Here is a 72,089-nt window from a genome sequence, read left to right on the forward strand (position 1 = left end):
TTCAGCCCAAAAGGTCTTTGTCCAAGGGTAACATTTGGCATTGCTCACCAAGGCATCTGTCTTGCTGCAATGAAATCTTTTGGTTGTTTTGAATCTTTCCAGCTTTTATTAGTGAAGAAAGAGTATTTGCAAATATTAGCTATCAATCCCCTGCCACCAGATACTTTTACAAATTGTTGGGTTTCGTCAGAGTAGCAAATAAATATAGACCATGTTGATGAATAATGTCAGATAGTGGGCACAGGTACAAATTAAAAATCAGGAGAGACAGCGTCAAGCCCTTCTGGATTCCACAGGATAAAGGCTTTGTATTGGAGGTAAAATTGTCAATCGCAATCAGCAGCTCCCTGGAAGAAAGAAAGGATTTAATCCAGTGTCACATCACATTGTGCCCTTAACGCCAAGTTGTTCCATGTATTCTTCATTAACAATAAAACATGGCGTTTCTTAAACTTTCAGAGAGCTGGCTGTTTGACCCCCAGTGTGGCCAACCAACAGCTGGCATCACTCCATCAAAATGCTGAAGTAGCTAAAACACTGCTCTCACATAGGCCCCTGGTGGGTACTGTGGAAAGAAAGTTTCACATGCAATCCATTGATGAATGTTGTTACCTCTATGCGCTGTCTGCTTATGCCACTGGGATCCCTACCAAAGAAATCTGGTTTGAAAGTGCATTGCTACTGTATTTTTCAGAGGATTTAAATGGTCTTTAAATCCTCTTTCTATACAGTAAATCCAATTGTAATTAGTGGATTGTATTTGTCTTAATTTTAGCTTAATGCACCCAAACTATGTTAATTCGCAATACATTCCAAAAGCAATGCAATCCCTAACCAGTCCCCAAAAAATCCAAAAGCAATGTAATCCCTAAACAATCCAAACAAAATCCAAAAGCAATGCAATCCCTAAACAATCCCCCAAAAATCCAAAAGCAATGCAATCCCCAAATAATTCAATAAAAATCTCAAAACAAAGAAATCCCCAAACAATCCTATAAAAATCCATAAGCAATGCAATCCCCAAACAATCCTATAAAAATCCAAAAGTAATGCAATCCTCAAATAATCCTATACAAATCCAAAAGCAATGCAATCCCCAAACAATCCTATACAAATCCAAAACAAATTCAATTCCCAAATAATCCTTTACAAATCCAGAGGCAGTGTCATTAAATAAGCCTATGAAAATCCATGTTATGTTATGTTACTTGACATTTATATAGCGCCTTATGTATCATTGGTATGACCTCAAAGCGCTGGTAGGTTGAACACCCTTGGGAATCGCAGTTCAAGTCAGTAGCGAGAGAGAGTGTCATATGGTGCGTGGGCGCACTGGATATGTGTGCAGCTGGTGTGGTTGTTGCATGATAGCTGCTTCTTAGCGGTAGGTGTGGTGCTGAGGAAATCAGTTGGATGTGTTCAGTCTGGAGGGTGGACACTCAGACTGAGTTCTGGCTGTGTTAGGCCTGAGAAGACGCCTAAGCTAGCCGGAATGTGCTCAGCTAGCTCTGTTTTATTAGGATGATGAGGTGTTCATGGGGTCATGTTAGTATGAGAACAGCTAGGCCAAATGGGTCATAGCATAGCTGTGTTCTAGTTGAATGATGCTCCATAGGAGAGAGTAAGCGTAGTAGTATGATATGGTGGTTTATCAGTGAAACGCTTGCGGCCAGGCATCAGAACAGGACACAGAGTGTACATAGCGGCATACGTATATAAAGCGACAGGATGGATAGGGTAACATGGGGATACATGTACATAGCAGTCGTTCCATGCGTTCTGTCCACCCGTTCCACCCGTTCCATCGACTCCATCCACTCCATCCGCTCCATCCACTCCATCCATCTATCACTCCATCCTTTTGAACCGTTCCATCGTTCCATCCGTTCCATCCACTCCATCTGTTCCATCCACACCATCCATTCCATTTGTTCTATCCAACCCATCCAACCCATCCAATCCATCCGTTCCATCCGTTCCATCCACTCCATCCGTTCCATCCGCTCCATCCACTCCATCCATTCCATCCACTCCATCTACTCCATCCACTTCATCCGTTCCATCCGTTCCATCCGTTCCATCCACTTCATCCGTTCCATCCACTTCATCCTTTCCATCCATTTCATCCGTTCCATCCACTTCATTCGTTCCATCCACTTCATTAGTTCCATCCACTTAATTTGTTTCACTCAGTCTATCTGTTTTAGTTATAAACAGTGCAATCCCCAAATAACCCTTTAAGAATATATATTCATTGTTTTGGTTTATGCACTGGAAAAAATATTTTTTAGGCGTTTAAACCCAAAAATGATATTAACTGTAACCCTGAAAAGAAACCCTCCAATAGTGACTACACTCAATGTGTCTTAGCATTCATTTAGGTAAAATTCCATGAACGTCAAGCAAGGTTAATGGGAGATTAGCTCTATATATATGTTTTCAATTATATTCAATTATATTTTTTAATGTATATGTATTCAATTATATTTATTAAAAGAGGCACAATGAGGTTCAACCTGAAATTGTGTACACAGCACTCAAGCATGACCATACCAATCCCAGAAATGGCTGTTGTACAATGTGTTGACATGCATGGAAAAAAAAAACAATACCAGCCAGGGAGTCAAATGGGGAGCTGTTTAAGCACAGGCAGCAAGGGAGTCAGGTGAGGGACCCCGCCCAAGGGATCAAGGGAGTTGGGTGGAGACCCACTACCAGCCCGGGAGTCAAATGGGGACCCAGTCGAAGCCCAGGGAGCAAGGGAGTCAGGTAGGGATCCAGCCCAAGGGAGTATGGGAGTTGGATGGAGACCCAGTAGCAGCCAGGGAGTCAAATGGGGATCCATGCAAAGCCTAGGGAGCAAGGAGGTCAGATGGGGACCCAGCCCAGGGAGCAAGGCAGTCGGGTGGGGACCCAGCCCAGGGAGCAAGCGAGTCGGGTGGGGACCCAGCACAGGGAACAAGGGTGAAGGAGGTACCCAGACCCAGCCAAGCTAGCAGGGAAGTCTGGTGGGCACCCAGAACCAGCCAGTGAGTCAAATGGGGACCCAGGGCAAGCCCATGGAGCAAGGGAGTCAGGAGGCGACCCAGTCCAGGGAGTAAGGGAGTCAGGTGGGGACCCAGCACCAGCCAGGGGGTCAAATTGCAATCCTACATCTCGAGCCGGATCACCTTAAGTTCCGGAAACTCCTCAAGACATTCCTCTTCTCCTCTCCCTTCTCTCTCCCTCTACCTTGCTAACCTCTCTCTCAGCTCTATCACCCTCTCGCTCCTTTTCCGCACAGCCTGCTGACTGGCCGCCTGGTGTACCTCAGAGTCTCATAAGTCCCGGGTACCCTCGCCAGTCCACTCGCACTTGCCTCCGGGCCTTGCATTTGCCTCATTGTTACTGCACTTGGTGAACGACCTATGTGATTGGCATCTCTCATCACTTACCCCAGCTTCTGACTGACTGGGCGCACTTGGTCCTCCCCTCCTTGCATGGGGCACCTCAATGCACTTGGAAAAACTGAAGAATCGTAGTCAGACCTATTTGCTGTAATCTACACTGTTAATCGTATTATATGAACTTGTTCCATGCTTGTTACTCTGCCTAGTGCAGACTTGTATTGTTCAGAAACTCAAGGGCTCTGAATGACTCTAATGTTTTCCCCTTGTTCCATCCCTCCTTGAGCACTTTCAAACATTTGCTTTTTGTATAGTTATTTTACAAATACACAATACCAAATGGGGCTCCAGGCCAAGCCCAGGGAGCAAGGGAGTCAGGTGGGGACCCATCCCAGGGAGCAAGGGAGTCCAGTGGGGACCCAGAACCAGGGAGTAAGGGAATCGGGTGGGGACCCAGCTCAGGGAGCAAGGGAATCGGATAGGGACCTAGTACCAGCCAAGAAGTTCAATGGGGACCCAGGCCAAGCCCATGAAGCAAGGGAGTCGGGTGTGGACCCAGCCCATGGAGCAAGGGTGAAGGAGGTACCCAGACACAACCCAGCTAGCACGGAGGTCCGGTGGGGACCCAGAAACAGCCAGTGAGTCATATAGAGGCCAGTAGCAAGTCCAGAGAGCAAGGGAGTTGGGTGGGGAGCAAAGGAGTCGGGCGGGGACCCAGAGAACTAAAGTTGTGTAGTAAAAAAAAGTCTGGAGCCTTCTTCTGCATTCGGTAGTTCCCAATTTTGTTTTGGAGGCTTTTCTGTACTCGGCTGCAGAGAGTTCTGGAAAGCCCATTTCCTTTGAATTAACATGGATCAATTCTACAATGTGAAAAGGAAGAATAGTGTGAAAATAGTTTGAAAAAAATACATCTAACAAACAGGAAGATGTCACAAGAGCTGTTCAACAGGCATTATCAATTATTTGTAGAAGATGTGCCTGACACAGGGATGTTTGTGTGAAATGAAGCATAGAAGCCACACTGCACTGTACACCTTCGAATCAACTAATTATATATAGCCACCCTATAGTTAAAGGTGAATCAGAGACACATAGGAACACCTCAAAACCCTTTTCTTAATAATTTTTGATTTGAGTAACGGACTTGGCCAAAATTTCAAAGTGATTAAAAGTGATTAAAAGTCTGCGAGCCCGCACAGACTGCAAAGTTTCGTAAAGAATTGTTAAAAAAATCAAAAAGTTATTAAGTGTAAAAAAGTGCAGCCTACTTTCCATTCACTTTTCCATAGACAAAAATGGTAAACCACTGGATGGATTTGCAGCAGGTCCGAAAGAACTTGGGCACAAAGGGTTGACTCTCGATCCATGCGTGGTTTGGGGTTATTCCGTGCTAGATGGCTAGAGGGCAGTAAGTGAAATTTCGGAGTTAGAGGAGGTACAGACTCTGAGTTTGCAACACAAAGCTTTCTGTAGCCTCGGATTTAGTCGCGAATAGCCGACATCTGATAGCAAACTGCGTCATAGAAGCAACGTGTGTTGTGGGGGGAAGGGAGAGGGCAGGGGAGGTGAGGATGCCATTTTGGGAGTGGGGGAGCTGGCACAGATGAGGGGGGCACTTGGTGAGATGCAGGGGGGCAGGAAAGCATTTTCTTTCCAGCCGTTTTGCAGATTTTCACAGCTAAATCCAAGGCTACAAAAGACTACAGATAGCCAAGGGTATGTGTAGTACGGTAACCGCGGCTATATAGTTTGTTTTATATTTTTATTTAAGTACTTTTTTTAGGTATAGTGTCGTCGGGGGTGAAAAATCACTGCCCATGGCCAAAGGCCATGTTCAGTGACCTGGTAGAGAGGCTTTTCATTTTGGATGTGTGTTTTCAGACTTTTGAGTATGTGAGAGTTTGGGGAAAGATAGAAGAAAATAGTTTAACAAAATTAATATAAAAAGGAGCAATTATAGTCTAGTTTTAGATGCGGCATGCAATTTATTTTAGGTTGTGTATTCTCACTTATGGTATTATGTTGTGTGAGTGTGCAATGTTTGCCTATCTAGTTTACTGTTACATATATTTTCATGATTCTTGTTTTTCAGTTACTTTACATAAGTACACGAGTAGTGTTGTTCTGCATTCATCATTTAAGTTGGATTGTAGTATAAAACTTGAAGTCGAAAACTTGAAGTCAGTCTGACTTTTTGTAGCCGTGGCTATGGTAAAAGTGAATGAACTGTAGCCGCGAGTATAATAAACAAAGTTTTAGCTATTATTTATTGTATTTGTATATTTATGTATGATGAGTAGTCGTTAAAAGGACTGTTTTGGGGTACACTGAGCGTAGAACTTTAGCACATCAGGAGTTCTGTTTTGATGTTATGTTATAGAAGATGACCATGTAGAACTGTATTTTGCTGTTCGCAATACATAATTGGTTGTGGTCTATCATGAATGCTGAAACTGCTTTATTAACATTTCTCCAGGATTTCTCAATTTTACCATTACATCTGATGGTCCATCTCCATTTTTGCCTCTGAGTGAGATTGGAAAAGATAAAGATGGTGTGAGGAAATAGTTCCATTAGTTTTCCCATCTCTTGTTTCATCATTAAAGTAAGGGTCACCCCTTGCACATTTCCCAAATCATTGCCTCCACAATGAATTAGTTTGACGTCTGGGTGCTCTGTACTTCTCTGACTTAACAATTTTGGAAACAACTGAAACCAACACATTCCCCGAAATCCAAACCATTTAATTGTAAAATCTCTCATACCTAGATCCATGTTAACATTTAGTTTCTCATTCTCATTCGCACTAGATGGTTAATCAAAATAGATGTTCCCAGGTTTTCAGATGGAACATCTAAAGGTCCACGGTGTAGAGTTTTATTGCAGAAGGTGCACAGTACCTACTGTAGCTGTTTTCTGGAGCAGTGTTCTTTCACTTTGAAGAAGTGCCAACTGTCAGCTGTTTTTTTTCCATTTTTTTTGTACTTCTTTCTTGGTGGTGATGGATTGTCGACCCAAATGATGATGACGCCACTACTCGAGCTCTCATCTCCAGACATATTGGAATGTCTTAGTAGGAAGGAAAAAGTAAAACTTTCAAAAAGACAAGTGAAAAAAGACAATGCTGCAAAAAATGTAAATGTTTAAAAAAAAAGGAAAAGTAGTTTGATAAACTTGATCTATTTGGTGACTTGTTCTCCAAGTTTATGTATCCTACCTTATTTTCTCTTGTTCTCTAAGTATTTCTGCTACCCTATTTTCTCTTGTTCTCCAAGTTTACTTGACCTTCCCATCCTTTGTCCTGCATGCAACTAGTATAATCTTCTTTGTTTATTTTCATCCAGTTTATATATCCTTGTTTGTTTTTTTGTAGTGGTATTTTCTTACAGATTTTTATATTGATGTATGTATTTTGAAAAACCGATTGGATTTCTTTTCTCAATAATTAGTATGTGCAAAGAGAAAAGCAGTGTACTATGCACTAATGGTGTATCTTTTATATAGTGCATGTGATGCACTGTATATAAAATATGAGGGTCATACAAATATGTGTATTAAATTGTTTTATTAAAGTGTGTGTGTTATTGAACTGATTCTGTTTTCTTTTTTTTCAGATAGAATGATATTATAGATATTTTGTGAACATAGATGTATAGCCACGGCTACGATCCAGCCCAATGAGCCCTTGGCATCTGGCTATGCAGGTAACTGCAGCAATGACCGGGAGGTGTATTAAAAGCGATTTCGATGTCCCATACCCGTTGCTATAACTGTAATGTGTGAAGAGTGCATATAAGTGTACATACTTGAAAAGGGTAAATAAATATTAAAACACAGTTTTTGAATACAGGTTTATTTCGGAGGGGATGTGGTTGTGAGTTTTCTTTCAGTTTTAATTAGAACACACGATATATCTTGTTATGTAGCCACATTTTCTGGATTTGTACTCTTCATGATTAGTTTTAAATATTCAATGTCCTTTTGTCACTGATTGCATGTCTATTTCAATATTCATCATTAGTTCTTTTAATTCTGTCAAGGAATCCATAATCAGATTTGTGGGTCCTTGTTATGGTTTGAATCTTCTAGAGACTTGAATCACTTCTTCATTTGTTTGAAAATATTTGAAATATTTTTAAACAATTGAAAGTATAATACACTTTCAAAATATGCGTGTTGGTTGTATACACATTTGATAGTTTGATAATAGGTAGATAAGTTATATGTGTTTGGTGACTGATATTTGTTCCTTTAAATGTAATTGTTTGTCTCATTTTACATGAATATATAGAATGCACTTGCAAAATCCTGATTGTGGTGTATTTTCTACTGGATCACTGTTTTGAGTGTCTTCTTTTCTAATCTTTTCCTCTGTAGGGTAATTCTCCTGCAGCCATTCCATGTATTGTTCCATTGTTGTATCAGTTCAGAGTTAGAATTTGGAATGGAGGAAGATTAATGAGAGAAGGTGGAGTGTTTGTGTTTCTTTTGTGATTAGTTGCTCATTGTTTGTGTGGTGGGTGATGCCAATAGGATTTCAAGTACCTCAGATGGTGTTCAATTGTATAGAGCCTTCGAGAGAATATATGTTTTTTGAGTGATGTTTATATATGCCAATATAATTGTAGATAAAATTGTATTATTATGTTATGAGTTTTTGTACATAGTACATTTTTTATTGTTTGAGGGGGAGGTGAACCCTTAGGAAATAGTGCATTTTTGGGGTCTATTTTTGTTTCATTTGATATTTGAAACATGGAGCCAATTTCAGAAGGAGAGGAATCCTTTGTTCAGAAGATTGTGGAATTTCTTTTGAGAATGGGGTTAGTAGTGATGTTGAGGACATAGGTTATGAGTTCTCAAAGCATTGGCATACAAGGTTTTTTTGTTTTTATAATATTATAGATGGAGTGTTTGAAATTAGAATTATATGCTGCAATTCAGGAGAAATATTTTTGACAGGGAGCACATGTTTTTTTCTCTTTGGAAAACAAAATTTAATTAATCACCTAAAGAAAGAGCACAGACAAGTTTTTCAAAATGTTTTGAATCATCATAGAGGTGAAGAGTATTACTAGGATTGAAAATGTTGGTGATATGTTGGTAAAATAACACAAAGGCTCTTTTTAAGAGTCACCCAGATAACTTTTTAAGTATATTGGAAAAGGAAAATACTATGATGCTATTTTTTTTAAATAGCTGAGGCTAATATAGCAACCAATGCAACCTTGTGTCCTGTCAGGTGTGTTTTAACTGTGGGTACGAACCACAGGATAGGTTATAGCCACGCGTACGAGCAAGCAAATTGCACATCGTACATTGTTAACACTAAAAATAGTTACATTACAACGGTAACTGGCCTTAAGCATGACCTTCCCGCATTGCAAGCATTCAGGCATGTCCCAACACTGTGCAATGTTGGGGTCTTGAGCTCTTTGTTTTTGCAATTGCATATTGGCCTGAAATCTTAACCTGAAACTCTGGTTTTTAATGTAAATCTTCCTTCTGCATTCATGAATTGCTTCCCAACCCCACCCATCAAAGGGCACACTCCTACTACTGGACTTCCAATTCTTTCCATCCTGTATTTTATTTAAATTCTTCTTCTGAGTTAAGAAAGAAGGATGATCCAAACAATTACAAGAGCAATATGGTGGTCATTTGTCTGTGATAAAAATGACATTTGAAAAAGTGCAAAGATGTTATGTCAACTGGTGGTTGCCACAATGTTTGGCCATAGAGAGTTACATTTAAAAATATTTTTGTTCACACATTGACATTAAACATGTTCTTTCTGAACAAACCTGAGCATATCTAACACATGTCTATTGATCTATTACAATCACAGTTCACTTTACAAGACATTACTTAAAATGCAAACTTGTTAACCTTGGGCCGAGAAGAAGAGGACATGATAATTGACACACTTGTAACTGAATTACAAATCCTAACAGGGGCTTCCAAAGGCAGTGGTGTGAATCCTGCTTCAAGGTTTATTCCCACGCCTTCATCTACCAGTCTCACTATATGAAATGGTGGGCCCTCTTGGTATCATGCCAATACTATGTACTTGCCCTGGTGCAATGTTTCTATAGCACTGCCCCACATTTATTTTAGTGTCTAGAAAACCCTCTGATGTCAGGAGGAATAGGTCTGCCCCAGTGACAAAAGGCTGCCATCCAGGATCACTTGATCACCTTCTAAGCTACCTTTAAGTAAAACCAGATAGTACACTGATATTAAACCTATGCAGAACAGTTTTACAAAAGAACTCATCAACTCTGGCAAAGGATTAATATTAACAAGAAAGTGTCTCCTATCTTTGAAAACATAAACCCATGTCAAGATCATGCCTCCTTCTATCATCTGTCCAAGCCTCTCCAATAAGGACCTATCCCACTGAGAAGCATAGGAGTCAGAGAATATAGATGGACATTCTGAATTGGTCCACATCTTAATGTACTTTTGCCACTCAGAATTGTATGCAACAAATGCATAAACACTTGGATGCCTTTAAACCTGACATTATTTATACAGTATTTGAACACTCTAAACTTCAAATCACCCTGGCTTCCCGCCTCTTACTGTAAAATATTCATATATTGAGAACTGGCATCTAGAAATACTAATACTTTCAGACGATTTGCAAACTCTGCTCAATTGCACTCCTTAAAGTAATCAAATGTGAAGCTACCCTCCTTCCATCCCTGGCATGCTATTTCCCTACTATCCCTGGGGTTCTTTCCTACCTACTTGAATGAAGTAATAATTGGACCCATTGGTGAATCTTTTATTACTGACCTAGGGGCCCTGCACTGAGGGCTATACCACTAGTAAAATAATTAAAGAATCACCAAAGCTTTGTAGCTGATTCAATGTTGGATGGCCTAGTTTACAGTCCTATGAGGAGGAGATTATGTTGGATCTAAGCCTTTCCAAGTTTGGAGTTAAATAAGGCCCATATCAGTAGGCCCCCAACCGCATCATCTTAGTTGTATGGGGAGTAGATCGTTTTAAGAGTTGTTTGTCCAGTGTAAATTACATTTTTACTTCAGGCAACCAATGTCCTGTAACTTTATAAGTTATTCTTCAGAGTAAAAGCCAATAATGAAACTATGGATAACGTTGTGGTCTATCTGATAATTCTTTTAGTTATGTTCAGATTTACAGGGGTACTGGGTAAATAAACCAAGGACCATTTCATGATGTGAACTTCTAATTAGACGATTCAGTACAGTTTATAACTTAGGAACCCCCGATTTGCATGTGGTTTTGTCGATTGTCATTGGCTGATGACCATGGGGATAGTGAACTTTTTTGTGCTGGATGTAACCTATGCCTAACTACAGGCCTACTTGAGGGCCAGACATCTAACATTATTTAATGGGGGCATACAGAAACAAGCAAATGCCAGCACAATTTCCTAGGGCATCATGGATAACTTGTTCCCAGAGGGAAAAGGTACATAATGTTTCTAAAATGACATTTAGATCATAACAGAGTCTGACAGAGAGCATGGTACACTTTAGAGGTTTGCACTGGAGAAAGTTAAGAAGGTTGGCATGACCACAAAAAGCAAAAAATATCAGTACATGGTAAGCTAGGTAACATTTAGGAAATACACCATGCCAAGTGAGGGAATCAAACAAGGGATGGGCGAAAACAGCTTGAAAAATATTTGAAACTCTTTAAATCATGGGGATTCAACCCCACTCGAAAAATGTAAAACATTTGGAATTGAGGCTTCAAATGTTTTAAAACCTTATAAGCACAATTTGAGTGGTGCTTATAGATACAAGTATTTGATAGTTTGATGCAAATTCTAGGGTACTGACCTAGTATCCTAGAACTCATAATACTGGTGGCTAAGGAAAGGGTATACTAGGGGATACAAGTAAACATAAATGAATAGATGCGCTTTTTTAATTCCAATTCATTTTAGAAATGCACAAATGACCTTGTAGAGATGGAGCCAGGTGCCTCTACTGGAAGTTCTGCCCCTATTAAGCCTATATGTTGGCAGCAATAAATTGCAACATGCGCAAAGCCAATGATGGTACCTATACCGCAAAGAGTCCTTGAAACAAGGTATGCATTGAGAAAACCCTACATGTATCCACAAAGAAATGACGGCCTTCTGAAGGAAGTTCTGGAAGAAGTGTGAAAATGAAGGACAGAGAAGACTGGTGACATCACAAGAAGCAGAAATGACGCACCTAGAAGAGATGCCAATGAAGAAATTATATAGACCTTATAGAATCTGATGGCGAAGTAGCAAATAAAGCAACATTTTGGGAGCAAAATGAAGATTGCACGTGCGGAGCACTGAAGAAAATGCAAACCCATTTTACAAAAGTACAGATGCAGTGACGCAAGTAGACAAAGTAATCATGGGGCTGGCTACGCAGTGAGTAGATTGCAGGCGGTGCTGCCAATGTATATATATATAGGAAAAAAAAGGGGGTCTGCGAGTCTCTCTACCACTCTACCAGCACAAACACAGCCCATTGACCTGTTTTTGGGTGGATGGCCCCTGGGAGAGTCTCAACCAAGTCTTTAGTTCATTGTCCCTTTCACAGAGGAGAACTATCTCTGCATATCAATCTTTGTCCTGCCCAGGGGCAGTCAAGCACCGAATTGCTAGGCAATTCTTCTCTGAACAGGAGTACCAACAGCAACCCCATACATGTGTTTCAGCTTTGTTGGGAATCATCAGTGAGGTGGAGCTGTGCCTCTCTGAGAACAGTGAGCAAGGGATCCACATCTGGATTCCCCTGGTAACTTAGGGTGAGACCCAAAGTTACTTAATATGCAAATCAAAGGGGGGTGTGGGAGTCTCTCTACCAGCACAAACACAGACCATTGACCTGTTCTTGGGTGGATGGCCCCTGGGAGAGTCTCAACCAAGTCTTTAGCTCACTGTCCCTTTCACAGAGGAGAAATATCCCAGCATATCAGTCTTTGTCCTGCCCAGGGGCAGTCCAGCACCGAAATGCCTAGCAATTCTTCTCTGAACAAGAGTACCAACAGCAACGCCATACACATGTTTCAGTCTTGTTGGGCATCATCAGTTAGGTGGAGCTGTGCCTCCCTGAGAGCAGTGAGCAAGGGGTCCACGTCTGGATTCCCTTGGTAACTTAGGGTGAGACCCAAAGTTACTTAATATGCAAATCAAAGGGCGGTCTGGGAGTCTCTCTACCGGCACAAACACAGCCCATTGACCTTGTACTTATGTCTTGGCTCCTCTTTATCTTTCTTCGCTAGTCTCGTTCTATTCTCCCTCTCGGTCTCTCCTATCATAGATTCTGCTTCTTCTCACTGTCCCCAGCCCCCTGTGTGCTTCTTCCCATTTCCCATCTTTTGCCCTTTTAGCCCCTAAACACTGGGTGGATGGCTCCTGGGAGAATCTCAACCAAGTCTTTAGCTAACTGTCCCTTTCACAGAGGAGAAATATCCCTTCATATCAGTCTTTGTCCTGCCCAGGGGCAGTCCAGCACCAAAATGCTAGGCAATTCTTCTCTGAACAAGAGTACCAACAGCAACCCCATACACATGTTTCAGCCTTGTGGGCATCATCAGTGAGGTGGAGCTGTGCCTCTCTGAGAGCAATGAGCAAGGGGTCCAAGTCTGGATTCCCCTGGTAACTTAGGGTGAGACCCAAAGTTACTTAATATGCAAATCAAAGGGAGGTCTGGGAGTCTCTCTACCAGCACAAACACAGCCCATTGACCTGTTCTTGGGTGGATGGCCCCTGGGAGGGTCTCAACCAAGTCTTTAGCTCACTGTCCCTTTCACAGAGGAGAAATATCCCTGCATATCAGTCTTTGTCCTGCCCAGGAGCAGTCCAGCACCGAAATGCTAGGCAATTGTTCTCTAAACAAGAGTACCAACAACAACCCCATACACGTGTTTCAGCCTTGTTGGGCATCATCAGTGAGGTGGAGCTGTGCCTCTCTGAGAACAGTGAGCAAGGGATCCATGTCTGTATTCCCCTGGTAATTTAGGGTGAGACCCAAAGTTACTTAATATGCAAATCAAAGGGGGGGGGTCTGTTTATTTTTACATTCAATTTTTTTTTGCAACATTTTAACTGGATACCACAGGACGAGAGCAGATGTATCAAAAGGAGCAGCTAAGAAAGGAAGAAAGGGCAGAGGAGCAAAGAAAGTAGGACAACAGGCGAAGGGAAATCAAAGAACAAGACAGGTTAGAAAAGAAGAGAGAAGAGGAAGAGGCTCAGAGATTCCAGGATAAAAGAATGCAAAGACGAAGAGATGAGGAAGTGTGCAGAGCAAACGAATGAAGGGAAAAGAAAGGACAAGAAGAGGAAAGGGTTAGATGAGAAGCGAAGAAACAAAGGGAAATAGACAAAGAAATTGAGCAAAAAAAGGAGAGGCAGGACACACGATATTGATCGCATTGAGAAAGAGCTGATGGAACCAAGTCCATTAATATCATGGTGTGACATAGAGGAGTTTCTCCTGTCACAGGGAGTAATGCCAGGACCATCTAGCGTAAACATTGATGATTATTTTGAGATAGGAAGCATCGGAGATAGGATCGATAAAGCTTATCAGGAGATGAGGACAAAAGGTGAATCGGGAAGCAAAGGTAAAGGAGATCGATTTATAGTTACCCGGTCACAAGGCAAAGGAGGAAGCCTGTTTAGGCTCGAGCATAGAGCCTTGTCTTTGATGAGAAAGATGAGAGCCATACGTGTTGGGAACTAGATATGTCAGACAAAGACAGAGAAACCTTGCGTGCAGATGAGGGAGAAAGTGCATATGGTCCTGAGGGATGTTTGCAGACAAGGAAGTGAGTTGGTCGGCTCTAGAGCAACCTAAAGATAGGATGCCAGATACCATGTCTTACCCAGAGTGACCTAAAGGACAATCGCATAGTGAGAGGATGGAATCGCCATCATATGTGAACAGGTTGAGGTCATTGCCAGGTAGAAGGTAATCAGGAACCATTGTCCCCACTGTGGATAGGCAGACGATGGGAGCCGATTGCGGAGTTGGGTTCATGCAGTTCCCCTTATTGGAGAAAGGAGTGGCCATATCGCAGTATATCCCCTGGCCCCTGATGGATAAGTATAATTTAAGATGTCAACTCCCCAGTTTAATAGCGGGTGTGGGAAAATGTATTTATGAACTAGAAAAGATGACAGGAGAAAATACTCAAACTATAGCGAACATCAAGGTCTCCTAGCAGTCATTCATGGGGAAAGGGCTCATGACATTTGGACGAGAACAGGTTACTCAAGTCACGGCGCAGAATACAGCTCATGACGGAGCGCCATTTAATAATTGTAGGGTGGCTGTTTGGAAAGCGCTTTGGGTACAGTATCCTGATACGTCAGATATGGGTGCAATTATGGCACGTAAAATGAAAGATGATGGAGATCTGCTTGCTTACATTCAAAGTATTCAGGAACGGTGCACTTTGGAAATGCGAGAGCCGTGGCGGAAATCATTGCCAGTATTGTACCACATTCTGTTTCAGGGATTGCCAGAGCAGGTACAGAGACAGCTCAAGAAGCTAGTGGGAATGGAAGTGAAGCCATGGGCAGAGATACAGTTGACTATCGCACATCATTGCCAATTATTGCAAGAGAAAAATAAGTAGAAGGAAGATGCTAGGAAACTTGAGGAGGCTAAGTTAGTCCAGAAGAAATTGTCAAAATGTGCCATAGCAGGGGCGGTACTGACAAGCGGAGAAGGGTCAGGAACGCAGCAAGCAGTGGGCATATCGCAGACAAACAATCAATGCCAATCAGATCAAGGAGGGAATGGGTTCACGCCGTGAGGCAGAGCAATGGGTTTCAGAGGAAAAGGTGATTTCCAGAATAATCAGGGTGGCTTTCAAAATAACCAAGGCGGGTATCAGAACATGCAGAATGATAATCAAAATATGCAAGGAGGGCAAATTAGAAGACTCCCTCTTGTATGTTGGACATGTGGCATGACAGGGCACACTGCGCAAACCTGTGGGAGCCAAGGGTATGTACAGAATGGGCAATTCTCAAGCTTATCCTCCAGCATATAGCCCACAAAATAGGGATAGGTTTGCACAAGATCAGACAGTGTATCAAGCACAAGCACTGCAAATGCAACAGGCTTTGTAACCACAGCAAGCACCATTGAATCCGCTGCAAGGGAAGTCATAGCATGCACCCATGCAGATACAGCAGAGTGCAAACACAGGATAGTTGTTGACACCTAGAGTAGGGGGTGTCACTGTTGTGGGAGGAAGTCCTTTTACAGGTATGGGAATAAGCATGTACCAACAATAGGTCAGCTCACAGGGTGACTTGATGTGTTAAGTACTATCGGTAACACCGAACCCCCAAGAGGAACAATGGGCTGATGTTACCATAGGAGGCAAATCTTTTTCTTTTTTAGTGGATACTGGGGCAACTCACTCATGTATACTAGAAGGAAAATATCCGTTATCGGGGAAATGCCATGAATGCTCAGGGCCTCTCTGGAGCTACAAGCAGAGTTCCTTTTACTGATGAATTACCAGTCTCTTTAGGAGAGTGTGATGTGTCTGTTCCATTATTGTATTCACGGCAGACACCAGTTAATATTCTGTGCAGAGATTTAATGACAAAGTTAAATATGACGATTTCCTTTACTGATGAAGGCATCTTGTGTTTCACTCCAGGGAGGGACATTATCTAAACGTGGCTGAATTTATAATGGTGTTTACAGGGCAAATAGCTCTGCGAGGGATGCCATTTGAGACCAAAGTCATGGCTACCCGGCATAGTGGGAAAGACAATGAGAATACCTGATGAGTTTTTTGTCAGGCCATGGATACCTATGGACGAAGAGGGGGGCAGACTATTCCCTTAGGATTAGTTGAAGCCATAGTACGAGGGGACCAGGCCATTCTTGAAGGAAATGATGATGAAGGCAGGCCATGGAGAACAGTAATTGCCATTGAGGAAGGGTATAGATTGACTGACTTCACTGACAAGGATATGTTTAGAGATGATCCATCAGATGATGAAGTGATAGTCAAGATGTGTGTTACATATTGTATCAAGATAGAGAAAAGAGAGGTCCCACAGTGAATGATGATAGTACAGCAGCGTCCAGCATTTTTTTATGAGGACATGGAAAAAGTACCAACCTCTTTATGGACTACAGGCACCTATGATATAGGCCTATTGAGGGGGGTGGGAAAAGTTAAGATTAAGCTTAAACCAGGAGAAATTTAATCTCGAGCTCGGCACTCTCCAATGTCTCAAGAGGTGGATGAGGGTATTTTTAAGACTATGGGCCTCATTACACGGTAGGCGGTGGACCAAGGTGCTATTAGCACCTTGGTCCATGCCGGTAAAATACCGGCACTGCCTTGGTGGAAAGGGGAATTACCGCCCTATTCCACGGTTGGCGGGGCGGTAATTCCCCCTTCTCCCATTGCCCTTCCCCATTCCCATTTTTGCCACATAGGGCTCGATGGGAATGGGGAAGGTGCTAATTACGGTGCCGCAAATTGCAGTACCGTAATTAGCACCCTGGTCCCTTTGCGGGTTGGTTTTTAACGCCTGCTAAAGAGCAGGCGTTAAAGTACCAACCCGCAAAGGGACCTCGTAGTAAGGCGGTAAGGGTTTACCGGTGCCCTTACCGGTACCGGTAAACCCTTACCGCACTACGTGTAATGAGGCCCTATATCAGCTATGATGGAACAGGGTATCTTGGTGACGTCAGAGTCTCTGTGTAACACTGCTGTGTACCCTGTGAAGAAATCGAAAGGGGGGTGTGAAGATTAATTCAGGACATGAGGCCAATTAATCTGATTGTAGAGGCAGAGTTTCCTCTAGATCCAAATCCTGAAACGATTTTATGTGGTATCCCTACAGAGGCACAATATTTCACGGTGATTGACTTGAAAATGCATTTTTCTCAATCCTGTTGCATAAGGACTCGCAAAACCTTATATCATTTATGTTTTGTCAGACTAAGCTGAAGAGTACTTGTTTGCCCGAGGGGTACTGTGAGTCTCCATCAATCTTTAATAGGGTCCTGCAGATGGACCTGAGCAATATTGATTTGAAAAGTGTTGTGCTGCAGTACGTAGATGACATTTTAGTTTGTAGCACGACAGAAGATGAGTGCAGACAAGGTTTGGTTCAGTTGATGACTATCCTAGCAGACAAGGGATATAAAGTAGACTAGGAGAAATTGCAATATTGTCAGGAGGAGGTGTTGTACATAGGACAGTTAATCTTGCATGAGGGAAAGAAAGTAACACCTGAAAGAGCTGAGGCGATTATGAAAATACCAAAACCGCACACTATAAAGCAAATTCAGCAGTTTCTGGGATTGTGCAACTATGTTAGAGCATGGGTATTTGATTATTGTTCAAACACGAGACCCCTTTTGCAGGCTTTGAAAAAAGCCCTATTGAACAAGGAGAAAATAGAATGGACTGAGGAAATGGAGGGAATGTTTGAGGAATTGAAAGAAGCAATTTGTAGAGCTCCAGTTTTCAGAATTCCCAATTATTCTGAGGAGTTCTATCTGTTTTTGCATACAAATGGGACAGTTATGACAGCAGTGCTTACACAGAGGACTACACTAGGGTACAAACCTCTGGCATATTATAGTGGGATTTTAGATCCAGTTATGAGAGGACACTTTCCTTGCGAACAATCACTGGCAGCAGCCGCGTTCGCTGTTGAGAAGTCTACAAACATTGTGATGGGGTGTTCCATGACTTTATTTGTTGAGCATGCTTTGTTTGCTGTTTTGGAGAAACCTAAGGGTAGACTGACATCTCAGAGGGCTTCTGCAAATGAGGTAGTTATATCGAATCCAGCTATTAAAATAGTTAAGTGCAGAATAGTGAGCCCTGCCACGTTTGTAGCCAAACCTGTGACAGCGGATGTGCATGTGCATGATTGCGGTATTTACAAAGAGTTCTATGATGAGATCCCAAGGGTAAAGGAGAATACTCCGGCAGGAGGGAGGTTCTCTTCATTGACGGGTCAATCAAAATTGATCAAACTGATGGGGAAAGGCATTCAGGTTCAGCTGTGGTAAGGCAAGCATAAGGGGAGGAAGTGACGGAGTACAGTGATTCCACCTAGGTGACGTCAACCGTACATGCAGGGCTAGCACGTTGGAAAAGGAGGGGCTATCTCCAAGTGGACGGTACTCCTGTGCAACACGCAGCATTGTTGGACAGGCTTATTAAGGCACTACAGCTCAAACACAGTTAAAGGAAAGTCAAGTCAGTGCTCCTCAGAAGAGCAAGAATTGTGGAAACGGAGGGGGTGTTCTCTATCCCCCTCTGAAGCATTGTGGGGACAGGACAGCCCTGGAAAGCTGGTGATGCATGTACCCTTATTGAAGGTAGCGCTTGAACAGCTGCACTACCCTGCACATGTAACTAGGGAAAACCTTGCAGCAGCTATTGCGGAGGTGTTAGGCAACATTGTATTCAGTACCCTTTGGGTGCACTACAACAACCCTGACCTCCTGGCAATAGAAACCCAACCTTTGGTATAAGTCTGCACTACACAGGTTGGTAGCGGGTGGAGCAGCCAGGCTTATCTCAAGAGGGGTCAATGTGAGCTGTAGGGGAGTAGGGGAGTTACACAGAGATTTACAGTGACAAGTTTTTAAATAATCTCTTACACACAAGGGTTCTTGATAAAACAATTATTAGTTTGTTTATCAGTCAGTTAGAATAAGCCTTCTTCAGAAAGGAGCACTATATAACACCACACAAATATACTTGAAAAATACACAGTCTTACTTATCTAAATCAGCAGATACCCATTTGAGATGACACACATGCACTACCTGCATACTTAGGTGACTTCAATAGCTAGGGTGCTGTTGGCATTAATATATGACTGTTGCATTTAGAATAGTCTTGGGAGTAGTGTTAAAGAGAAGAGAGTTCAGAATAAAACACATATTCACACAGTTATTCTCAAGTAGGTAAGTACTTTCAATACAACCCACCAATGCAAAGTCAGTTAACCATTTCCTGGAAGGAAGGCAAAACACATAAGCAGAAGAGAGAAGAGTCATTCAGGGAGCCTAGGCCAGGCAATGTTAAGTTAGCAAAACTCAAGGTGAACTGAAGCACTTCTTGCAGGTAAGTAGAAAGTCTTTTCCAATGTTTAAAAAGTCTTAGTAGTATAGAAGAAAATCAAAGTAGGGCCAAGCTGATTAGGCTTGTGAAGTAAAGAAGCTGTAAGCCACTCTACACATGCAACCAAGCAAGTCTCCAATGAGGACAAGTGGCTACACAACAAGAGGTAAGTCCTCTTAGACTTTACAGTACCTTTAGGTTGAAGAAAAAGTGCAACAGATGACTTCTGTTCCTATGCAGCTCTGCAGATCTCGCTGTTACTGTGCCTCAGTCGTGGGGACAAGAGGGAGGACTTCTGGGGACTCCTGCACTGCAATGGGAGGGCCACAGCTTGCAACCAGCAAACTTCAAACAAGTGCCTGTTTGGTGCTTCAGCTCCTCGCGTCTACCGCAAATAGCAACACTGCGGTTCCTGGCTGTCGAGATGGGCTTTCCTTGCTTCTGAGGTCCCGCACTCTGTTAAGGGGGCTGAGGTTTGGTCAGTCCTGCTTCCTGGTAGTCCGGAGGATCTTCCTGGAGCTCTGGGCCAGCTTAAAAGCAACACCCACGAACTGGTGTTCTTCTCCCTGGCCATATGGTTACAGCAACGAATGCAGTGGATACTCGACCAGCGTTGAGAGGATGTCCAGGTGGCTTGCTTTGGAGTTGATTGGTCCCACCAACTCAAAGGGAGAAGTCGTCCTTGCAGGAGCTTCTCTGTCGATACAAATTTGGGGTTTCAGCACAGCAGTAGGGCTTCACCAGGCAAACCAACGGTCCAGGAGTTGCAGCAGGCATCCTCTTCAAGTTCTTCTTCAGATTCATTCGTCCAGTGGTCGACTCTGCCTTCCAAGCCAAAAAGCCTTGCCTTTTATGCAGCTTGCTCCCATTCATTCCAGTCTAGCTGTCAGTCACCCAACAGGGTGACTGTCCTTGCCATACAGCCAGCTGGCCAATCACCACAGAGTGCATTCCTGTCTCCTAGGAGACTACGCAGAGGGAGTTTTGGGCACCCTGCTCGCTTCCTGCCCCCGCCAGACACCCTGGAGCCAGAGGCAGGTTTCACTCGTGAAGCTCGCCAAAGACAAAACAAACAAAGGGACCAAACCTAGTTTGGCGCGCAGAGTAAATCTCAAGAAGGACCTTTCCACAAAGAAATGGCAAAAAAAGAAGACGCCACCATTTTGACAAAAATGGCAACCATGGGTGCTTTACCATGGCTGCGAACGCAGCCCGCGGTAAAATCCCATAATGGTAGTAAAAAGTAAACCACTGCCACCAGCCATTCAGTGAGGGAAGGGTCACATAAAAATGTTGCATGAGAAGCTAGACAAAGGGGATACTAAGGAACCCTTCCAACAGCCTATAGTAAGATAGTGTGTGCTGGGTCGAGAAAGTTACAAATGTAAGTAGAGTCAATTTAACTTTACTGCTCTGGGAAACAGTAGTTTATCCCAGAGAAGGTATTTAAACCTTTGGGAGATCTGAAAGACTTCCCTGTGTCACTGCACTCAAGGTGCTGTGTGACACAATGTAAAGGATGATGACTATGGAGTTTGTCAGACTCCACAACCAAAAGAAACACAGTGTACAAAATCACATTAAAACACATGAGAGAGTTGGAAAAAGGGTCTCACTCTCTCTAGGGTAAAAAAATTAAGTCCTCAAAATCCAGCAAAGTTGCTGGGGGTCTCTAAGGTAGAGGGAACTAGTACCTTTCTGAGAATTCTCCCTAACAGGGGGACTGGTTCGTACCGAACCTTTTAGAACACGTTGCCTTTGATGTAGTAAATTGCATCGTGTGTCAGAAGTTTACTGCTGGGCCCACACTGCGAACAATCGGAGGAGTAATTCCTCGACCAAACGGTCCTTTTCAGCATTTACATATCAACTATGTCGATATGCTGCAAGTATGTTATGGATATAGGTATATGATAGTGGTGGTGTGCCCCTTTTCGAGATGGATTGAATCTGATCCATGTACACACTCTGATGCCACTTGCGCAGTGAAGTTTTAGTTTGAGGAGTCTTTCCTATATGGGTAGTATGTGAGGTGCTGAGATCCGACAATGGCCCCCATTTTGTTAATGAAGTATTCAAACAGATTAGCTTATTGCTTAGCATAAAACACAAGTTTTATTCTGCTTATCACCGGCAAGTGAACGGGATATGTCAGAGACTCAATGGTCTTCTCAAAGAGAGAATTGTTGAACTTAAATTGTCACTGAAGAAGGGATGGCTGTACTGCCTCACACCCCATGAGCTAGTTACAGGAAGGCGAATGAGAACACCACTGTCACCTCTATTGAGGAGTAGAAGTGATGCCCAGACAACTGCAGAATTGTTAGGAAATGAGCTGCGTGCATATTTAACATGTATGACCACTAGTATCTCTGTCAGTTCAGATCAACTCAAGCATAAGGGGTGTCGGTCTCAGGACACAGATGAAGAGCATTCAGCAACTGGATCCAAAGAACTACCTGTACCTAAATTGTTTGCTGGAGATTCTGTTTGAATAGGCAACTTCACTAGGAAGTGGTACAAGCCCCGTTTCAGTGGACTATACATTGTTGAGAATATCACTCCCTCAGCAGTAAAAGTTCAAGAAAGGTGTGCCTGGACTTAGGCGACGTGAAGCCGTATGCTGGTGAGACCAGAACACCCCAACCTGATTTGGAAGCAAGACAAGACGAAGTAGTTCAGTATGTGCAGACTCGATCGATGACGAGGAAGAAGGATGCTAAGATTGCAGATTAAATAAATGTAAGTGTGCATTTGGACTGTGGCTTACCCCGAATACTCTTTATAGATATTTTAGCAGGAATGCGATAATTGACATTCCGGAGCCATAGAAATCTTTCTACTTGAACTTTTAGAAGGTGTTGGTGTGCAAACAATGCCAGACCTTGACTTCATATTCGATGATTGGAAGAGGGAGAAGTTCCCCAATTCTTTCCTCACCGGGTTTCTTTTTGGTTAGATTCATGGTCCTATCTGATGTCGATGTCCATAGACTACTTCTCATTGTCTCAGTTTTTATACTCCAAACTTACCCTGCTCTTTTTGGACATAGCACTGACATTCATACTTTTGTGCAGGATCCTAAGAACGGCCCTGCGATTAGAAGGTTGTTGGAAGCAATATTGAGCAAATTCAGCAGCTACCTGAGCATCTGACAAGGCTGCCTGATTAAAACGTTTTTTTCCTTTCTTAAAAAGTAGTACACAGGCACGATGTGGAGTATTGAAAATAATGCAGTTCCAGAAAATGAGCAGTCTCAACCACGTGTGGAGAGACACCAGCGGTGGCCTCTCATGTATTGGTGCATAATATATGTATACACAGCATCTACTATTGTTTTTCTGTTTTTGCTAATGCACTCTGATCACCTTGCTTGTCTCAGAAAGCTAGGAGTCCCCTTGATTCTCCCCACACCAGTGACCTATGCAGAGTTAGATGTTTCAAGGAAACCAAGGCCATATGTGATTATCCCTACACAAGTGACACATGTAAGGTCACCTATTTCTCAGACAAGTGTTCCTATGATTTCCCCTGTAGGAAGGTCTGTTTTGTAAATGCTCCATGATCATTTTGTGCACACTCACTGTACAAGAAAGAGACGCAAGAGAAGTGCAAGGGAGGATGATTATGAGGTAAATAATTATCTAGATAGTACAGCACATTTGGGGAACAACATGTGGTATCAACACATGAAGGAGGTAGAAAAGAGGACCTCTGAGGAGGATTGCTATGTTTGTGCTCTCCTACCTTATGTCCAAGATATTCATAGCTGTAGAAAAAGATGTCCCGGCAGCTCATTGCTTGACTCACCATGCAATCTGCCATACAAGAGATCAATTCCAGGGTCAAACAGCATTATTGGTATGGGTGACAGAATGGTCAGCTCCAGAGGAAGATGTTTATGTTCAAGATTTGAAGACAAGAGCAAGATCACACACTAGAGATCATGTGATAAGATACAAGCAGCCTGGAATGAAAGGAGCGGGTATCAGATGGGAGATAAACAAGAAGCTCAATTTTCAGGTAAAGCTGATGAAGAAATACAAAAATTTAAAGAGAGAGGACAGATGCAGATCTGGGGAACAGTACTTTCTCCAGATGGCTAGGAAGAAGGCATAGTTGTATGCAGAGCTGTGGCAATAACAGGAAATCACAAACCAGTTATAGATCATGTGGAAAAAGGATGCAAACATCTATGGCCAAAACTTGCAAAGTTGCTGACATGGTTCGAAGACAAAGGAGGCCCGTTGCAGATAGTGCCTCTGGCCAGTGCAGAGCTATGCTTCAGAAACAATGGCACAAGAAAAGTTGGAGAGAATCAGCAGTGCAGTCAAATCTTCAATGTACCAGGAATGAAGGATGGAACAGTAGTGATAATGGACCACTACTGGGCCTGTGGTTCCATAGCATATATGAAGCTGATATGCTCCATAGTGATTGTCCATGTTCCAGCATTGGTAATACCAAAGAGTGACCTGAACATTGGAGAATTTCCAAAAGCACATGCTCACTTGAGAAAGAGGAGGTCAGTTGGATTTCTCAATCGAAGTAAGAGAGAACCTCTTCTTAGCTAAATCAATAGAAGCTTTCAATGACATTCCGTATGAACACAGGTTGTTCAGCCAGACTTGAGCAATATTCATGACAATATTTATGCCAGGGATCCAGGCGATGTCAAATGCCAGATTGATAAAGATAACCAGATGGGAGCTCCTGCAGAGGATCAACACTACAATAAAGGGATTCAATGCTATCAAAGAAGATCTGAGAGCCATAAGACTGATCACTCTTCAGAACATATATGTCTTGGATATCATTACAGATATGGATGGTGGTGTTAGTGCCAAAATCAGAGAATCATGTTGCACATTCATACTCTCTCATGATGAAGAGAATGGGAACTTGACAAAGTCCATAACGATGTTGACGACCTTACATGTCAAGATGGAAGATGAAGTACAAGACATTGCTGATGACAGCTGGTTTGCATCGATCTTCTCATGGGTTCCACAATGGATGGCGAATATCTTCAAGTTTCTTGGAGCTTTGTTATTGAGGATTATGTTTGGATTCTGTGTGATCAGAATAATAATCACACAGTGCAAGAAGACGGCAAAGAAAGCAACAAGAATGAAGATCATGATTGATGTCGAGCCTGGGTTTGGACCCAAAGAGCTGACAGATGAAGAAATCAGAGACTATGTAACGTCCAGTATTCCTGCACCAGAGGGAACAAAGTTCCTGTATCCGAGAGACCACAAGAAGTATGTGGGAAGATGGATCTACTGCAACCCGAATGGGCAATGCAGTCTTATGACTTGGAGTGTAGATGAACATGTGAAATAAGCAGGATGCCTGAAGGTAGTAATAAAGAGATGTACTCCAAAGAAGCACTTCTTCAGACGAGGATGTCTAGCTGTGTAGACTGATGGGAGAGTGGTCGATAAATCAACCAGAGGGGGGAGTGTAGAGAAGGAGCCAAGTGCCTCTACCGGAAGTCCCGCCCCCATTCTGGCTATATGTTGGCAGCCGGAAATTGCAAGATGTGCAAAGTCAATGATGGTACCTATACTGCAAAGAGTCCTTGAAACAAGGTATCCATTGAGAGAACCCTATATTTATCCATGAAGAAAGTATTGTCTTCTGAAAAAAGTTCTGTGAATGAAAGAGGAGACTGGTGAAATCACATGAAGAAGAAATGACGCACCTAGAAGAGATGCCAATGAAGAAAGTATATAGACCTTATAGAATCTGAATATAGGAATGTATAGAATCTGGATATTCCACAAAACATTTTTAGCAAACTTGTACCCTGTGAATGAAAGGGCTGGAAGTCAGGGCCTCCAATAGCCTGGTTATCTACTCAAGAAGATACAATGAACGTGAGAAGCGAGCAGAGATCCTGTTTGATGTGTAATGGAAAAATACTAAACGTGCCAGGTTTTCATCATTTATTAATATTAAATACATTGAAGAAGCTCAAAACGTGGTCTCTAGTCACATGGTCGGATGAAAATAGACTTTGGGCCGAGCTACACCGAGACCAGAAGATAAGGCCATGCCTTCACTCCCTTCTATTCTCAGGCTCAGTTAGCCTTCGCAAGGCAAAGTTCAAATGTAGTAATGAATGGCAGACCACAGGAGTGATGATGGATGTTAGGCTAATTGCGTGGGGAGACATGACCAGGTCAACCCCCCAACACCTGGGGTACCAGCTTGCGTGCTGATAGCAAGCAGAATGTTCCAGAAGGGTACATGCGTGCCAATCAATTGTAGAGGGCCATGTGGCAAAGAGCTCTATAGTTTGAGAAGCCGATAGAACATTGTGTATTAGTCTAACACGGAAGATGACTTGCACCTGGGGTGGGCTTAGTTGTCCACCTGAATGTAGAGACCCAATCACGATCCCTGCCCTTTTAGAAAGTGTACTTAGATGATCCCTTTCAGCCTAGCACATCCCCTAGTAGGTTATTTTTCCTCCCTTCTCCTGACTGTCTCGTCTCAAAGAGTTTCTTCTTTATTTCAAAGTTCTTTTAGTAGGCTATTTTTCAATTGCCTCTCGTCACCTTCTGCATCAGTTCTTGTAACTCCTTCAGAATGTTTTTGGGCTTACTCTCTTTTCTCTGGATAATGTTCAATGTATCCCCTTTTGCCCTCTGTCTTATCCTTTGATCCAGGCTGCTATGCCTTTTGGATTCCTGAGACATATACGTTCTTGGCGATTAATGTTCTCCCTCTCCTGAGGTGGCTTACTTAGCGTTTCTCCTTTATGGGCTCTACTGGCCTTCACTTCGTAGTCATAGGATTCTCTTTCTGAAATTCTCCACTCTGCACATCTTGCTTTATGAGACATTTTCCCATGGCATTTCTATGCAATGCTTAATGGTCTCTCTTATAGGTGTATTTGTGATTCTCTCTCTCTCTGTTACAATTCCAGTGTGCCACGTTTCTATTGCAAATCTTGTCAAATTCAGTGGGATGAGTTTTTACTGATGTATAACGATTCCCTGGTGCCCTCCCGGTTCTCCCATTCTCCCTGTTACCTCTGAGTTGGCAGGGATAGATCTTGGGGACCGCACTTGCTTGGGTTCTCTTCTTTGGCTCTCTCTTGAACTCCACCAGCGTCCGCTTTTGGTCTACTCCTTCTCTGTGACCAGGTATGGTGGTGGGTAACTGGACACCTCACTTTTCACTTAGCGTGGTCGTTTTGGCATCTTTGGATGGAGGCACTGCCCACCACAAATCTGTTGTGGTCAAACCACCACCAGGACTCAGATTCCGGCCTCCATCATTTCACTCTTGCGTTCAGACCACTTCTGAAAGTCGTGGGCTCTGTTGCTCTCCTTGGCTCCACCTCCCTCAGCTGTCACACTTTCAGGAGGTTTCCCCCGCTTATGCTCTTTCTCGGCTTCATCTCTCCTCCGCGTGTCCTTCTCTTCCAGTCTGCTCGTCTCAGTTAAATGGAGGTTTCTCCTTAAAGAGACAGATTCTCCTTCTTGTTCGGGATGACATATTGTGACTTTGTCTTCAGGCAAATCTCTGAATTTCATACTGTTCTTTATTTCTGACAGTCCCATATATGCCACTAAACTAAGGCAAATGGTTCAAGGAGTTCCTTACAGGGACGGGAGTCCTTGTCCCCGAAGGGGGAGTCTCTCCCAGTGAGGTCCCACTTACCTCAACCCCTAGGAATGGTGTTGCGGAGTGGGTTCACCTTCCTAGCCTCACGGGTGGTCGCCATTGGGGGAAAGGAATGAATTCCCTGGATTCATCACAGCCCCCTTTGAGCTGCAACTTGTCGTTTGGTAAAGTGGTCATTTGTAAAGCTTACATTTAGGATGACGACACCAAGACAGGCATGAGAATTATTGATTCAGGTTGTTTTATCTCTCTAGAAAAAAAACTGAGTTGTCAAAGAGAAATCTGGCTTTGTCTTTCTCACTGTGTTCTTGTCCTGCTCTCCATACTTCTGTTTGCAGCTTGCTGAAAATGGACGTGCGCGCAAGAAAGGGAATTTAACAACTCCCGTGCCTTCCTCTCAAAGTTGTTATGTTATCTTGCATTTGCATAGTGCATCCTGCCTTATGTTATGGCGTTGCAGTGCTGTAGCTGGGTGTCCCTTCTGGGGAACATAGTCCAAGAGTCTAAAGGAAGTGCATGCAGCAGTAGGGGCAGAGAGGAAGAGATTGTGCAAAAAGGGGGAGGATAGATAAGAGGGTTGAAAAGTCTTGAGCCGGAAAAGACTATGGGCCGGTTTCTCAAAAATTAGTGCAAATGAAAGGAGCGCAGAAAATACGCTCCTTTCATTTGCTCTCATTGTTGACATGCTCAAGTCACCCTATTTTTAAAGGTGTCCTGAGCATTTCAATAGGGGCTGGACAGTAGCTCAAAGATGCACTGTCCAGACCCCTTGCATACAATAGTGTTGGACAGGGGCGTAGGAGACACGTAGGAGCACATAAAATCTGAGGGGGGACAGGGGACATCTTGGGGACTTTGTTTTATTTATTTATTTATTGTGTTTTATCAGAGGTCGAAGTGGGCGGGAGCGGTCGGGAGCGGTGCTCCCATACTTTTTATTTTTAAGTTTCATTGTTCCTATACTTTTATTTGAAAAAGAAACCGTTCTGGAATGGTTTAGTTTTAAAATAAAAGTGTAGAAAGAAGTTGAATCTTGCACTTAATAGCAGGTGTGTTTGTTTCAGGTTTGGATTGTGTGTGGGAGGGGGGCCAGGGATGGGGTTTGTGGGGAGCGGGGCTGGCCAGCAGAGAACATAGCTCCACTACTTCTTTTCGCACACTTCGACCAATGGTTTTAGTCAAAAAACTCGATTTTTCACAAAATTAGACTTAAAATAGCAGTACCTATTAAATTACAAATATCACTGTATAAAACAAGAGAAAACAAGAAAAGAAAACAGAAGAAAATTAAAGGATGCAGCAGCAAAGAACATGTCTTTGTATGTTGCATTTCTGGATTTTTCATCTGACTATGAGCTCATGATAAGAGAGAGGAAATAACAATTACTTCCAGTGGGCCACAGCTAGGACGCCAGCTCGTTAAGAGGCAGATCACCTGTAAGTGGACTCCTGCCAATTAAAGGAGTTGCAGCCTTTTCTACCAACTGCAAGTTGCTACTTTTTTTGTGTGAGGCAAGGAGACGTGTGTGTCTCTTGGAATGGAAGGATGGGGGTTTCAAAGAAAGAGGAAATCTTGTTTGTACCTCTGAGTAAGCCCTGTTATGGGAATAGAGGGACCAAGTGTGTGATGTTGCTGCTTTGACTGTCCTCCGGGGGTGGGGGATACAGCAAGCAAGGAGGATGAGCGATCGCAAGCCCACCCCATTATAAGTACTTCCCAGGTCTGCGGCCAGATGTGTCGGACCCGGGGGATGCCTAGTAGGTGGGGTGTATGTGGACCCAGGGGGGTGGCCAGAGGGGCAGCCCGCTATGTGCTCTACCCCTCTAGCGCCCCTGCGAGGGCCGGGCCAGCCTTGCACGATGAGTCTGGTCCCTCTTATTCCATCTCATGCTGGCTTCAGCGCCTAGCCTTTCTTTGCCTTTGTTATTCTGAATGCAGAGCTGGAGTCTCTTCCTTTCTTGTTTAACATTTGCTGCAAAGCCTGATCTATTTGATTCCCTCGTATGTTACTAGGACGGCAGAGCATGAGTCCTCTGCCTTGTTACATTATTCAAAGAGCCCCTCCGGCCTTTCTTTGCCTCTCCCTTGTCTCACTGCTTGCTTGCTTAATACATACCTCCTTGCTTGAACACTCAACATATTCTCCCTAACACAGCAATGGCAGCTGCAGTTTGTCTTAACTTCTATTTGTTCCGTGTCTTGAATTGGCCTCTTATTTCCGCTTTTCTGTCTGCTGCAGGAGAAAGGCATTTGCCAGTCACTGCCATGATGGTTCTACCTGGACATAAGAGGGCAACAGCTAGCCAATATTGGAAGAACATGGGCATATTATGCCAGAGACTGGCAACTGCCTTCCTAATGCCTACACAAGAGTCACAACTCTTGCCTTTGTTTCTAACAGTATTTCAGTGGGTGAAGAAATGCGAGAACACACATATTGCTTATAAATGAAGGGGATGATGTCACACTTGGTTAAGACATTTTGATCACGCCAGGAGCTAATTTCCAGCCGCAATGAAGCGATTACCTTTTAGACTTCTGGCTTTAAATAACGTTAGTATCACCTGGAAAGCACAGAGGTTGCTCAACAGGGTTCCTGGAGCACAAGGGGTACCCTACTCGTGGGCATGGATTATTGGAGGGCATTCTTGCCCTGGTTTGGAGCCTTGCCCCTACAGCCATGATGGGGGAGGGGCCTATTACTTTTGGTTGTACGTACCCTTTGAGGGTGGGCAGACATTGCCTCCTGCTTTAGCCCACTAACAGCTCTGCTTTGCAACTTTATCATACATACCTGTCAGGTGGCATGTAACTCAATGCTACTGCCCTGTTATCAGCCTCAGAAGTCTGGAATCCTTTGACACATCAACTAGGGTACAGGCTTGCCACCTGAGACTTACCCATGTCTGAGTCAGCATCTGTCGCCCTGTGGGGAAGACACACACAGAAAGAGCAGGGCACAGCACCCTTGTGGGTTGTTCACCCTTCTTCCTCGGGGTGGGCACAATTCACTCCGCAGAGAAAGTGGCACATGCTGGGCAACATCTCCCACTTTGACAATGTCACCCAAAGAGTTAAATTAGCCATTTGAAATACCTCTGTCGACTTATTATTGCACAATCCACACTGATGGGTTTAAGCACCTGCTTAATGTGAGATGGCAATTAAGGGCATTTGCCAACGCACTCAAGAAGCACAGGACACCCTCTTACCGCGACATGCCATGCTCACTCATTCTGATCACGAATTGCCATTTATCTGGGGTAATGTTAAATGTATTTATTTATTTATTACATGTGTAGCATCACACAAAACCCCCAAGCATCAAGGCACAAAGTAAACTGCATGCAGTGGACCACTTCCATTGGCTCACGTTTTTACTTTTCAGCTGCAAAATGGAAGATTTTAGCAGAAAAGGCAGGTGAAATCACATTGCTTTTCCACTTTGTAAGAGTGTAAATACCTTGCGCAATTAGCGATTGCTAGCGGAATTGACAATGGCTTACTCTAGACTCTGCCCGCTTTTACCAGGTTTAATTTCCAAGCAGATCCCAGAGGAATCCCTTTCCTTATTTCCAGCATGAGAATCCATGCTGGCAGTAAGGCCGCATTTGTCTGGTGGAGCGGGAAATACAGGGGGTTCTGGTGTGTCCACTCGGCTCCCGAACTGCACCCAGAAAATGCATGAAAACCTGGCCAATTAGAAAAAGCAACATTAATAGTGTTTTCTACCACTTTATCTGAACCAATTGACCTGGAAAATGCTGTGTTGCATTGGAAGCTGAATGCATTCACTCTGCCTATTATCCCACCAGAAGATTAAGCCAGGTGCTGAACACAGGTGTTATATATTCCTGTGCACAATCTGCATTTGGAGCATTAACTAACTGAGCTACCTTACAAATGATATCTCCTCTGGGGCTTTACCGTCTTAACCCCTTAACTGACATGGGTATTTCCCCCCAGTGCCAAGGCCTTTTTTGGTGATTTCGGTATGTCGCCATTCAATCCCTTGTAAGCCCCTTTTTCCCACATGGAGGAGGTCGTAACGCCACCCAAGAATCCTAGTTTGCTGTAGGGGGGTGAGAGAAAATAACCAAAAAGGAGAACATTTGGGGTTTTTTCAGAAAATGCCAATAACATGTTGTACAAAGAAGCCTGTGGTGTTTTCCTTGTAAGAGCTAGGAACAAATTTGCTTGCTCTGCTGGATTCACCATTTTCCAGGCTTTCAAGAACAGATTGAGTGGAAACCAAAATAACATATTTTGATATGCTAATCAGCCGTTTTGTGAGAGGTAGGCGATTTTGGTGTTTTTTGTCCAATAGGACATGCATGGACGGAATGGAAGAAAAGGGTAGGAAAGCTGATTGGGAAGCCAGAAAGGCATACATTTCTGAAAAGTAGACAATATTCCAAGTTCAGCAAGGGGTGATTTGCGCAGGTCCGGCAACAACTATGTAGGGAAAGAGTCCATAGTTTGGGGGGAAATCGGGAAAATGACAGAAAGAAAAACAGAACTTCCGCACATTTCACTCTGGTCACCCACCGAAACACGCAGCCAACAACACATGACCTACCTTCCCGCATTCCCACAGGTTTCCTGACGAAAACGGTAAGCACATGTGTGGGTGCACCTACCTGGGTGCAAAGGGAAAAGCCTAAAACACTGTTAACCCCAAGTCTTTTCGCACAGCAGATTTTCAGGAATTTTGCTCATGTGGACAACCTACAGATTTGGGCCTAGGGTGTCGAAGTCACGAAGGAAAACAGGGAACCCCATGCATTTCCGAAAAGAAGACACGCATGGGAATCCACAGAGGTCTGACTTGCGTGAATCGCCCCATAATTGATGACCCACAATCCCTGACAAAGTCTGAAATTTGGTGGAAAAAACACAATTTTCACTTTGTCTGTATTTGTGGGTAATACATTCTGGGGCAATTTGTGCAAGTCAGACCTCTGTGGATTCCCACGGGTGTCTTCTTTTCGGAAATGCATGGGGTACCCTGTTTTCCTTCGTGGCTTTTACACCCAAGGCCCAAATCTGTAGGTTGTCTCCCCAAACCCTTTGGGGGTTACCAGTGGTTTAGCCTTTTCCCTTTGCGCCCAGGTAGGTGCACCCACACATGTGAGGTACCGTTTATGTCGCGACACCTGTGGGAACGCGGGAAGGTAGGACATGTGGTGTTGGTGACATGTTTCGGTGGGTGGCAAGAGGGAAATGTCTGAAAATTGTAGTTTTTTCACCAAATTTCAGAATTTGCCGGGGATTGTGGGTAATACATTCTGGGGCGATTCGCGCAAGTCAGACCTCTGTGGATCCCCACAGGTGTCCTCTTTTTGGAAATGCATGGGGTTCACTGTTTTCCTTGGTGGCTTCGACACCCTAGGCCCAAATCTGTATGTTGTCCACATGAGCAAAATCTGCTCTGCCGAAAGGCTTGGGGTTACCAGTTGGGTTAGCCTTTTCCCTTTGCGCCCAGGTAGGTGTCCAGACAAAAACGTTACCTCACATGTGTGGATGCACCCACATTTGAGAAAAGGGAAAAGGCCTACCCGCTGATAACCCCAAGCCTTTCGGCAAAGCAGATTTTGCTCATGTGGACAACCTACAGATTTGGGCCTAGAGTGTCGAAGCCATCAAGGTAAACAGAAAACCCTATGCTTTTCCGAAAAGAAGACACCCGTGGGCACCCCCCTTTCCACTAAAAACATCCAGGGTGGTTTAGTAACCCCCACACCCACCCAAAACAAGTTATCATTATTTTTGTTTTTGTTTTGCCTCTTTCCTAGGGGAAGATTGTGCTAGCAATCTGCCCCCAGGGAGGGCTACATGAGATGCCCCCCATCCATTTGGGGTGGGGGGGAGAGGGCCACCCACTTTCCACTAAAAACATCCATGGTTGTTCAGTGGCCCCCCACTCCCACCCAAAACAAGTTACAATTTGTTTTATTTTTGTTTTGCCCCTTTCCTAGGGGCAGATGGGCACATATGTGTGGGCATCTTCCCGGGGGGGGTGGGGTAAAACGTACTGCCCCACGCTTGTGGGGTGGCTCTGCCAATATTTGCAGTGGCCTCCCCCCACCACAAATGGATGGGGCCATCTTGTGTACCCCGGCCCCCGGGAAGGCTACATAAAACACAAAAATTCCTGGTGGTCTAGTGGGCCCCCCACCCCCACTCAAAACAAGTTATAATATATATATATATTTTTGTTTTGCCCTTCCCTAGGGGTAGATGGGCACATGTGTGTGACCGTCTGCCCCCACAGGGGTGGCAAAACGTACTGCTTGGGGGGTGGGGTGGCTCTCCCCTCACCCCAAATGGATGGGGGCATCTCATGTACCCCTTGCTAGGGCCAGAAATCTGCTGCCAGGGAGGGCTACATGAGGTGCCCCATCCACTTAGGGTGGGGGGGGAGGGTCACCCCCCTTTCAAACACAACAAATCCTGGTGGTCAAGTGGGCCCCCACCCACCCCCACCCAAAACAAGTTATAATATATATATTGTTGTTGTGCCCTTCCCTAGGGGCAGATGGGCACATGTGTGTGGCCATCTGCCCCCAGGGGGGGTCAAAACATACTGCCCCAGGCTTGGGAGGGGTGGCTCTGCCAATATTTGCAGTGGCCTCTCCCCCCCACCCCAAATGGATGGGGGCATCTGCCCCCAGGGAGGGCTACATAAGGTGCCCCCCATCCACCTTGGGTGGGGAGGAGAGGGCCACCCCCCTTGCAAAAATCCCTGGTGACCAGTGGTCCCACCCGCACCCGCCCCACCCAAAACTACATTTTTAAAAACAAATCCTTTTTTTTGTTTGCCCCCCTTCCCTGGGGGCAGATGATAACCCAGCTGCCCCCAGTGTATTGCCCACATGCTTTAGGGGACAGGGGGGAGAGGGCAGCTTACATAGTAAGCAGCCCATCCCCCCATTTCAAAAATAGATCCCTGCATGACACACCAAACACATATTCTGGGGGGGATAAATGATATTACATCCCCCCACTTAGAATTGTGGGGGGGATTTGTCCCCCCTGTCCCTCCAAATCCTACGCCCATGGGTTGGGAGCATGTTCCTGAGACGGATGAATGACAGTTTCCCAGCAACCCTGCATATTTCATTGAGATGGGCCATTAAAGGGTCTGTTTTAGTGGAATACTTAAGTTTAAAAAAAAACATTTGTATCCCTATCTGGTGCATGTATATGCATTTGTGACAGCCGCTGTTTAAACCGCAGCTGTCACACTTAAGAAATAATCATAAGGGGGTCAGAGAAGACCCTGTTACGATTTGCACCTCCCCCTGTGCGTGTTTCAAAAAACACAGAGGGATGAACCTCATTTCTTCCCATTTAAAAGCATATCCTGTTTGTGAATTCGGGATGCACTTTTAAATACGTAGAAATACCCCCTTATTTGCACAAATGCTCAAAGGTGGTTAAAGGGGATGATAGATGCACTCATCTATTTGCCCTTTGTGAATTGAGCTGCTCCTTTTTGGGCAGAATTGAGCAGATGCGCTAGTGCCTCGCCTCACTTGTGCCGAAAAAGGTCTAGAGAATGTGACCCTATGTGTACAACTGGACCAAACGCTTTTGTTGGAATTCGAGTTTATTCAATGGGGCGCAGCTCAACGAGAGAGGGATAGCACAGGAGAAACATGAGAGCAGAGTGATGGGGCAAATCTCGGATTGCCAGCTCAGTCGCGCTTGTATATTACAGACACTCAGGGGCTTTATGATATCCGGGCTGCAATTATGTGGGGTGTCATTGGTTGTCAGGGGTGCGAAGTGGAGGGAAGGTAACTGGGAAGGGGGATTGAATGCCTCTTTGCGGATTATGACTCTGCGAGGCCCCTGATGCAGCATATATGGGGAAGGCGTCATATGCCTGCGCCAACAGATGAATGACGCTGTAATTGCACCCAAGTGAAGAAAGATACCGGATATACATGAATAAGCAGGGCATAATCAGGGACCTAGGACCGCTGTGCCACACAGATAGGGAACTCATTAGTCAACTCGATCCCACTAATACTATCACTAGTGCAATACTAATTGAGGTTCACCTCCCTAAAAAGGACTGCCTGTCACACTAAACCAAACAGAATAGTCTACTCAGTCACACTTAACTCTCAAAGGCTTGGTGGTTGAACTCCCTTTTCATTTGAATGCTCCACTCTCCAGCAGCCAATATACAGTATTGCTGGGCCAGCAAGTGAGAAAGTTATGCAACATGGAGCACTGCAAGCGGCATTGTCTACTATCTCCTGCATGAATAGAAGATGCTTATTAATTTGGAAATGTTCCTACCTGGTCATCCGTCTCCTTGCTGTGTCTCAGTCATGCTTTCTGTTGCCTGTAGGAGGGCTGCTTGTTGTAAGTACAATAATGTTTTGTGTGAGAAGGCCACCAGACACATGGACTGAAAACACATTTCACAAAGCCTACTGACACTTGTAGTACATATGTGGCAATCAGCAATACCAAGGAGGTATTTGAAGGGTCGAGGACGCATTGCAAGCGTAAAGCTGTAAAGGAGGCAATTGAACGCTGCATTCAGTGAACATATAACCTCATCCCCTATTTATTAAAACATGGAAAAGTAAATGTCTATCCCTGTTTAAGTGATAGAAAATCACAGGCCTTTCATATCCCTTTCACGTCCCTGCTGGTTCTCATAGGCACTTTAATGTGCATGCTGTTTATAAATACAGGATGCACATTGGAATGCCTGGAAATGTCCCCTTCATCCCTGGATTTGTGAAACTGCTTATGAGATGAACAATTGCATTCAAATGTGTGCAGCTACACCAAACCAATAGACACTTTGCTTGGAGCTTGACCTTTGAACAGTACCCCATTGCGCCACAATCCACCCGTTGTGGCCACTGGCCAAAGCATACAGCAACACACAATGGCCACATTCCACAGGTAATGGCATTTGACCATAACCATGGCCTCATTAAGTCACCCTAAGTGACCACTGGCCATGGATTCTTCCCGCCTTCAAATTCAGACAAGATACCTGTGAGCATGTACCAAAAACATACACACACACATATGCATACACACACGCACGAGCACAAACACACACACACATGCACACACAGACATAGACAAACACACTCTTTTTCTCTCTCTCTCTCTTACTCTCTCTCTTTGCCCCGCTCTCTCTCTCTCTTTCATGTCAAATGAACATAAAGGAGTGGAGTGCGGGAGTGCAATAAGTGAGTGCAGTCTGCTGTGAGCAGGACATTTTCATTGTTGGCTGCAGTTTGCTGGAGGACTGGAATTAATGTGGCACTCCTTTAAAAAACCTCTGTAGTGCTGGAGCACTGCACGGGAGTGCGAGAACTGAGTGCAGTCTGCTGTGAGCAGGACATTTTCTTTGTTGGCTCCAGTTTGCTGGAGGAGCAAAATGACTGTGGTGCTCCTTTAAAAAGCACCCGCAGTGCAGAGCACAACGTGGGAGTGTGACAAGTGAGTGCAGTCTGCTGGAGTCTGAGTCTGCTGATGGAGACTGAGTTCTAAGTGTTTTTCTCAGCAACTGTCATAGTGAGTACTTTTTAATTATTAGACAATGCCGAAATTGTATGATCTCTGCAGTAAAATCCTTGGCATGCAGTTTAATAATTCTGCGACTACAATGAGCAGAGGTGCAGCCGAAAATGCTGACATTTTTACTGAAACATTCGAGTAACTGAGGGCAGAGAATACCTCTACCCCGAGACTCACAACCCAAGTCACTCTCGCGAAGCAAGCCCGGCCCTCTAACACTGGCAAGTCCTCTCCAGTGACAGCCAATCATGATCTCACATGCGTGAAGATTACACCATTCTTCGGGTAGGAAAGAGGGTCCAACAATCCTGCTGCTGGGTGCAACCACGGTCTGTGGACACATTCATGTTCATTAGTTAGACTGTACGAAAACACCAATATGAATGTTAATGTTAAAAAAAGAATGGTATCACACATTATTTAAAAACATTCCTTTTTTAGAAGGTTTTATTGTAGGATCCAATGACTGGAAGGATCCAGATAAACGCTGAAACCATAGAAATTATAATCGCATGATGATGGCGGTGGCTAGTGCCTGGTGTCCGCTTGATAACGATGTTGAAAGAGCCTCTCAACCTGAGAAGGAGGAAGAAAGTCAATCAGAATTCACACAGCCTTCCTGGTAATGCTATGCAAGAGGTGTCTGTGGACTCTGTGAAAACGGAACATTTTAATTATTCAATTCTCTATAAATGAAAGAGGAAGCAACTGTCCCACACTAACAGGAGTGCTCAACCTACACAATCAGAAAACATGAAGCCTGCACATATGAATAACACCCAACATTCCCGTGAGGGAAGAAGCTTCCCCCCTACAGAAGAAAAGAAAACTATAGGAAAAAGCAAGTAGTTACAGCTTCAATAGTGACTCGTTATTTGTGCCAACGCTCTATGCAAGCAGTTGAGATTCTGTCAGAGACTGCAGGGAAATGAGTCCCCTCGGGGGACGGATTAGATGACCTCTTACAAAATATCTCAGTCTACTCAGCAGAGGGAAATGCCATATTTATTTATTTATTAAGCACCAAATGCCTGCAGGCATCAGGGCGGTACACATATACAAGCACTTAGAAGAGACAGGACATAAAGTAGGGCATTTGAGAGGTTCAGTACGTGACTGGCGTAGGCCAGATGAGATCATTCAAATAGTAGGGTTTTCAAATGTTTTTAAATGCTCGGTAGCAGGCTTCCTGGCCTAGTTCCAAGGGTAGCGAATTCCAAAATTGAGCGGTTAGGCCGATAGAAAGAGCACCCTTGAGCTCCTGCTCTTTTGAATCTGGGAACAGTTAGCAGGCCGCCTGAACCAGAACGAGGTTGGCCCTGAGGAACATAGAGTTTTATGTTATCCTTGAGATAGACAGGAACATTTGTGGGCCACTGAGAGTGCCTTAAATGAAATTCTTGCTGCCACATTCAACGAGTGGGGTCCCCTTCTGGCTTGCGTGATGTGTTCTCTCCTTGGAATATCGCAGACAATGGGAAGCGCATCATTTTGTAATGTTGGAATTCTCTTTAGACCATTGCTACTTGATCCAATCAGAAGAGTCTTACAATAGTAAATGCGAGGCATGATAATTGTCCTGACCAAGGCCGCACGGTTTTGGTGAGATAGAAGAGGCTTAACATGCCTTAACACTTGCAGGTGGCATTGTGCGTTCCCTACTATACCATGCACCTGAGCATCAGAGCTTTGTGAAGATTCGATATGTACTCCCAACGTTTTAACTTTGGTCAGGATCTTTTCCCGGTTGTTTTCAATGGTCAAATGAGAGTAATCAGGATGTAACTTACTTCTAGCTTGAAGGGACCCAGAAATCATCAGCTCGGTCTTGGATGGATTTAAACACAGCCAATTATGAGCCATCCATCTTTTGACAAGGACATAGATGTTAGTAAGCCGGGTTGAATCAGATATGTAGTCACGCAGAATAGAAGAAATTCCAGGACTCAGCGCCACCAGTTATCTGGGCCTTCCTGCCGACGCGTGTGATTTTCCTGTCGTAGAATCTAGATTGAGTTGTGGGGATCTAACCCCGCGTTACTACTATACTGACATACAGTCTTTTTGGATTGGTTCATTGCAATTCGGCCCAGATCTGAAAAAGGCTCAGAGCGAGCCGAAACATGTTATCGCTTATGGGCTACACTTCACCATTTAATGTGTGACAATACAACACAATTAAATGATCTTATAACTGGTGGCGCTGAGTCCTGGAATTTCTTCTATTCTGCATTCCTTGTGGTGACGGTTAGGCTTTACTACCGTCTGTTTCCAGAGACCTGCGACACCCATGTACTCTCAGATACAATAATCCACCATTATCATTTTTGCGACTTTTTAATTTTGGGATTATAAGGTGTCGCCCTACAGAGCAACTTACCCCAAAGCCAGAGTTTCTTCTACAGATATGTAGTCACCACTCAGTTCCATGAGGAGCCGAGTATCATCAGCATAGTTGGAAAAATGGACATCAACGGTGGTAAGGAGGTCACAGAGAGGCTTGAGGTATAGATTAAACAAGGCCGGGGACAAACAGGCACCTTGTGGAACCCCGAAGTATTCTTGCTCAGGGCTTGAGGAAACCTCTCCACAGCATGCACCCAAGCTCCTATTGCTAAAAGAAAGAGCAAGACCAATCTGCGGCCTCACTAGAACATTGGAGGTTAGGCAGTCCATCAAGCGCGGGTGATCAACCAAATCGAAAGCGACTGATATGTCTAGCAAAATGAGTAAATCAGATTTGCTTTTTTCCATAAGATTAAACATATACGTTAGGAGCTCAAGAAAGGCACTTTCAGTTCCATGGTGAGCACGAAAGCCATATTGTTTAGGATGGAAGACGTTGGCATTTTCCAAATGTTGTAACTGGGATATTGCTAACTTGGCAATGACTTTCAGCAGGAAAAGCGTGTTAGTGAATGTCATAATCATCCTAAAGGTATTCATTCGACTGATACCACATAAGGCTCCTAAAATGCAGGCTCAAGAACCCTTCAGGATTTTGCTACCAGAGAGTTGGCACAAGTTAACCTGCAGGTAAACGTAAATGAAGACACATTTTTTACTATGGAACAAATAAGACTTGCATTAATATCTAAAGCAAACCATCCTGTGAACGAGCGAGTGTTAAGTCCCAGGCAAAAGCCTCAAACGAATTCCATGAACGGCCTATTACTGGAAAACTGTTGATAGTAAAGGAGTTAATAATTCTCAATAGATTAAATGTGTTGGCTTTATTTAGCTCTATTCAAAGTCTTAGATTTATTGTCTCTGGTGATATCGAATTAGTGGAATTTGTCAATGATTACACATTGGACCAGGTATTTTTACACATTAAGTCTACATTGATCATGAAAATACTATTGGCTGCTGCTGGCCAACTACTACCTCAGGGTTGCAATTTAACTGGATTCAGGCAACCAATAAAAGAAGTATTTAAGAAAAGTTTTATGACTCGCAAAGAGATGAGGGTATATTAAACCCAGGGGAACAAATGATTCATATACAGGTCGATTCATGGAATTAATGTGCGCGGAAAATTTCGGCGCAAGCATGCGAAAACGTGCGAATCGCAGTAAAAGAGCGAAAATCGCAGTGCAAGTGCGATTATCGCAGGGAAACCATCGCACATCTATTCATGGAAGTCCGTGCGCGAGAAAAATGTGGGATGTGCGATGAAAAAGTGCGCGGCGCACGCCGGCGCACAGGCCATCTAACGGTGTGCGCTAAGGCCACAGCGATAGCGCACATGGCGCGGCGCACACAACAAAAGTAGGCGGAACACGGGGCGTGACAAGCGGAATGGGGAACAACTCGAGTAAATGTGGGCGTCACGGGGGAAGTACAGGAGGCAAGTGCGCGGAATGCCCACACGCTCGTCTACAACATGCATTCATGGAATCGAATAGGGCAAACCAATGCACGTCCAAAGACGCGCACAGGGCCATACATGTCCGCCACACGAAAGCAGGCGGTAGCGTCCCTGCGCATGAAAAATATGTGCGCCGAAATGTGCGCTAACAAAAAAAGCGAATAAACAGCCATTAAGATTGACCCACACTGTGGCCCTCCAGGACAAATGACGTGCAAAGGGGTACGCGACAAACACGGACACCCGCTGTGTCAAAATTAGTGTGTGCGTGTATTTCAGGGGTGCGCGGGAAGTTTCACACGCGATCGGGCCTGGGGGAGCGGGGTATGTGGATTCCAGGGGCCTGCAGGTGGCCTCACACGCATTCGGGCCTGGGGGAGCGGGGTACGTGGATTCCAGGGGCCTGCGGGTGGCCTCACACGCGATCGGGCCTGGGGGAGCGGGGTACGTGGATTCCAGGGGCCTGCGGGTGGCCTCACACGCGATCGGGCCTGGGGGAGCGGGGTATGTGTATTTCAGGGGCCTGCGGGTGGTTTCACACGCGATCGGGCCTGGGGGAGCGGGGTATGTGTATTTCAGGGGTGCGCGAGAAGTTTCACACGCGATTGGCCTGGGTACGTGTATTTCAGGGGTGCGCGAGAAGTTTCACACGTGATTGTCCTGGGTACGTGTATTTCAGGGGTGCGCGGGTGTTTTCACATGCGATCGGGCCTGGGCGAGCGGGTACGTGTATTTCAGGGGTGCGCGAGAAGTTTTACACGCGATTGGCCTGGGTACGTGTATTTCAGGGGTGCGCGAGAAGTTTTACATGCGATTGGCCTGGGTACGTGTATTTCAGGGGTGCGCGGGTGTTTTCACACGCGATCGGGCCTGGGGGAGCGGGTACGTGTATTTCAGGGGTGCGCGAGAAGTTTTACACGCGATTGGCCTGGGTACGTGTATTTCAGGGGTGCGCGGGTGTTTTCACACGCGATCGGGCCTGGGGGAGCGGGTACGTGTATTTCAGGGGTGCGCGAGAAGTTTTACACGCGATTGGCCTGGGTACGTGTATTTCAGGGGTGCGCGGGTGTTTTCACATGCGATCGGGCCTGGTGGAGCGGGGTATGTGTATTTCAGGGGCTCGTGGGTGGTTTTACACACGATCGGGCCTGGGGGAGCAGGGTACCACTCACCGTCTGCCTTGCGTGTAGAAGAACGCGTAGCCAACACCCACCTGCTGTGAAGTAATAGCGTGTGAACCCCAACGCCTGCAAAACACACGCACCGCACCCCACGAAAAGCACATACAGAGCAATGGAAATCCACGTGGGATGTTCAAGCCCTGCCAGGGCAACGCCCGTGCGCGATACGTCACAGACGCGCTTACGCGATAAGGGCCTTTGGTCCAATGGAATCGCGTATGCATGCTGACGCACTTATGCGCTAAGGGCTTTTCCTCGAATCACACGCTGACGTGCAGAATTTTCACGTGCCAAATCACTCCGTATCAAGCTGGCCACGCGTAAGCACACGGAAGCCCATGTTCCTGCCCAAAAGGCCGAATTACTGCCCCCCAGATCCCTGAGCAGCCTCCCACGAGCCATGTGCTGCTGCCTGCCTGCCTGCCTGCTGCCACCGTGCCCTGCCATTTGGTGCCTGCACATCAGCCATCTGCAGGGGTCCAGTTGCTGTGTCCACCCCTGCTGGAACAGAAGACTCCCGACTGGGATACCATCGCTCCACAGCCCAGCCCCAGGACCCAGTTGCCCACCCACGCCTGCCTCTGGGGTCGCCATGTCGGGGCAAACACCATCCGAGACCACTGGCGACCCCCAGCCAGAGGGGCAGAGGGCCACCAGCTTCAGTCAGAAGGAAGTTGGTGTCCTGGTGGAGCATGTCCTGGGGCATTATGATGCCCTCTTCGGATCATCATGCGCCGACAAGGAAGGACGGGACAGGATCTGGACGGACACCGTGACTGCCATCAACACGGAGGGGTTGGCAGTCCGACTATTCCATCATGTCAAGAAGCGCTGAGAGGACTTCAGGTCCAGGACCCTCAACAAGGCCCAGCGCCTCTTGAAGGCAGCGGATGCTAAGGGGCGCCGGGGCCACTTGTCGGAAGATCAGATGAGGGTCCTGGAACGCATATCCCCAGCGCTCCACGTCCAGGTCCTTGAGAGGATGACCCGTCTGGAGTCGAGCAGTAAGTGGCCAAGCATTGCTGTGTGAGACAGGGCATGTTGCAGTGTGCTGGTTGTCTGATACTTGCCTGTATGTGTGACTTAGGCCATGTACGCGTGTGTGTGTGCCGGGACATCATGGTCATGCATGTGAGACCAGTAATGTGTGAAGCACACGGTTGGTGTATGTGTTTAAATGCTACATGGGGAGCCCTATGCGGAATGGACACATGAGAGCATGCCAATCTCTGTTCCTGGACATGGGTGGGGGTGAGGGATGGGTGATGATGCCATGTACATGTATGGTGTCCATGTCTGTGTGTCTGACCTGCGTGTCTGTGACTTGTCAATGCCATGGATGCATGACACATGTCTGTGTCAATGCTCTGATTCACTGATGCAGCCTAGCTATCCTTGCATCCACTGTGTCTGGGGTGTACGAGTCCAGATGGATGAAAGTACGGTGAAGTGTGTGAATGTGATAGGCATGACCCATGATGCATGTGAGTTCAAAAACAACATTGTATGTTTCAAGAGCCCCTTGGACATGTTTGCTTATGTCCATAGCATGCGCCATGCCTGTTACTGCATGTGTTTTGCCTGCACTGACCCATGTGTTGTGGAGGGACATGATGGAAGTGATCTTTGACAGTGCCACTCATCTGCTATTGCTTCCTGTCTAGGGGACCATTGTACAGTACCCTGATGCTTGTGTTTTATGTCTCCCTCTACACAGCGCAAAGTGAAGAAGAGGGCGGAGACGGCGCTGTGGAGCAAAGCGGGGGTGGATGCCCCCACGGCTGCAGCGGAAGGGGTGGGTGAGCCCCCACAGGGGCTTGCAACGGCGGAAGACGGTGTGGAGCCATCCAGGTTGGTGGTTTCCACAGAGGAGGAGGAGGCCGCTACTGAGCCGCACATGGGACCTTGTGGGGGCATTCCTGCTGGTGCAAGTGGTGCAGTCCAGGGGCAGGGGCAGGAGGCAGCACAGGTCGCCGTGGAGGTGCCTGTGCATGTCACTGTCCCTGACACTGTGACTGCACCACCATGCACCAGCAGGGATGCCCCATCCCAGGCCCGTCCGCAGGTAGGGGGGATGTCCATGTCATCTGACTCCCCTCCACCTGCGGACGAGGGGACCCCTGGCCGTATGGAGAAGGTCCTGATTGGTGTCGTGTTGCGCACGGGTGTCATTCGTGATGTGGTGCGTGCTTCCCGGGGGGAGCACGCATGTCATCACGAAGAGCACCGTGCCAACGTGGCCCAGTTGGGAGCGGTCATGGTCGGGGGTCTCGTACATGTGTCGGGCACTCTGGCGACCCTCTCCTCCTCTGTGGAGGCTATGCACCAGTCGTTCTCCATGCCGTCTTCCAGCCCAGAAGCCACCAGGGCCCCCTGTGGACCTGCCCCGACCAATGCAGCCACCTCGGTGGGGATCCCATCCCTGCCACAGTCGGGAGTCGGAGGTCCAGCAGGGATGGACACACCAGCAACTGGACCCCAGCAGATGGAGGATGTGACGGCATCATCGGGCAGGGCACGTGCACGACGGCATCGGTGGATTCCATCAGCCTGGATGCCGTCGTGCTGGCACAGGCAGTTGCGTTGGAGGCAGCGGCAGGCTCGACGTGGGAGGCATCATAGCTCGGGGCCATCAACATCAGGGGTGCAGGCATCGGCCGGAGGGCAGGAGAACCCTGGAATGGGAGTGGCTTCCATGTGGGAGCGATTGGGCCAGCAGATAGGTGCGGAGCGGCAGCGGGCAGAGGAGGAACGGCTCACAATGGTCAGGGCGGAGAACTCCATGCGGAGGGCGCTTAGGCGGGCTGAGTGCCTCTAGGGTCTTCGCAGGGAGTTGGAGCTGGACACTGCATTATCCCTGCGAGACCTCGGGGCCAGGGAACATGCCCGCCTCCAAGCCATTGAACAGGAGTTCGATGATGCCCTGGCCCATGACAACAACCAGTGAGCCGTCGGACTAGCCCGCTGCCCTTGTAAATAGTTATGTAGTTAGTGTTAGGTTTCCTTTGCTTTTTTATTTATTTTGGACCTTTTGGACAATGGACCACATTTTTGTATATAGTTTTTTTATTAGGTAGTATTTTTAGGTAGGTTTAATTTCTTCAGTTGGGATCATGGACCCTGGATTGTTTATCTGTATATAGTTGACTGTTGGATTTTTATTTTTTTTGGATTTACCCATGGAGCAAAGGTTTTCGCTTTTGTTTTTCCCTTGGATTTACTTTTTTGAACTGTGACTTTGGACACCTTTCCTTTGGATTATGATTTGTGGTTTTTCATTATTTTACGGACATGCTGCTTTTGGTTTTTGATTCCTATTGTCGTTTGTTTATTTTTAATTCCATTTATGTTGCTTTTAATACATTTTTTTCATCAAACTTCAATTTGTAGTATCATCTCATTGGTTTCATGCATATCATGACATGGGTTTTGACATTCACTTACACACATTGTGTGTATGTGAGGGACATGTGTTCATTTACATACTTGCCATTGGGGTTGTATCATGTAATTGGCATTTCTAAGTGGGTGGATGCAATACTTGGGTGGGTGTTTGGCATGAGGAGGCTGCCCATAAGGGCCATGGATCTAGATTGTGATGACGTGTTGGCTGGGGGACATGTGTCAGGGTCTGCTGGCAGGTGTCCCGCAATGCTGGGGGGTGGGGGTGCAGGGGGACATGAGTGGGACATGAGTGGGGGCCTGCTGGCAGGTGCCCCGCAATGCTGGGGGGTGGGGGTGCAGGGGGACATGAGTGGGACATGAGTGGGGGCCTGCTGGCAGGTGCCCCGCAATGCTGGGGGGTGGGGATGCAGGGGGACATGAATGAGACATGAGTGGGGGCCTGCTGGCAGGTGCCCTGCAATGCTGGGGGGTGGGGGTGCAGGGAGACATGAGTGGGACATGAGTGGGGGCCTGCTAGCAGGTGCCCCGCAATGCTGGGGGATGGTGGTACAAGGGGACATGAGTTGGTGATTAGTAGTGCAAGGAGACATGTGGCTTTGCTGGGGGGCATGCCCATGTTGGGTGGGCTGCCTGCAGGACATGACCAGGGATGCAGGGTAGTCCCCTGTGGTGTTGGCTGCCTGCAGGGGCCGTGGAGGGTGTACAGGGAACACCTGGGAGGACCCACACTGCCAAATCACATGTAGGACTCCCCGGCACCCCCGTAATACACCTATCCAGGCCAATCGCGTGTGAAAACACCCGCGCACCCCTGAAATACACGTACCCAGCCCAGTCACATGTGAAAACACACGCGCACCCCTGAAATACACGTACCCAGGCAAATCGCGAGTGAAAACACCCGCGCACCCCTGAAATACACGTACCCAGGCCAGTCGCGTGTGAAAACACACGCGCACCCCTGAAATGCACATACCCAGCCCAGTCGCGTGTGAAAATACACGCGCACCCCTGAAATACACGTACCCAGGCAAATCGCGTGTGAAAACACCCCTGCACCCCTGAAATACACGTACCCAGCCCAGTCGTGTGTGAAAACACACGCGCACCCCTGAAATACACGTACACAGCCCAATCCCGTGTGAAAACACACGCGCACCCCTGAAATACACGTACCCAGCCCACTCGCGTGTGAAAACACACGCGCACCCCTGAAATACACGTACCCAGCCCAATCGCGTGTAAAACTTCCCGCACACCCCTGGAATACACGTACACCGCTCCCCCAGGCACGATCGCGTGTAAGACTTCCCGCGCCCCCTGAAATATACGTATCCAGGCCAATCGCATGTGAAAACACCCGCGCACCCCTGAAATACACGTACCCAGGCCAATCGCATGTAGAACTTCCCGCGCACCCCTGGAATACACGTACACCGCTCCCCCAGGCCTGATCGCGTGTAAAACTTCCCGCGCACCCCTGGAATACACGTACCCAGGCCAATCGCGTGTAGAACTTCCCGTGCACCCCTGGAATACACGTACACGCTCCCCCAGGCCCGATCGCGTGTGATACTTCCCGCGCACCCCTGAAATACACGTACCCAGCCCAATCGCGTGTAACACTTCCCGCGCACCCCTGAAATACACGTACCCAGGCCAATCGCGTGTGTAACTTCACGCGAACCCCAGTTATACACGTACCCGCTCGCACAGGCCCTTTCGCGTGTGGAAGTTACCGCGAAACCCGTAATACACGTTCCCCGCTTGGCGTTTGCTGTTTGGCAGTCCGGTAAACTGGTTTTGGGTTGTCGCAGACCTTTGCGCTGGATTGGGGATTTTGATGCATTTTCCTTGCGCAAGGGCGTTCTTGGGGGCGTAACTGGCGCTGCTGCAGGGTCGCTGCGCCACTCTGCGCCACGGCTGGTTTTGGAGGCTAAAATCCATGAATACGCTGTGCGCTGAAATGGATTTTATCGCACGCGGCTGGCGCAGTCTATCGCACGGGAACACTGTGCGCTAGCCGCCTGCACCACTTTTGTGCGAATTTCCATGAATTACCCTGTTAAACTGTTCAAATGGTTCGGCAAGTAATACAAGAGTTCAATTGGGATAAAGAAGTACCCCAACGTATTCTCCAATGATAATTTGTCCTGGCTAGCAGTTGATAAACAATAGCTAAAGTGTTCTCTGGAGGAGTCAATATTTCGACTTATCTCCTGGAATACTAGAATCTTTGCCCATTTATTCCTAGGAAGTCATATACATTTGCAAACAGCACTGAACTCATACTCCCAAGAGCCCTTTAAGACGAGGTAGCAATACTCAGAGGCGTATGGGGATGTAGAAATTACTCAAACATCAATAATCAGACCCAGGAAGTTGGCAAAGTGCTTTCTTTTTTAATATGAATTATCTAAAACAGGGAGTACAATGGGCATCATCCGCCACCGCACAGCTCGATCTTGGAACATCTCACAAAAAACTGTTCTTTCATAACAAACATTCGTCACTGCAGATGTCATACTACGTGGCAAATTACAAAGCTTATGCGTACCTGTGGTTGGCCCTCAGTGAACATATACGTTCTACATAGCCACTGGGTATGATTGGGTACTTAAGTCAGATGGGCATCAAAATCCCACCCCCAATAACTGGTCATCATTGTCATCAATAAATACACAATGCTCAGTTGGTTCTTCAAACTATAGGGGTCTTCATTACACGGCCCACTGGGATTGGTTTGGCACCCTTGGACACCTCTGGAATATTCCACAAGCTAGCAGCACACAGGCTACAATCCCAGGTGCATGGAAGCTCAGCATGATCATGCATCCCTCCCAATTAACCCACTATCCATCAACACTCCTTCAGTTTGTCAAACAATTAGGTTTTTGAACTTTGCCTTGTAACTGTTGACTTTGTCTGGAAAACAAAGGGAGTATAACTTTACTGTCTTTTAGTTTTGGTACAGCCTGACCCAAACTATTTTGATCTCACCCATGTGACTTGAAGACCACTCTTTATGAGCTTTTTGCAGCATTTAATCCTATTAAATAATGAACTGTAGAAACCTTTATTGTTTTTACATGCTGGTTCAACCAGAAAGTGTTTATTTCTACATTTGTTGTAGCCTTTCTTGACAGGCATCAGTTACACTGTGGTATTTTTCCCTTGGTTCTGGGCCAGCCCTTTTCTTTTTGAAGCACGCCTTGCCATCAGTGATTTCCAACTACGCCACTCATTTGAAAGTCATTTCCTTGTTCATGAAGTTTAAAAGCCTGCCAAATTGCGTTGTGGATTCAACCAGGTTATATACATTCCTATGTGTATACGTTGGCGCATCGCTGCAATCTTATTCACTACATAGCAAGCATTATGAATACTTTTTCCTACTTGCGTTTCAGCACTGTACACGTATCAACTGATTTACATATTTTCCAGCTTATCTGTAGTATTAGCATCTTCATCTCGAGCCCGAAATGTTGCTCATCTGTACCATCTATTCTTCAATTCCTAGAGAATACTGTTACTTTTCTTCTCTCCATCCAGCCTCTAGATATGTCAACTCCTATTCCATATCACGTCATTAGGCTCCTTTCTTTGTTCAAATGCACATTTCTTCCGGTACTTCATCAAAAAGAATACTGTGCCTCTGTGCAATTAGGTAGGGTTTCCTCAATGGATATCTTGCCTGGAAGGTTCTCTGCGGTATTGGTACACTAACTGGGACTGCACATGTCGTCACCTCTGGCTCCCAACATATAGCCAGCATAGGGGCAGAGCTTGGAGTCAGGATGTCTGACTGTACTTCTACACTCTCCCCCTCTGGGTGATTCATCAACCACTTCATTATCCATTTTTACATCAAGACATCCTCGTCTGATAAACTGTTTCTTTGGTACCCAAATCTTCATGACTCCTATTAGACCTCCTGCTGATTACACATGCTCATCAACGCTCCAGGTCATAAGTGCGCATTGTCCAGTAGGACTACAGTAGACCCATCTTCCCACGTACCTCTTCCGGTGTCTTGGATAGAGAAACTTTGTACCTTCAGGTGCATTATGCTGGCTTTCACGTAGTCTCTGATTTCTTCATTTGTTAGCTCCTTAGTCATCCATCTTGATTCAACATCAATCATGATCTTCATTCCTACAGCTTTCTTTGCAGTCTTCTTGCATTGTGGGATTATTATTCTGATCACACAAAATCCAAGCATGATCATCACCAACAGGGCTCCAAGAAACTTTGTCTGCCATCCATTGTGGAACCCATGAGAAAACTGCTCCAAACCAACTGTCATCAGCAATGTCTTCCACTTCATCAATCATCTGAACGTGTGGGTCTGTCAACATGGATATGGCCTCTGTCAAGGTGACATTCTCATCGTCGTGAGAAGGTGTAAATGTGCAACATGATTCTCTAATTTTGGCACAGACACCTCAATCCATAGCTATAATCATATTCAAGACATTTCTATTCTGAAGAGTCATCAGTTTTATGGCTCTCAGCTCCTCCTTAATTGCATTGAACCCTTTTATGGTAGTGTTGATCATCTGCAGGAGCTCCTATCTGGTTATCTGCAACCATTTAGTATTTGTATCCGTCTGGATCCTGGGCATGAAGATTATCGTGAATATCAATGAGGTCTTACTGAACAGTCTCTGTTCGCATGGGATATAATTAAAAGCTTCTATTGATTTTGCTGAGAAATAGTTCTCCCTCTTCACTCGGCTCAAAAGTTCTGCAGACCACTTCTGCCTCAGATGTGCTTTCGGGAATTCACCAATGTTCAGATCACTTTTTGGAATCACCAGTGCTGGAATGTGAACATTCACTATAGAACACAGTCCTCAGCAATCCTGGGGCAGCTTCATATAAACTCTGGATCCACAAGCCTAGTAGTGATCCGTTTTCACTGCTGTCCTTACACTCATTCCTTGTGCATCAAAGATTCAACCACAGTTCAAATTTTCTCCTATTTTTCTCATGCCATTATTTCTGAAACACAGCTTTGCATTTTCCAAGGGTACTATCTGAAAAGGTCCTCCTTTGTCTTCGACCCATGTCAGTGGTTTAACAAGTTTTCACCATACTGGTTTGGACAGTTTTTCCACATTTTAAACAGTTGGCTGGTAATGACCATTTATTCCCCAATCCCTGCAGATTGCCACACCTTCTTCCCAACTATCTGGAGAGTGTACTGAACCCCAGATCTGCATTTGGCCTCTTTCCTTCCATCTTTGGATCTCCTCTTTAGTCTTTACTGGGCTCTCCAGTCTTCTGTTTACTTCCCATCTGATTCCAGATCCTTTTACTGCAGGCTGTTCATGCCTGATCACATGATTCTTAGTGTAGATTCTTGCTCCTGTCTTTGTGTCGTGCACACAGTCATCTTCATCTGGTTCTGTCCATTCTGTTGCCCATTTTAGGTAAGCTCTTCGACCCATAAACTGGCCTCTGGTTCAACAGAATGATATGTGAGATAGGCAATGTGCTGTTAGGACATCTATTTCAATGGCTATGAAGACCTTATATTTTCCCATACCATAAGGCAGGAGTGCACATACATAGCAGTCCTCTGTAGAAGTGCTCTTACCCACCTCTTTCATGTGTTGATACCAAACATTGTTTCCTACGTGTGCTGTGCAGTTGAGATAATTATTCAGTTCATAATCATCCTCTCGTGCATATCTCTTAGGTCTCCTCCTTGACACATGGGGCTCAATGAATATGTCATGCAGTATATCAGCATAACTTTTCCTTGCTGGTGGGATCATAGGAACATTAGTCAGTAAAACTGGTGTTTTTACATGTACTACTGGAGTAGGGGTGTTTACAGAAGACTTCTTTTGTCTCTCCCTAAGAGTCTCTATCTTATGCTCAAGAAAAATATCCCAGACGTCCTTTCCTGAGTACGGATGCTTATTGGCATTTGCCACAGAACCAGGTGCTTTCACATAAGCTACTGGAGTAGAAACAATCACATAAGGCTTAGGATCTCTTACAACCTGGACTTCTCCCTTACCTTCAGGAACAGGGAGAATAAAAGGAACTCTCCCTTTTTACGGATCCATAACATATGCAGCATGTATTACCAGGATTAAAATGATGACAAAAAACATTAAGCAGGCATAAATAATGCACCAATAAAAGATGCCCCAACAATGTGAAGATGCTTATCGTCGTTGTTTCTCTCTTTCTGTAATGAGTGGTTTATGGACCACATGATTTGCCTATAATTAAGTTTAAGGAAAGAAAAATGCTTTATTCAGGCAGTCTCATAACCACTCCAACAGCTGCTGTATCTTTTCCACAAGTTCCAGAAGGAACTGGCTGATTGCTGGATGAGTAAAAGGGTAACTGGTGAAGACAAATGTGTCTTCCTTTCACAAACGAGGTAGGGATGTCCTTCAGTAGGTAATAGAAGATTAACGCCAATAAGTTGTGGATATCTTCCAGTGGCAACACCATTCACTAGTTCATGAAGAAACGTCGTAAAAATGATGAATTTGTTCCATTGTATCTCTTAGCCATTGTTTAAGGGCAAGCTGATTCCTTGGATCTGTCAGAAATGTACGAACATCAGTCTGCCTACCAACAAGATGTGGGCATTCTTCAATCATGAAATGGAAAACCATGCCACATAGTTTGTGAGCATCGTCATTGGACAAGATTATCAGTTTGCTCACAAAGATGCACCAGGCAGTGAATAAGCCTGCTTGCAAAGTTCAAGTATCAGCCAATTTATTGCAGGTCGATTTCTGGGATCCCTCAGAAATATACAAGTGCTTGAGCCTCATCCAACAAGATGAGTATGCTTGCAAATCAAAAGGTAAAACTCAATCCAAGTAGTTTGTGAAAATCTTTATCAAGCAGAACCATTTGTATGCTCAACAAAACGTCCAGGGAACAGTCTGATTTGGTCTAGTATTGCTGCCAAAGTCATCTAATCGCTGGACTACTCTTGGTTTTTTGGAGGAAAGTATGAATATCAGCACAGTGGCCAACAAGAGCAGGGTGAGCTCTGAGCATGATGATAAAGACTGCAAGGAGTAGTCTGTGTACATCCACATCATTGAGGACCATAGGATTGTCCGAAAAGAAACTGTTTGAAACGCATCCGGGAACTGCTCTCTTTTCCAGTCGTCAAATAAGAAATCCAAGTCTGGCAGTGGTCTGTTCTTTCTTTTGCAGTCCAAAGCCAAATGTCAACACTTCTCTGTGGTTTAAGGACAATGATTTTTCCACCCTCTGCTGTAGCAAATGCAAAGAATGCTTTCCAGGTAAGCCACAGTCCAAAGTTTTCTCTGTATATCCTTTGATAGTCTCTGCGTCCTTCTTCCTCATCATCGATATTGTCTGCACGTGCTGATCTGCTTCTTCTTGGCTTGCTTCTGAATGGGCTGGAGGTGCGGGAGTCTCTCAAGTGTAGATTTTCACGTCACCTTGATGAATACACGCTTTTCTTCCTACAATTTTTATTGCTGACGGTGTAGTATTTTCCACAATGAAAGGGCCACCAAATCTAGGCTCATGCCACTTTCTAGTGAAATTGGGAATTAGTACCTGGTATCCTGGAAAGACCTTTGGCACAGGAAGTTTTTGCACTTGAGTTGCTGAATGGTCTTCATCTGTCTTCTGAGTCCGACACCCTGTCCGCTTGACTTGGTCTGAAATGAGAGATACTTGTGGTCATGCATGTTAAATATTCTTGCAGATCAGTTACTAACAATTCTGCAGTTGTCTGGGCATCACTCCTAATCATCGATGGAGGATTTAGAGGTGTTCTCATTCGCCTCCCAGTGACTAGTTCGTGAGGTGGTGGTCTGAGCCAGGTTGGTTTCTAATTGCGTATAACCCAAAGGGTAGGCAATACAGCCACTCCTTCAGGGTCAATTCGAGCTTGGGTATTCTTTCTTTTATTAGGCCATTGAGCCTCTCACATATCCCATTTCCTTGTGGATGATAAGCTGACGGAAACCTGTGTTTTTTACCAAGCAGCAAGCTGATTTGCTTGAATACTTTGTTAACAAAATGGGGACCATTATCTGATCTCAGCACCTCACATACTCCCCATCTTGGAAAGACTTCTCGAACAAAAAGTCTTGCAGCGCAAGTGGCATCAGGATGTGTGCACCGACCAACCTCGATCCACCTCGAGAAAGGGCACACTACCACTATCATATACCTATAACCATTACAGACTTGCAGCATATCCACATAATCTATGTTTAGGTGCTGAAAATGGCCACTTGGTCAAGGGATGACTCTTCTGACTGTTCACAGTGTGTGCCCAGATGTAAACTTTTGACATACGATGCAAATGACTACATAAAATGCAACATGCTCTGAAAGGTTCGGCAGGAACCAATCCTCTGCAATGGTTGCTGTGAGGCTTTCTCTAGTGACATGCACAAGGTAGTGTAGCTGTTCCAACACCACCCTTAATAAGGCTACAGGCATTACCGGTTTACCAGTGCTGTCCTGTCACCACAGTGCTTCAGTGGGGGATAAAGAACACCCCCTGCATATCCACAAGTATTTCTCTTCTTGTGAAACACCTTCCTGTATTTCCATAATTCGTGTTTTTGACAAATTATTAAAACTTTAATTCACAATAATCATCACCACAATCTTCTCTTTCACATCAGGTGTATCAAAGGTCATTATATCCAATGAACATGCAATTCTTTTGGCTTCTTCGTCTGCTGCTTAATTCCCACACTAGATAAAGTCTGTTCTCTTGGTGTGTGCTGCACATTTAACTATTACAATGGCTACTGGGAGCTGTAGTGCCTTAATGAGCCTATTCAATAGGGCGGCATGTTGCACTGGAGTGCCGTCCGCTTCGAGGAAACCCCTCATTTTCAGCATGCCAAGCCTGCATGCACGGTCGACTTAATGTAGGCAGAGTCACTATACACTGTCACTTCCTCGTCTGTGTGTTTCTCGAGCGCGACAATAAGCGCCACCATTTCTGCAGCCTGTACTGAGAAATTAGATGGTAGTCTTGCACTGGTCATTACTTCAAACTCCCCATTAGCCTTATGCTTTATTACAGCAGCACCTGCATATCGCTGTCGATCACTTTGATCGATTCTCGAGGAACCATCATTAAAAACTATTCCTCCTACAGCGAGAGCATTTTCTTTCACCCTTGGGACATCATCATAAAACTCCTCATAATTCGAGCAATCATGTACTTGTTCACCGTCTGCCAATGGTTCGGCGATAAACATGGCAGACTTCATTGTTTAGCATCTCGCCACTCAGCCCTGGATAGACCACCCACACTCTCAAATATTCTCCCTTGGTAATGCTTCAGAGAGTTGGGCCTGCAATACAGGAGTACTGGGTTCAAAACTTAATAGTTCCTTGCTGATTGACCCCTGCCTCCCTTGAGAACCAAACCTTCCCTTAGACCTTGCCTCACCTTGATTTTTTAACCGATACGCTCTCTGTCCTGCTTCTCAATGCAGGGGCGCTTGGATGGATCGGGCGTGTTGCGACCTAGTTGCTTCACTGGTGCGAGCCCTGTTCGAGTCCACTCCTGCTGTGACTCCAACTTGTTAAGGTAGGTTGCTTCTCACAGTTCTGAAATTTCAGTCTCTTCTTTCCTTCTTTCTCCTTGTTCTTTTGCTAATGTCTCTGTTTCTTTTCTTTTAGGTGTGGAAAGTGATTTTGGCGTTGCCATGCTGATTGGAGTGGAACACCAGTTGGTGAGCGAATGCGCAGTGCACAGCATTATTCCATCAGTAATCTGTGATACGCGGCAGTATTTCGTCTTTTCTTGTGCTAACCTGTGTCTCTTGTCTTGCTTACAGGTCGCTGTGATGCCCCAGAATGGATGCCGACCAGGAGATGATTGAATCAGGTAAGATTCTTATGGTTCCTTAATAAGAATGATTTAGTGCTCACTTGTGCTGCTTTTCCTCTCTCTTTTCAGGTTCCGGTGTTCCAGAGGAGGGTGTGGCGCCAGGATGCTGTTGTTCAGAAGGAGGATGCAGCGCCTGCTGCTGCTGTTCTCGGGACTGGGTAAGCAATGAACCGGAGACAGGATGCTACTCACAGGTAACTGCTGCAGTAATGATGTTCTTGTTCTTTCAGGGAGCGCAGTTCCAGAATACAGCAGGTAAGTGCCTAGTGAACTGTGTTGCACTGCCGTTAGCTGCCTAATTGTGCCATTTTGAATCTAGATGTCCCTGTACTGTGCCTACTGACCTGACTTGCACTGCTGTGCCATTTTGAATCTAGATGTCCCTGTACTGTGCAGACCTGATTTGCACTGCAGTTAGCTGCCTAATTGTACCATTTTGAATCTAGATGTCCCTGTACTGTGCCTACTGACCTGATTTGCACTGCCGTTAGCTGCCTAATTGTGCCATCTTGAATCTAGATGTCCCTGTACTGTGCCTACTGACCTGATTTGCACTGCCGTTAGCTGCCTAATTGTGCCATCTTGAATCTAGATGCCCCTGCACTGTGCCTACTGACCTGATTTGCACTGCCGTTAGCTGCCTAATTGTGCCATTTTGAATCTAGATGTCCCTGTACTGTGCCTACTGACCTGATTTGCACTGCTGTTAGCTGCCTAATTGTGCCATTTTGAATCTAGATGTCCCTGTACTGTGCCTACTGACCTGATTTGCACTGCCGTTAGCTGCCTAATTGTGCCATTCTGAATCTAGATGTCCCTGTACTGTGCCTACTGACCTGAGTTACACTGCTGCTGGCTGCCTAGTCGCGCCACCTCTACTCCTTTATACCCTTTGTCCTGAACCCATATAATTATATCCTCAGTCCCCTGAGTAATACAAGCTGCGACATGCAGCTAAGAACCTGTGCCAGCATTGACCTTATACTCATAGTCTTCCTAGGACTATCAGCCTGCACTGCTGCCAGCTACCGCGCAAGTAACACTAAGACCTTACTTATTCGCCCATCATCCATGCTCTACCATCCTGAGCCCCTATCAAACCCTTACCTCAATGACCCAGCCCTCTGGCTCAAGCACTTTGCTACCAAACCCACTCCAAACATCCCATGTACTTTACAACAAAGGAATAGCAGACTTAGAACTAGACTACCCAGACCACCTTGTATTTTGCGCAATCGCTCTGCCCTTCCACTGCCCAACTCTACCATAACGCCTAGTCCTCCACCATCCACCCTACCCATCGCAGCACTCAAGGGAGCCCTTATCAATGCTAGATCCCTCACGGCGCACGCCCTTGACAACGCTGACCTCATCACGGTCCAGAACCTTGACTTCCTAGCTATTACCGAAACCTGGTTACATGACGCCTCTGGCCCACTCCTCGCTCTATCCCTACCCAAGGGTTATACCATCATCATAAACGACCGCCATTCCAACTTGTCGAAAGGAGGAGTCGCCTTTATTCATAGCAACAAAATCATTATGAGAGCTGCTCCCCACATACAACTTAGTTCTGCAGAATCTCTCTCAGTGAAACTATCGCTCTCTCCTACCAATACAGCCACACTCCACCTTATATACAGACCTCCAGGCCCATTGGGTTCATTCACAGATGATGTTGCATCCACATTGTCGACTAACACCAAGCCCAACTCTCAGATACTGCTACTAGGAGACCTCAACCTAGGTCTCTCAGATCCCAAGGACCACATGGCCACTGAAGTAGACACCACCCTCTCCAACCTAGGTTTCCAGCAGCGTATTCGCGATCAAAGGAAGAACACTCGACTGGCTAGCCGACCTTAACTGTAACACCAATGTCACTTCTAATGATGCATGCGCGTGGTCTGTCCATCATGTTATCACCTTCCTCCTGCCAGCCACCAACCCCCAGCCCATACCTACCATAGCCCCCGCTATACCTACCAGAAATAAAAAAGATATCACCAGGGAGAAACTGCTTCCTCTTATCCTCCCTTGCTTGAACACTTTGCTGCACAGCAGAAGGACAAAGACCCCACTGTCCTAGTAGACACTTATAACAGCCTAATGACCAATGCCATTGAGAACCTAGCTCCACTAAAAATCCGTAAAGCCAAACAACAGTCCCACCTGAACACCTGGTTCACCCCGCAGCTCAACGCGCTACCCAAAGAAAAGCGCAAGGCTGAAGCCCTTTGGAAAAGCCACCCCAATGCTGCCAATAAAGCCTCCCTTCTAATCACCTCTCTTAACTACAAGGAGGCCATATTACAAGCCAAAAAGGAGACATACAACTCACGAATATCCCAGGCAGAATCGAACACTAGAGAATTATTCAAAATCCTCAAAGAGCTAGAATCTCCCTCACCTGCCCCGGACACGTGCACCAAGGACAGCACCTGGTGCAACAATATACAAAATGCCCTTCTCAACAAAATATCCACCTTGCAATCCAAAATCAACGCCAAACAAAATACCCTCCACACCCTTACATTTAGCAATACCAGACCACCTAAATTAACAACCCCTGACTCCCCTGTGCCGTTCAGCTTTACACCACTCACCGTTCTGGAGGTTGAAAAAATCATCTGCAACTTAAAACCCTCAAACTGCCAAGGGGACACCTGTCCAGCCCCGATCATTAAGGAGTCTGCTCACGACCTTGCTCCTTTTATCACCTCTTTCATCAACGCCTCCTTTCAATCGGGAGTGGTCCCCAATAACCTAAAGGATGCTTAGGTTATCCCTCTCCTAAAAAAACCCACCTTAGACCCGGAGGTTCCAACCAACTATAGGCCTATCACAACGGTCCCATTTCTGCTAAAGATCCTAGATAGAGCAGCCTATCTTCAGATACAGAACTATCTGGAATCAAACAACCTTCTAGGCACGAGACAATCCGGCTTTAGACCGAAGCACGGTACGGAGACAGCCCTCCTCGATCTCAAGACCCAAATTGAGGATCTCAAAGACAAAGGTAAACTAGCCCTGTTACTACTATTAGACTTATCTGCTGCCTTTGATCTGGTTAATCACCAAATCCTCTGTCACCACCTGAAAACTGCAGCTCACTTCTCCGACATGGCCACAAACTGGATTCAATCCTTCCTGGATTACAGACAGATGAGGGTATTTTCGCCACCTCCGCGGCTGACCCTGCACCAGTCTCTTGCGGAGTCCCCCAAGGATCGTGTGTATCCCCGACCCTTTACAATGTATTTACTAAACCCTTATTTGATGTGCTCGACTATCTGGGTGTCACCTACACAAATTATGCGGATGACCCAGATACTCATCCCCATCACGGGCGATTACACATTAGACTCAAAAGCCTTGAACGACGTTTACCATGTCATTCAAACATGGATGGCCCAACATGAGCTCTGTCTCAATGACGACAAGACAGAGCTCCTCATCCTAGGTACTCAGCAAAGAGTAAACAAGCTGAACCCTATGTTCAGCTCCTTTAACATCAATGGAAATATAATAAAAGTCTCCAAAGACACAAAAACGCTTGGAATTTACCTCGACTCCACCCTCTCCCTTCACAGACAAACTAATGCAGTTGCGGCCGCCGCCGCCTATACCTGCAAGCTGATCACAGCATGTCACCCTTTCCTCTCCTCGCACAACTGTACTACCCTTGCTAGGACCCTGGTCATGTCCAAACTAGACTATTGCAATGCATTGTACCAGGGCACTAATCAGGGTAACCTAGACAAGCTCCAAATCATACAAAATAACGCCATCAGGGCAGCCCTCAATATCCCCAGATCCGCACACATTTCGGATACCAGGAAGAACCTTCATTGGTTGTCAGTCACCCAAAGGATCTCACTAAAATCGCTTGCCCTTACCTACAAATGCATGAACAACCTGGCCCCCACTTATCTCTCCTCACGATTCACGTTGTACACTCCAGTTCGCTCACTTAGATCTACCCTCAACCAGAGCCTACGGATACCTAGATACAAGCTCCAAACAGCTGGTGGTTCTAGCTTCCCAGTCCTGGCAGCCAAACTGTGGAATGCTGTCCCCTTGACTATCAGAAACCTCCCCTCCCTCAACCTTTTCAAACATAGAGCCAAACGTTGGCTTGCTTCTTCCAATGCCTAAGCTACATTCTGAAAACGTGTTGCAATAACCTATGTAGGGATGTACTACTTGACAAACCATGTATCGTTGTACTACCTACCTATGTCTATTTCTATGCCATATTTATTGTTTGATATATTATCACTGTATGCAACTTATGTAACCATTGCCTTAAGAAATGCGCCCGGTAGCCTCCGGGCCTGGTCTGCGCTATACAAATAAAATAAATACAAATACAAATACAAAGAACTCAGGAGACTGAGCTGGACACGGTAAGCGTCATGCTACGAACTGCAGAGTAACGCGAAGCGTGTTCCTCTGTTTGGGCGTGGCCCGACCACACCCAAAACACTAGACCGCATAGCTCAGTTCTTAGAACTGAGCTATTTGGGAGCCTCCATGTTGGGCCAAGCCCATTACAAAGTCCAGTCCCCCATGTTACCTTCACATTGAGTATGAGCCTGGTGCCAGAGCCACCAAGACTGACTCCAGGAGAGTATTTGGCGAGATGGCAAGGCCTCTAGGGCCATAGTAAGAGACCCTAACCTGGGTCCAATGGGTAGGCTGACTTGCCTATGAGGGTTGGGGCAAGGTTCGTGACAGCACTCCCCCCCAAGGCCCCTCTCACAGTAGTCCTTCTGCCTGGTCCTGGTTTGGTTGGGTGATTCCGATGGAACCGTTTTATCAAGCGTGGTTCATGAACGTACTCACAAGTTTCCCACGTTTTGTCCTGCGGGCCATATCCTGTCCAATCTACTAGATAGTATAGCTTAGCCCAGGTGTTTTTCTTCAAACCCTGGTTCTCCGTTGACTAATACTGGTTTTGGTGCTGTTGTAACACGGGTTCCGGGTTGAACAGGTTTCAGAAGAGATATGTGGAACACAGGATGAATCTGCATATTAGATGGTAAGGCTAGTTTAATATGCTGTTGAATTTATCACAGATTTAATGGTGAAAAGTCCTAGGTATCGTGGGCAAAAGTTCCAGGTTCCGTTTTACTGGCACATGTTTTGATGCTAACCAGACTTCGTCCCCAACTTGATAATCAGGAGCCTTCCTACGATGCTGGTCAGAGAATTTCTTTTGGTTGGTCTTAGCTTGGAGTAAATTTTCAGATGCCTTTTTGAAGGCTTGGGAGATGGTTGTGTGTATGGTTTTAATTGCTGGCATTTCCAAAGTAGTTGGAACATCTAGTTCAGAGGTGCGTGGATGTCTACCATAAATGATATAGAACAGAGTCTGTCCTGTGCTGGTGTGTAGAGAGTTATTATAGGCACATTCCGCTATCCATAACAAGTCTTTCCAACTTCCTTCCACTTGATGTAGTATATTGCTCGGGTGTCTGGTTCGTTCTCTCCGTTTGGCCATCCGTTTGAGGATGGTAACTTGTGGATAACCTAATATTAGTTTGGTCCATTGAACAGCAGTTCCTTCAGAAGTTAGACACAAACTGACTACTTCAGTCGGAGATCAAGACCGAAGGAAAACCATGTAGCCGTATAATATGTTCAAGAAATACCTTTGTCAGGGTAGATGCATTTGGGAGACCTTTCAAAGGAATGAAATGTGCCATTTTCAAAAACAAGTCTACAACCACTAGAATGGTTTTAAATCCTTGACTGACAGGTAAGTATGTGATGAAATCGAGAGACAGCGTATGCCAGGGTGCAGGTGGGATCTCCGTTTTGTTTCTGCGATTTATTTTGTGCACTCACAATGCAGGATTGGATAAACTGGATAATGTCCTTGCGCCAAGTGGGACACCAGTCATTGCGTTTTACCTTAGCTAGTGTTTTAGCGATTCCCAGATGACTTTCCATTAAGGAGTCATGATAGTTCGAGCTGACTTGTTCCTGTAATTCTTTACTTGGCAAGTATAAACAGTTCTTGAAATATGGTAGTTGATCTTTAATTGTGTGATTTTCCCATTGTATACTCCATTTGTGTAATAGCTTGGGACTCATCAAGAGTTGGATCTTGTTCTGGATTTCACTTTGAGTCAATGTTGCTGTAAGGTCTAGAAGTTTGTCACTTGGAATAATGGCCCTGGATCTGGGGTCGTGTATACCTTTTTGTCAATTCCCATGTGGGAGAAGGCATCAGCCTTTCCATTTCTGACTCCCGGTCGAAACGTGATCACGTAGTTGTATTCTGCGAAGAAGAGGGCCCAGCGCAGTTGACGTGAAGATTGAGCCTTCGCTGTTTTTAAATATTGTAGGTTTTGATGGTCAGTTATTACGGTGATGGTATGCCTGGCACCCAAGAGGTAATGTCGGCAGGCCTTAAAGGCTGATTTGATAGCTAGAAGTTCTTTGTCCGTGATAGCATAGTTGAGCTCAGGGGGTGAGAACTTACGTGTCCAGAAAGCCACAGGATGCAACTGACCAGTTTCAGGGTCCCTTTGTGAAATAACAGCACCCATTGCCATGCTTGAGGCATCCGTTTCTACCACGTAAGAGAGGTCTGGGCAAGGATGTCGTAGAATCGGGGCAGAAGTGAACCTCTTTTTGAGTTCTTGAAAGGCCTTTTCTGCTTCTTCTGTCCATTGGAATTTCTTATTGTTTTTTCATAATAATGATGTGATCGGATGTACTATTTGAGAAAAACCTGGGATGAATCGGCGGTAGAAATTTGCAAAGCCCAGCATGCTCTGGATTCCTTTGAGAGAAGTCGGTGATGGCCAAGTTAGAATGGCATCTACCTTGTGCATATCCATTCGGATTCCTTTTGGGTTGAGAACAAAACCAAGGAACTCGACTTCGGTGACATGAAATGAATATTTTCCGAGTTTAGCATATAGTGATGTTGACAGAGTTTTGCGAGGACAGAACGGACATGCTTGACATGGCCTTGTTTTGAAGCAGAATACACTAAGATATCATCAATGTAGACCAAGGCACACATACGTCTATTAATTCCCTTAAGACATTGTTCATGAAATATTGGAATGCAGTGGGGTGTTGCAAAGCCCAAAGGACATTACCTGGTATTCATAGAGGCCATATTTGGTGCGAAAGGTGGTTTTCCATTCGCCTACTTTCTTTACCCGAACAAGATGGTATGCCCCATAAGGTACAATTTGCTATAGATTTAGGCTTCTTTGACTTGATCCAACAGTTCCGGAATAAGAGGCAGTGGGTAGCATTATTTTTACAGTGATTTGGTTTGATGCACGGTAGTCAATGCAAGTCCTTAAATCTCCTTCCTTTTTTGGTACGAAGAATAATGGAGAGGCTGCCGGTGATTTAGACGAGCAAATAAAATCATTTGTCAGGTATTGATCTAAATAGGATTTCAAATTGAGGTTTTCAGGTTCAGTGAGTGCATACATTTGCCCACAAGGAATTTGTGCACCAGGTACAAGGTCGATCTGACAGTCATAAGGCCTGTGCGGGGCTAAGGTATTAGCTTAGGCTTGTTCTTTTTGAAATACGCTTTGGAAGTCTTGGTATTCATTTGGTAGGGTTTCTGTCACGCCTAGTACTATTGCTGCTGTTCCATGAACCGACGTATCTGTATCTGTCTGTTGCTTCCCTCTGTGATAGCAAGTGAGAGCACAATGGTCAGAAAATACCAACTTCTTTGCACGCCAATCTATTTGAGGGTTGTGAGCTACTAACCACGGCATCCCTAAGATTAGCCGGAACTGAGGCGCCTTGATGAGGTCGAAAGAAATAGATTCCTGGTGTCCATCCTGGCACAGAAGGGTTAATGCTGCTGTACATTGGGTTACTGGACAGGAGGCTATTTCCGCACCATCAACGGTGGTGACCTTTTCAGTAGTCGACTTTAGCCATATGGGAAGCTCCATTTTTGCTGCCAGATCTTGGTCCATGTATTTCCCAACTGCTCCGCTATCTATGTATGCTTCTACAGAATTCATTCGAGACGGATGTTGGTGGTAGATCAAAATCACAGGTAGCGTAAAGTGTGAGGTCTGTAGCTCACCTTCCTCGCTTGACAACCGGACCTCTAAGCTTGCCGGGCTTGGTAGTTTTCCGACTCCTTGTTGTCTTCTTCTTTCTCTGTGGCCCCAACATTTCTCCTTGGAGGCTTCACTGGGCACTCTCTAAGGAAATGGGCTGATTTTCTGCAGTATAAACATAACTGTTGCTGCCTTCTCTTGTCTCTTTCGGCCTTTGTTAAAGAGGCCCTTACCCCTCCGATTTGCATAGGTTCTACCATATTTTCTGCCGAACATGAGGCATTGTCCTTTGACCGAACATACATAGCACGAGTGTCCAATCTAGTCCGATCTGATCTTCTGTCTTGCAGCCTATGATCGAGCTGAACAACAAGATTGATAAATTCTGCACAGTCTTTTGGTGGATCAACCACTTGAGCAACAGCGTCCTTTAACTCTCCCCATAGACCCCGGTGGAATAACGTTGATGGGGCCCCTAGGGGACCCTCGCGTATGGAAACAAGGCACAATCACCACACACAAACTTATACGCCAGACACAAGGTTCAATTCCCAAAATCTAGGGTTTATTGCAAAACAAATAGTCTCAGTCGGCCGACTGGGTCTCACGTCCCGCAATGTGTGTCACCCAGACCTCGTGGGATGCAAGAGAGCGAGCATTCTACATCAGTTACATGTATACAAAATGATCATCTTATTATCAGTAGTGACACATTTAAAACCGCCCATAATGTATCTTTCTTTGCAATGGTTTGATGATTGACAATTATGACGAATTTGATACCCTTCAGACATTTATTCAGCAACAGTTTGCAATTTGCACAGATGCAGACACTATTCTTTGTTTTAGGGAACATAATGCTTTTGTTCTTAAAAGCAAGCTGCGTGCAGAGGGAGAGACACATTCCAGGGCCTCACTATCTTCAAGTTTCTATTCGTGGGCTAGAGGTCAGCTCGATCTACAGGGGCTCAATCAAAGGGGGCCGCAGAGGAGAGTATAATTCAGCCATTAACGGTTCTTTTATCTTCAGGCCACCCTGCTTCAACAATGAGCCTGTTGAAAGTTGCTATGTATGCTAACAGGTCTTGATTTCCTTGACGAAGGGACAAAGGTTTGTTGTCCAATGCCTGTCCATGGGTCCAACGAGCAAAGAGTTTCTCCATCTCCTGCTGAAAACCCCTGAAGTCATGTAGCTGTCATGATGCCTACTCCCGGGAAGCCAGCTCAGGGCCAGCGTCCCCGAAAGCAGACATCATGTCCCCAGGGAGGGACCCAGCAACCCCTTATAGGGGCTCTTTGGACATTGTCCTGGCGCCTTTGGTGTCAGGCTCATAGAAGGCATCAGTCCTGGCACCATAGGCGCCAGGCTCATTATGGGAGTGCTTGGATGGACTTACCTGATGCAGACCATGCTGCCGGACCCAGACCTCCTTGAGGTCTGAAAGGGACTATTTTACCTATATGACTATTTTACCACTCGGGCGTGGCTGAGGAAGAATACTTACCTGGAACTACTTTGGGGGCTATTTAAACCACGCCCAGACAGCAGCTCACGCTTCGCGTTGTTCTGCATCTAGCAGCTCGACGCTCACCGTGTCTGCTCCTGCATCCTGGCTCCAGCCACGCCCGCCTGCAACCTGGAACACCTGAAAAGGAAGGAAAGGAGAGAAAGGTGAATAATTGAACTTTACCTACCTCCATCCGGAGTCCGGAACCATCACTCCGACGATCCTGAGAAAAGACATTATTTTTAGAAGTGCATCGCATCGCTCGCTGCAGCGCCGCGTTCCACTCACCTTCACGAGGCGCCCTCGGGCTCTTCAGCCACCATTGGCACCATCCGTCGCCTTTCAGCGCCTAAGGAGAAAAAGAGACAAAACAAAGGTGAGCGAAGGAACAGATTGAGGAAGGCCTGATTCTTCCACCTTAAGACTTACCTGATTTTTGTTGGGACAATCTTTCCACACCTCTGGTCGGCGCCGCTTCTTTGGCACTGACGTACCCCGGCCCCTAAGGGGAAAAAGAGACAAAACAAAGGTGAGCGAAGGAACAGATCGAGGAAGGCCTGATTCTTCCACCTTAAGACTTACCTGATTATTGTTGGGACAATCTTTCCTCACCTCGGGTCGGCGCCGCTTCTTTGGCACTTCCGTACCCCGGCCCCTAAGGGGAAAAAGACACACGCATTAGTGGGTGAAAGCAAGATCACTAAGGGAACCATCCATCAAAAAGACTCACCAGAGTTACCTTCGGCGAATCCATTCCTCTACGCGGATTCTTCATCCTACATCTGAAATAGGGAAAAGTACAACGGACAATTAAGGCTTGAACTTTTGCAACTGAATACTTACGGCCTCATATCCGAAAAGTCAAGCAGAGTTGAATACTCACCAAACCCGAGATCCAGTGAAGTAACTGGAAATCAACGCGCCCCTGCATCGGAAGCAGGATGGAGAGCTCGTCCTTTCAGACTCTAAGGTGAGACTCTATGGGGAATCGCGGAGGGGGTGCGAGGAGTGTGAGAGGGGGAAGGGGGGGAATCCGACACATTATCCAGCAGACAGTCAATCCCCTTTTCCATCTACAGAAGGATTCTTCTACGGGCCAGACAGGCGAGGTTTGGGGTTCCGGTCCAGTCCGTCTTCCGAGTCCTGCGCATCACCTTAGAAGAGGTCATAGCAGTCCAGAACAGATCAGCGCCTCCGTGGGAATCAGGTGAGCGTTACAGTAGCAGAGGTTCATCCTGACTTACTAATGGTACAGACCAATCCGCAGCACTGCCACTCAAGTAAGATAAAATAAACGCAACCCGTGACTGGTCATTAGGAAAGGCCCTAGGTCTCCAAAGGAAATGAAAACGACACTGGTTCATGAATGTTGCATACTTCTTGGGATCTCCTGTAAAACGTTCAGGTGGAGCTAAAGGAACAGCTCCAGGGAGGGTTATCTGTACCGGACTGGCTAATGAAGTTGGCATTGATGGAATGTTATCAGGCAGTGGGCCCTGTCCCGCCTGTGATTGGAGTAATTGTCTGCTCAATTCGTCGGTACGCTCCTTAGTAACTATAAATTCTTTCCTCAGGGCGTTTGTCTCTTGCCTGGCTGAATGTACTTCAGCACGTAACTGTCCCAACAACCTAGCTAATTGGTCGGTTTCTGATGTTCCATGATGCCCTGGTGGATAGTGGTATGAAGGCTTTGCATTCTGTAACGCTCACCTGGTATCCACGGGGACGCCACTGAGCCCTGGATGGACCACTCACACTCTCAAATCTTCTCCCTTGGTAATTCTTCAGAGAGTTGGGCCTGCAATACAGGAGTACTGGGTTCAAAAGTTAATAATTCCTTGCTGATTGACCCCTGCTTCCCCTGAGAACAAGACCTTCCCTTAGACCTTTCCTAACGATGATTTTTTGTACGATGCGCTCTCCGTCCTGCTTCTCAATGCAGCGGCACGTAAATGGATCGGGCGTGTTGCGATCTAGTTGCTTCACTGGTGCAAGCCCTGTTCGAGTCCAGTCCTGCTGTGACTCAAACTTGTTAAGGTAGGTTGCTTCTCACAGTTATGATATTTCAGTCTCTTCTTTCCGTCTTTCTCCTTTTTCTTTTGCTAATGTCTCTGTGTCTTTCCTTTAGGTGTGGAAAGTGATTTTGGCGTTGCCGTTCTGATTGGAGTGGAACACCAGTTGGTGAGCGAATGTGCGGTGTGCAGCGTTATTAATTAATTCTTTAATGTGGTATAGATTGAAAATAAATTCAAACTTTACACATATTACAAATTACAAACATTATACATAAGTCATAAATATACAAAAGCATGAATTAATAACAATATAAAATCAACTAAAAAGGACAGTTAAACAACTTTCCTTATACTATTTACAAAAATTCATATCTAAGTGTATTACATGGTACAACCTGCATCTCGGATGTCATTAAAGTAAATATTTTTAGGCCATAATCAATTTCTATCTCATAAAGAGTACTCAGTGTGTTCCTTGATATCCCTAGTGTTTGGAATAGTTACAGTCCACGGGCCAGGCTAAGTTCGACCTGTTGCCAGACGTTATATAATGCAATGAATAGATACATATTGCAGGTGTTAGTGCAATATCGCCAGAATGACATTTCGCATATAGTTGTAGGGTCATGCGCAAATTCACCCAGATAGCGTAAAATTGTATTCTTCAAAGACAGACACTCCGTAAGAAGATGTCTAGCTGTCTCCAGACATTCTGAGGATTTACACAGACGGCATATACGCTCAGCAACCGGGATATTATCCCATGCTCCTCTGATGTACAAAGTAGGCAATGTCTCCAATCGGAACAGTATAATGAAACGTCTAAGTCTTCTCGAGGGGCATAGATATAGATAGGCTTGTGGTTTCATAAAATTGAATAATCTATATTTCACAAATTAGTGTGTCTTAAGGCTACCTATATGTGTAAACTTCTCGAGCCAAATCCCAGAGGTCTACTTTTTTTCTTAGTGCATTTAAGGTTTCCTTGGTGACAGTAGCCCCTCTATGTGTCCATCCAATATCTACGAGAAATTTGGTCATGTCTTTATGTAGGGGTGAAGTGTATTTTTTGGTCACCTCCTGATGTATCACAGTTAATAAGGGGTTCATAGTGCCACCTATCATCTTAAGGTAAAACCCTGCTCTTTTCTTCAATACCATTGCCTTCAAAGAGGGGAGACCCAGTTCAAGTCTAATCAGGGCCATAGGGACCCCAGGGGGTAGCCCCAATATCCGTCGCCAGAACTTGCCCTCCAGCACTTGCAGCCACGCTAGGTCTATTGTATGCAATGACTCCAGGCCGTATATAATCATGGGGGCAAACACTTGAATATAAAGGTGGCGCGTTCCCCAGAGGGTAAAGCCACCCTGTTTGTTTGTAAAGGAGGAAATAAATGCTATAGCTTGCATCGCCCTAGTAATGCGACCCTGTCTACATAGTGAGTAATCGCCAAGAGGCTCAATTTCGACTCCTAGGTAGCGATAAGATGGAGCATAGGTTATAAGATTTTCATGTACTATCAAGTTCACTCGCGATACTCTTCTTCTCGTGAATCTAAGGACTTTTGTTTTGTCCAGATTGATGGTCAATCCGTTTGTCCTGGCATAGTCCCATAGGGCAGTAGCGGAACGCCTCAAACCACCTATGGTATCGTCAAAGACAACCAGATCATCCGCATATGCTAATACAGCACACGATGCTTCACCAATTTTAGGAGGGCAATTATCAACCTCAGCTAATACTGCAGGAATATCGTACACATATAGATTATAAATAAGGGGTGCAGTGACACAGCCCTGCTTTACCCCCCTATCTTGGATCACATTTCTGGTCATATTTCCGTCCTGATCTAACCTCAGGCGCACCGTAGTATTTTGGTGGAGTAATCTAAGGTAGTATAATATACCTGGCGGACATCCCAATTTCTCTAGCTTAATCCATAACCTCTCCCGTGGGATGGAGTCAAATGCGGCCTTTAAGTCGATGTAGAGAGCGTACAACGGGGGCTGGCCCTTACTAAGCGCCCGTGTACGGAGTATTTCCATGACCAAGAGGTTATGTGAGGTGGAAAAATCCTGTCTAAAGCCACATTGGAATCTGCTGAGTATTTTGGCATTTTCTACCCATTTCTGCATCTCACAAAGCAATAGTGAGGCAAAAAGTTTACCTGAAATATCAAGCATGGATAGAAGCCTGAAGTTACTAGGGTCAGAACGGCTGCCTTATTTGAATACAAGAATAAGAATCGCTGTCTGCCATGACCGGGGAATTGTCCCCTGGACTAGAATCTTATTGAATAGTAGAGAGAACAAATCGGCCCAGAAAAGGGGATGGTTCTTAATCACTACGTTAGCTAGCCCATTAGGGCCAGGGGCTCTGGAGGACTTAAGGGTAGCTATTTTATTCAGTATTGCCTCTATTGATACATCGAAAGGTGGATGGATAGGAACCCTCTCCAATACTCTGCTCATGGGTTCCACTCCCCCTGAATTTCGGCTTAGTAGGAATTTTACCCATGTTTCCTCACATATTGGGTTAATTAAAGGGCCTTTTGCCTTCTCTCTATTCTCATTGAGCAATGACCAAATGCTACGAGAATTTCTAGCACAAATCGTTTGTATCAGCCGCTGATTTCTGGTGTTTTTCTCTGTTACCTTAATGCTCTTGATATTCGCTTTATAGCAGTTTTTGATATTTCTTAATTTTTCGCGGTATAGAGCTCCAGATAAGTTCATGTGTTTCAGGCCTCTGATTGACTTTCTTAGCCCTCTCTTGGCATCCCTGATTTCCCTATTAAAGGGAAGTATAGCACCCCCAATTTTTAACATATGTCTTTTGTTGGCCATGGCATCCTGACCTGAGAATCCCGATATCCAGTCTTCAATTTCATTTGCCGTCATAAGTTTGAAGTCACGGAAGCTCCGATCTAAAATGGGTTCAAGAGCCTCAGTGGCCAATCTTATGTTCTTCTCAGACCACACTATTCTAGATCCTGCACGGTCAGCTTGGATGGTACCCATGTTAGCAGGAGAGGAAGATGATATAGGAATGCTAAATATACACTGTAGCGATGTTTGGTCGCTCCATATATTAGGCTTAACTATCATATCGCTTACTCTACTCTGCATCTCGGGGCACATGAATATATAATATAATGTGCTCATTGATGATCCACTCGCCCAAGTGTGTCTCCCCGGCCGATCTCCCGAAGTACGGCCATTAATCATAGCCATATCCCAGGCTCCAAACAATTGCAGCCAGCCTAATCCTTCAACCTCCCTCTTTCCATGGAACATCCAACACCTTGCATTGAGATCGGAGTTGGAAGATATAAGTGTTTCGTCCGTCATATGGCAATTAAAATCACCCATAACCACCACTGCAACATTGCCCGTTCTTAACAGCCAAGAAGACAGTGGGTCTTGTATTGCCTCTTGCAGTGAGTCCCGAAACAATTCTCCTGGGGGGTTATACAGATTAATTAAAAGAAACCTTCCCGAACCATTTTCCTTGTGATATTCGACCTCTACTGCCAACAGCAGCTCCTCAGATTTGCATTGAATCTTTCGGGACAGAAACATGTTCGTTACCCCCGCAAGTAGACCACCATATGGACGCCCCTTGCTGCCCCGTTTAGCAAACGCTTGATGTATGATAAAACCATCTAAAAGTAAAGGGTCAAGAGACCATGTCTCTTGTAGACATATGCAACTATGTTGGGACAGTAAGTCTACTGAGCCCTCCGACCTCAAGAGATGGGAAAAGCCTCTGCAGTTCCAAGAAAGTAAAGACAAACATCAATGGTTCTGTAGCAGTTGCGGGATGGATTCTAAAAGTGACTTCAGGACTTGCTGTATTTCCATTAGAGCAGGATTGTCCCCTCCCCCCGATTTGAGCACATTAGCCACAGAAGCTGTTACCATAGTGTCCTCTGGATCGACCGAGGGTACCTTCTCCAGCGGGTCCACATCAAAGTCAATGTCCACAGCATTCAGATCTTCTTTATATTTTCTGATGAGTTGCGCCGTAGTCGGAAAAATGCAATGTAAGGCAGTGACATTAGGGTTGGGGCCCGACAGGGGTTCAACAAATAAGAAATCCTCAGATTTTAGGACACGAAGTTGAGGTATGTGATATATTCTTGCTAATAGCTCAGAGCGTGATAACCAGGGATTTTTGTCGCTTGGATACAAATTCTTAATGAAACAGATACGGTTCGTATTTATGTTCTTCACTGTCTTCTTCGGGTCCGATGGTAAGGGCTCGGCAGGTTCTTCCACCGCCCGTATTTCAGGGAGAAGCTCCGGCTGCATATGCATACTGGTTTCCAAATCAGGCTCAAAGGTCATAACTGAATCATCATTTGGGTCCATTCCCATTGTCTTCTCTTCGGGTATCAGCCAGTCTATTAGTGGGCCTTTAGCCTTTGCCGCCCTTTGAGCTGCTCTCACCAGTCTTTTCCTGGCCTTTTTTGAGCGGGTCTCCGGTGCCGGTTTGGGCACTGGTACTAGTGGTTGGGCCCCTTTTGCAGCTGACTTATTTTTAAGTGCCTTTTTTGCTAGTCTTCGTTGTTTCCGTGTGGGAGAACCCTGGGGGCTTTGCTCATGCTCTAGATCATCAGCCTCCACAGGGATTTCCTCAATTATGCTGTCACTGTTGGGCACGTATTGTGCTTCACCCCCCTCCGCCACATCATACTGCTCGTCAATCTCCTCGACTGTCTGTAAAGCATCGGATAGATTAATTTCTGCCTCTTCTCGGAGGAGATCCTTTTGCTCTAAGGCTAATGTGATAGTATTAGTATTGGCCAAAATACGCCCCGACATTTGTAGGAGTATTTTAAGGGCGAATTGGAGTGCAGCCACCGATGATTGTAGCTCAGTTATCTGTAATGAGCTTGGCTGTGATTCGATGTTATCTTCCATCACATTATCCGGTTCATCCTCCATTGACGCCATTACCAGATTAGGAGAAGCAGACAGACGTCCGCTGATTCCCCCACCGGTATGCTCCCCCACACACTATTCATGCTATTTTCTTTTAATGGCGTTATTCCACTGGGTGACCTCTGGGGCGTTTGTGCTCGCATCCCTCTCTGTATCGTTAGACAAAGGTCTAAGAGGGAATTATTGTCTATGTCGTCGAAATTGGAGGTATTTAAAGAGATGCCGCCACTCTCTATCGGTGCCGGTGTTTCCTCAATTACAGTGGAATTCGTGGCCGGGGGTGGGTTCACAGGAAAGAACTCAGTTATAGCCCCTTGCGCCACCGGAAGAGCATATTTGGCATTCTTTTTGGGTTTGCCCCCTTTCTTGTGGGATTCCTTGGGTTCCTTTATGGGTTGAGATTTATTTTTACATAGATTATAAATCGAGTGGGGTGCTCTTCTTCCCCGCTTTATGTCTACGTTATGGCTCAATTCACTTCAAGAGTTTATTTCCAGTAAGTGCAGGT

The sequence above is a fragment of the Ambystoma mexicanum genome, chromosome 2q (assembly GCF_040938575.1).
Source record: "Ambystoma mexicanum isolate Mex_15411 chromosome 2q, UKY_AmexF1_1, whole genome shotgun sequence".
In the NCBI taxonomy this organism is placed as follows: Eukaryota; Metazoa; Chordata; class Amphibia; order Caudata; family Ambystomatidae; genus Ambystoma; species Ambystoma mexicanum.